The following is a 72089-nucleotide window of genomic DNA, read 5'->3' as shown; positions in this document are numbered from 1 at the left end:
AGAGAAAAGCAGAATAGAACTGGGGAGGGAGAAACTGAGGTCAAGATGTAATATATGAGAGAACAAAAAAAGATAGCAAGAAAAGACACACTTGCAATTAAATGGATGAAGAACTACAAATTAATGTAAAACTATAGGTTTCTGTAGGGACTACAGAAGACCTCAGGATGATTTATATATGGCCCAGGAGACAAATATTCAGGGCAAGTTCAGTTTTAGTGCTAAACTTGACCAGCACCTTGGATATGACAATTTCTCAGGAAAATCAGAAGTTAAAAGTGAACACTTTGTAAAATTTTTGAACATTTTTTCTTTGTGGCTGTATCTGCCCTTCTCTAATTCTGGTGAATGTGTGTGTATGTGCCTATGTGTTTAGGGATTTGTCTTTTATTTTTAATTGTCATCAATCAAATAAAAATGATGTGTGGACTCTCCCTAAAAGCAGTCTCACTTTGCTCTGGAGGACATCTCTATTCAAGGAGGCCAGGCCAATGGAACAGTTGGGAAAGGGATGCTCACTTATTTTCTGTGTGTTGTGTCAAGGTGCCCAAGCTCCCTGCCACCTGGCTCATTTAGCAGTCCTGATTAAAGAGCACAAGGCCTGGCAGTCTGTGAAAGGCTATTCCCTGGTGCCACCTGGAACGCCCTAGGCTGTAAGAAGTCTTGCTGTCTCCAGACAATCTGTCGTTCTGCTGTGTCCCAATAACCTTTTGCAATAGCAAAAGCAAACAGGTGCTTAAAGGCTGAGGTGTTACAACAGAGATTTTACCTTTATTTATTTTTAATGAGTATCTCTGTCACTGCAAGAAGTAATTTGGAGGCTTCTCTAAGATTCAAGAGCACCTCTGGGTTCACTACAATTCTAGATCAAATAACATGAACATTTAGAGTGGTCATCTCTTTTTATGCTGCTTAGTCTGCTTTCACAGAGTACTGAGAGTTGGGCCACTATTTTAAAACCAAGGCCATTAATAGGAACATATGTAACCCTACCACCCAAGGGTGTGATCAAGACAGAGAGAAAGAAAGAAAAGGAGAGGGGTGTAAAGACATAATCACAGAGAGACAGAAGAGACAAATGTACACCTATATTCTTAAGTATCTTTTAATATGAACTTAAATATCGAGCTGTATGACAAACAAGTCTAGATGTTCAGGTTCCATTGACACCACACAATGTAGGTATCTCCTGTTTCTACAAGGTTGACAAGATGACTACCAAGTCAGGAGATGGGTATTAAGGCACATCAGAGGATGGATGGGTCTGTGAAGAACTAAGTGCTTCATGCCCAATTGGGAAGGGGCAGCAACTATTGGTCTCCAGTTCACTACTGTCAGACAGATGCAGGTTCAGTGTTGGTAGCTGCTCTTTCTTTTCAAATGATGCTGATCTACAAAACTGCATGCTAGTTCTACTGACTTGGAAATGGTAACTCCATAGGCTGAGTCTTGCTTTTGAAACACACTCTACTGCATATTACTTTACCATCAAATGGCCTAATTTGGGTCCAGCTACAACATATCATTTCTACCCTTCCTATTTCCCTTCTCCATAAGCAGCCTTAAACTTAAAGATGATGATTTTTCTTTTTAGAAAATATTCAAGATTGGAAAGTAGGTCAGTAGTAAATCACCCACCTCACTTAAGAAAAATTGCAGTGTAGTCCCTCAAATAACAAAACATAACAAAAATAATTTTAATCATTTCTCTAGAGTATATGAATAGTTAAAAGCAAGCACAGTGGTAAAAATGTTTATAATTAGCATCCTTTATTTTGGAAGAAAATTTAGTTGATATCATAATATCACAAACTGGGACATATTTGAGTTTATTGTTTGTTTCCATATTACAAAAGCAACATTTTCTATTAAATAATGTCTACAATTTTAAACCTACAAAGTTATTTTCTTTACTAATGATTAATAATGTTACACAAGTACACAGCCAAAGAGAATAGCTAATGTCATTTTAACAATTCAACCAGAAATATTATAGAAATTTCTGGCAAATACCATATGAGGCTCCATAGGACCATAGGAACATGGAGTAAAGTCCTACAAAATGAGACAGAGGATTTCACATTTGAGGTTTTTATCTATGCTGCATGGCTCTTTCTAATGCAATACAGATATCTCTATTATCTATCATTACTTCTCCCATCTTTGCTCTCTTGAATTATAATAGCTGCCTTCTATTATCTGGCATGATTTCTTGCAACTTTGCTTTCAATGTCCCTTTGCTTCAAATAAAGTACAAAGTAGCCAAGGATTGTCCTGTATGTTTTATAACCTTGGTATGTGCTACAGAAAAGGCTGCATGAGAAAATATTTAAATGTTTATCTGTTTTTTTTTTTTTTACTTGTGGATCCCAGTTCCCTCTTCCTCCCTCCCTTTTACCCTCTCTCCCCCTTCACATGCACCCTGACCACCCTCACCTCCCATCCCCCCACCCCAATTCCACATGTAGGGCAATGCCACCCAGGTGGGGTAATGTAAATCTGTCAAGTCATTTGAAGTAGGGACTAGGACTTCTCTCCTGTCTCTACATTAAGGCAGCATCCCTCCATGGAGGATTTGATCTCAAGGTCCTTTTGTGAACCAAGAATGCATCCTGGTTCCACTGTCTGAGGTCCCTTAGACTGCTCACTCCTTATAGCAGAGACCCATATTCAGGGGGTCTGAGTCAGTCCCATGCTGGATTCCCAGCTATCAGTCTGGTGGCCGGTTAGCTCCTCCTTGCTCAGGTCAGCTGTCTCCTTGTGTTTTAGCAACCTGGTCTTATCCTCTCTCTCTGCATCTGGATTCTAGTTCTACTCAGTGTTTAGGTATGGTTGTTTGCTTCTGTTTCCAACAGGTACTAGATGAGAGCTCCATGATGTTGGATAAGTTAGTTGTTGATCTCACTATCCTATCCGGCATTTATGGAAGCCTTTCCACAGTTGCTCAGATTGTTAGTTGGCGCAGACTTGTAGGTCTCTAGACCTTTCTTTAGGTTCAGTTTTCTCTTCAAAGCAATAATGGCTTCCTCTTTTATGTTTGCTCTCCCTCTCTCTCTCTCTCTCTCTCTCTCTCTCTCTCTCTCTCTGTCTCTCTTTCTCTCTCAACATTAAAGTAAATTCATTAGGTATGAAAAATATTTTAGTAGAAATTAGCAATGAAAACAAAGTTTTACTGAGGGTGTGGCTCAATGATAGAATGCTTGTCTGGCATTAGTAAGTTCTTGAGTTATAACCTACAGTACCACAAAGCCCAGTTTGCCTGAAGAGATAGCTCAATGGTTAATAACACTTACTGTTTTTGCAAAGAAGCTCAGTTCAGTTCCCAGCACCTACATATGGCTTTTGTAACTGCCTGTAACTCCAGTTCCAGGAGATCTTACATCCCTTTCTGGACTACACAATAATCTACATATGCCTGGCAAATATGCACAGAAATACTTACACATACACTTGTTTAAAAAGTTAAAATATAATGAAACAGTATGTTACTGTTTCATATTGCTTTGTAACGTCTATGTGATCCGGATTAATAGAAGAAAGCTAAACTTATGTAGCTGTTTATTTTTCCATTCTAATGTTTTATTGTTGTGATTGAGGTATATGAAAAATTCTGGCCACATATATACCTTAAAAGATATAGCTACTCCTTCTTTTTCAAGAAGAAGAATACACACACACACACACACACACACACACACACACACACACACACACATATATATATATATATATATATGAAGAGTCTGATATTGTACAAAATTTGATTGATAATATTTTATTAAAGTTTAGGATAATATAGAAACTAAATATATTTTTATTCTTCTCTCATATACTACATACTGACCATAATTTTCTGTCCCTCCTCTCCCCCCCCAGACTATACTCTGCTTCTCCCCTATTCCCAAAATCCACCCCCACCCTCACATCTGGCTACACTCAGAAAAGAGCAGGCATCCCAGAGACATCAACCAAACATAGCATAACAAGTTAGAACAATACCAGACACATACCATCTCATCATGGCTGGAGGAGGCAACTCAGGAGGAGGGAAAGGGTCCTAAAAGCAGGCAAAAGAGTCAGAGACAGCCCCTGCTCTCACTGTTGGAAATCTTACAAGAACACCAAGAGACCCTGCTATAATATATGTGCAGAGGGCCTAGGTTAGATCCCTGAAAGGTCCCTGATCTCTGCAAACCCCCATGAGTTCAGGTCAGTTGATTCTGTGTGCCATGTGTTCTTGGTGTCCCTGACCCATTTGGTCCCTCGGATCCTTCTTCCCTCTCCTCCACAGGACACTGTGAGCTCTGCCTGATAATTGGTTGTGGGACTCTGCATCTGTTCCCATCAGTTGCTTTGGTCCCTTTGATGAGGATTCTGCTAGGTTCTTGTCCTAGAACACTCTCTGGGAAGGACAAAAGTCTATAGTTTTGTGGTTGGATTGATGTCCCAATCCATCCACTTGAGGCCTTTGATGGTCTCAGAAGATGGTCAATTCAGACTTTGTGTGGCTCATTACTAGTAGCCTTTGCTAGGGTTACTTTCATAACTTCCATGGAGTTTCCATTGTACTAGGTTTCTAGATCATCAAGAAAATGACCTCCAATTCCATTCAAAACTCCTCATATTTTTTCTCTCCAACCAACCTGATCCCTCCTGTTCCTAACCCCAAACACCCCCAGTCTCCACAAGAAATCTATTCTATTTCCCCTTCCTAAGGAGATCCCTTTCCCCCCTTAAATCTCCCTTTTTTTTTCTTAGCCTTTCTGTGTCTGTAGTGCCTAGCATGACTATCTTTTATTTTATAATATGCACTTTTAAGTGAGTACATACGATGCTTGTCATTCTGGGTCTTGATTTCCTCACTCAGAATGATTTTTGTTTTTATTAGCTCCATCCATTTGCCTGATATTTTCCTGTTGTCATTGTTTTTAACAGCTGAGTACTTCTCCACTGTATAAATGTATAACATTTTCTTAATCCAATCTTTGCTGAACAAAACAACATAGGATTCTGGCTCCTATGAATGAAGTTGCAATGAACATAGTGAACAAGCATCTTTGTGGAAGGATGGAACTTCTCTAGAGTATATGGCCAGGAGTGGTTTGAGTAGGTCTTGAGGTGGATTGCTGGCCAATTTTCTGAGAAACCACCATATTGATTTCCAATATGATTATACAAGTTCACACTCCCACTAGCAATGAAGGAGTGCTCCAAGTACTTGCCAATATAAGCTGTCATGTTTTTGCACTTAGCCATTATGACAGCTGTAGATAGAATTCATTTTGATTTTCATTTCTCTGATGGCTAAGGATGTTGAACATTTCTTTTAGTGTTTCTCAGCCATTTTGGTTTCCTCTATTGTGAATTCTCTATTTAGATCTCTACCCCGTTTTTAATTGGATTATTTAGTTTGTTGACATCTACTTTCTTGAGCTTTTTATATATTTTATATATTAGCCCTCCCAGATGTAGAGTTGGTATAAATCTTTTCCCAGTCTTTGGCTGCCATTTTGTCTTATCAGCGGTGTCCTTTGCCTTACAGGAACTTTTCAGGGGCTGAATCACAGCCCACAGAATGTACAAAGGACATTCTAGAAACTAAAATCTTATGCATTATTTTTTTTTTCACTCTGTTACATTAAAGTTCAGTATTCTTTGTGTGGCAGTTAGTAGATAATTTTCCATATTTGGTTTTTAACATTACACATCAGTTATTTGGATAACCTGGTCTTTCAAAGAGTTGTGAAAATATTAAATGCTGAAATCTTTTCATGAGTGAAAACATTATTAGTTGCTTTTTTTCCAAAGAGATTGTATGAATTCATTCGTTTTGAGGAAATGTTTGTTTTCCAACCACACATTGTTTTTAAGTGAAAATATTTTATAACACATGATTTTTGTTGGAAATTAAAAAAAAAAATGTGTTTTTTGTTGAGGCATTATAGTAACTTATCAAGCAACAAAGGCATCTTTCCCATGAATTCCCTTTCAGCAACAGAATACTAAGAAGGCATGAACTCAGCAGTTGATATTTAATAAATCAATAGTCTTTCCTGTTATATCAAGGACACTGTTCCGTACAACTGTCTGTATTTTCCCTGTGCTGTAGAGTGATAAACAACACAAGGTCCCAGTAACCCAGGGTTTATGTTGATTCACTCTGAAATGCAAACAGTTTGAATCACAGATGCAATTACATCCTCAGCATAAATGTCATTTCTTTGAAACATGGACAACAATCCTTTGATACTAACCCTCTAAATATTTTAAAGAAGTCTTTGAATTCCACATAGCATAGCATGTGATCTTATTGCATTTAAAGACTCACATCTTCCTCCTTATATCATTTGCATCCATTTAAATAAAGCTTGGTTAAAACTGACAAAAGCTCAACAAAACTTAGTCTGTCTCAGCTGGATACACAAAATTATATTACTAAAGAAACTAGAATGAAGAATTTAGCTTGTTATTCAAAGAAAAGTCACTTCAAATATTAGTCTGTGATTTTTGGATAAAAGCTAACAAGTAGATTTTTATTGGCTGTGTAATCAGAAAATAATTTAAAGTATCTTGTTTATAGAATAATAAATGCAAAGATGAATATTTAATAGTCTGTGGATAGACTGATGTTCATGCCCATGGTGAAAAACAGAGCCATCTGGGTAGAGCTATTGATTACTTGCTTTACTTAGAAACTGGCAAAAACAACTTCTGATACTATGAGAACTAGTACTCAGAGAAGAGACTTCTAGTTCCTTACCAGCTTGACTTCTCCTGCATTTTACATGCAGCATCTTCAGCAGTACAGTCTTATCTTCAAGTTCCAAGAGTCAAATAAGTGCAATGATATTATTGTTTGGATTGTTTCTTGGATCCACCCTAACCAACAACTTGAATGCATTATTTGTATTGTTTTACATAGGGTTTTTGCTAGATAGCATGTAGCTCTTAGGAAGAGAAACATCACTTCACAGAGAGTAGTTCCACATAAACTATATGTATATATAATATTTGTATGCATAGATTTAGAGTAAGCATATAAAAATGTTACCTTGTGGCATTTTCAAATATCCTTAGCATTGTACACCACTCTTTCCTACATTTCCCTATGTATTATCCCCCCTCTGTAAATTAGTAAGTCCAGCCCAGCAACATATCCCCCATTGAACAAAAGTGGTATAACAAACAGCTTTCAAACTGGATTCATGGTCTACTGTTCTTTCTCCAAAATATCAAGAATTTTCTTCCACAGCCTACCAGAAGCTTCACAAAGTTATCTCATCTCTAATGACTCATTGCCAAATGCAATGAGAGCATCATGATGCAATGTGTTTTATGGAGAATGGGGCTAATTATAGCAAGATTTTTTTAGGAGTTAAAAAATAAGGTGGGTGTTAATTGTGTGATGATTAAACATCTATAAGCATTGTTTCAAATGCCCACCAAAGTAATATTTCTCATCCTCATAATGCTGCCAAAAAATACTTTGTAGTGAATTTCTGAAAAGGAATTTAATTTACTCTGTCCATTCTAATATCTTCTCTGATGAAGTGATATTTGTGAGGAAAACAACTGAACAGTTTCCTGTCACTTGTGTAGTATTGGTATTTGAAAAGGGTGGTTTAAATACTTTTGTGTTAAATATATTACAAGAAATTGACTTTTACTTTGATAGAATTTGTAAAAGATCTGTAAAACTATAGGTTACTTGAAAATGATTGCTACTCAGATATATGCTCATATAATAATCACATAGACATTAGGAGGCCAAGGATTTTAAATGGATATCATTCTGTTGATTTTAATGTATATCCTAAGTTAGTAACAACCAGATTCAGTAGCATCTTAATGGTAGCCATTACAAAATAACATGTCTCGAGGCATAATATTATTTTTAAGCCAAGAATACACAACTGTTGTGCATCCATGACCATTAAATATAATTTGGGTCACTACTTGCTTGTGTATGTGACATTTGTGGGCATTCACAAAAATAGAATAATCACTAACTTCCCCTGTCAAATCCAATGTCTATAATTAACTTTCAGCTTTCTTAGTAACTTTGACATTTTTATTCTGTTTACATTGAGATGTGAGTTAAGCAGCTTGAGGTAATAGTGCCTAGGGAGGAGTGATCACATTCGGATAACACCCATACCATAAACTGCGCAAACTAGTTAACTCACTGCTTTGCTGCTCTCACCTCTCTATGAAATAAGAATGTTGCCCTGGATGTAACCTAAATTTCATTCCTAAAAATAAGTAGCTCTGGTCCCTTGTATATGAATGTTTAAATACATTCCATTAGATAATATTTATCCTTCTCTGTCTTACAAATAAATAGCACTTCTCAATGTCGTTTTGTTTATCTAAGCACATACATGACTCAGGATTTTGCTAGATGATGATCACTATGATGAAGATGAAGTATGAGAAGACTAATTTAGACCAAAGATGTCACCTCATCTCCAGAAAGATCCATGTTTACATACAACCATACATATGTGAATACATACACATACACACAATATGAGTATTTGTAATAAAACAAAACACAACAGTGCTTTCCATCTTTATTAGAAATTTAAACATATAAATAATATTTGCCTCTGTTTTTTTCCATTCATGATAATTATCTGGTTCTAAATAATGACATACTGAAAATATACTGAACACTATCAGTATTCTACTATACCATTATGGATTTCTGTGATGAGATCTTGAATATACATGTGCTTCATGGAGAAATGATAAGACAGGAACTTCTTTTAGTGAACAAGTTGAATAACAAATTTATCTTTTTAAGGAATTTTAATTATACTTTGTGAGTGTATGTGTATGGGAGTGTTTTGGGGGGAGCAGTTTATGTGCATGTTATGGCAGCAGTGTGCATTTTAGAGACCAACGTATAGAATAGATTCTCTCCTTGCACCGTGTCAGTTCAGGAGTTGGACTCAGGACATCAGATTTGGTGAAAATTGCCTTTATTTGCTAAACCACCTCAGCAGCATAGTACTAAATTGCTAAAAGTAAAGTTTTAGCTAGTAGATGTCTGATATAGGGAAGGGCTATGCACATTGGTATTCAGACATCAAATATGGGATTTAGGGTATGAAAAAGAAAACACCCTCTTATCTGGAACTTGATATTTCTGGATTAATTCCTTAGTTCAAAATTGTTACTATTGGGAACAGTAGACAGATCTACAAAATACAGGAGCTAATTACATTTACTGGTTGACCTACAAGCAGTTGGGCTGTAATGTAGGAAAGACAAAATCTTTCACTTATGGTGTCTGAAATTGAGCAAAACAACATTGCTTTCAAGAATAATTGAGTTATCTTATGTAAGAAAAACAATTCCTCTGGTTTAGCAGGTTAATTGAATTTATTCCTTCATTTTTGCTTCTATCTTTCCATTTGTGATGAAATTTGACAGTAAGCAGTTTTATGCTCAATGGATAGAATCACTAGGATGTATTTCAACAAACATTTGAATGCTCTGTCATTAATAGTGAAAATGTATATCCTTTCCCCAATTCTTCCCCCCCTTACCCCACTCACGTGGATTGTTGACTCCATAGTATCTGTGGGTTTTGTTGATTCCACCTGTTAGTAGCTCAGTATTCTATTAGCCAGCAGTGTCTGGGCACTTTATTTTTAATTTTTTTTGCTCTTATTCCAGTTCCCTGTCCCTCCTTCCTCCCTCCCTCCCTCCCTCCCTCCCTCCTATGCCCCCTGACCACCCTCCCATCTCATACTCCCCCCCCACTCCACAGAGAGGGTGATGCCTTCCAGGAGGGGTCAACAATATCTTTCAAGTCATTTGGAGTAGGGACTAGACCCTCCCTCCTGCCTGTAGGTTAAGGAGTAACCCTCCATGGGGAATATGCTCCCAAATTCTTCTGGGCACTTTTTTAGAAATACAAATTTTCTTTTGCTCCATCCATACTTATTGAACTAGAAACTATAAGTTATATCAGGCCATCAGTTGTACAAAGTCCTTCTGGGCACTGACTGTAATGTAGCCTTGAATGTGAAGGCCACTGGGAGATTGCGTTCCAGAATCCTCAGTTTGAATGGTCTTTTCTCTCACAGAATTCCTTAAGTGTAGAATTATGAGTGCTGCACATGAAGATACAAGATAAATTTCTCCACCAATGTTTTGGCCAGGTCAATGACTTCTGTATAAGGGTCATAACATTTGCATATATTGGTTCACAGTATCCCTAACCATTTGCAGGTTTAATTTTTCCCGACTTTCTTTTGGTTTTTATTGTATGGATTGTCCACTGATACTTTTTCTCTCTTCTTATTTTCAAATAATTGTTGGCCGCTGGATCTACCTGTTGTATCAGGTAACCCTATTTTAAAATGGGGTACAACACTGAAGAGAGAATTCTCAATAGAGATAATAAAAAATTGCTGAAAGACACTTAAGAAAGTGCTCAACATCCTTAGCTATCAGGGAAATGCAAATCAAAACAACTCTGAGATACCATCTTACTCCTGTCAGAATGGATAAAATTAGAAACGGCAATGACATCTTATGCTGGAGAGGATGTGGGGAAAGAGGAACACTCCTCCACTGCTGGTGGGAGTGAGAACTTGTACAGCCATTTTTGTGATCAGTATGGTGTATCCTCAGGAAAATGGGAATCAGTCTACCACAGGACCCAGCAATTCTGCTCATAAGCATATACCCAAATGATCCACATTCATGTATTATTTTTTTTTTATTTTAAAACAATCTTTTCTAATTTTACATACCAATCCTCATTCCCATTCCCTCCCCTTCTACTGCTCCCTCCATCTTCCCTTCACCCACTCCTCAGAAAGGGTAAGGCTTCCTACGCAGAGTCAACAAAGTCTTGAACATTACTTTGCAGCAGGACCAAGCCCAGCCTCCCCCCAACTCCCAGTCTAGGATGAGGAAGGTATCCTTCCAATGAGAATGGGATCAAAAAACAAACAACAACAACAACAAAAAAAAACAGTGATTAATTCTCATCTCACTGCCAGTGGTCCCTTAGACTAAGACACACAACTGTCACCCTGTCACCCACATTCAGAGGGCCTGCTTTGGTCCTGCTATCAGTCAGGATTTGGTGAGTTCCCATTGGCTCAGGTCAGCTTTTTCTATTGGTATACCCAAAATGGTCTTGACCCCTTTGCTCATTTATTGCTCCTCCCACTCTTTGACTGGACTCTGGGAGCTAACCCCAGTGCTTCCTTGGCAATACCTTAATAAAGATCTTAGAAGACAGGAAGTCTGCCAGATTCATTTGCACACACAGTATGGGTGATACCTCATATTAGTTCTTGCCATCACTGTTAGTATTTTCACAGCTGTGGTACAACATAACTTAAAAAACATAAGGAGTGCACAAATGGGATTTTGGAGCCCATTCCCTATGGAGGGATACTCTCTCAGTCTAAATAGTGGAGGGAGGGCCTTGGTCCTGCTGCAAATGGATGGGGAATAGGATGGGAAGATGGTGGGGACAATGGGAGGATGGGAGGGAGAAGGAACTAGGATTGGTTTGTAAACAAAGATTTTTTTAAAATGTAAATAAAAAATTAATTTTACAAAAGCAAAAAAATATAATAGGTAATTATCAAAAATATAGAGCTGTAAAAATTTTACTGAGTTGGTTATATATAGCAATGACCAAAGCACAATTAACGCTCTTTCGCTGTATCAAAAATACCCAGTATTTGCCATCGATTTCCTTCACAGGACATTTGTGTATATGGAGGCCTTTAAAATGGTGTCCTTTGTGCCCAGATTCTTTCAGTTTGCATGTTTTAATTGAATCCATATGGCTTGATTTGCCCCACATCTTCACCCCTTCTAGAACACCTCTAATTTCTCCTCATCTCTCCTGAATAAAATTTTTGGTATTGATCAGTTTTGTCAGTGTTTGTAAGGTTTTCGTGGTTGAATGATTTTTTTTCCATCAGTATTCACACACAATTATGTAGGGATTTATGGTTTTATTTTTATGGGGGCATTAAATTGTGTACACTTACAGTAATCTGATATCAAACATTTTAAGAAGAAACTAAAACATTTCTCACAGTGTTCACGCTGTTGTATATTTTTGTTTGTTAGATGTATGAGGTTTTACATTTTCCATAGTCTCCTAAGCATATATCCTTGCCTACACTATATTTCATTCCTTTCACGAGCATAAATTATTTTAACATTGTGTATTAAATTTACTTTCTTCCAATAATTAGTATTAATAATTAAACTTCATTTAATACACTTATTAATACATTTTAATATCCATGTATGTAGTACATTTAAAAATGGTTTTTAGTCTTTTTATGTGGTTCCAAAAGTTCTTTATATAGTCTGGGTTTTTATCTACTAACAGATAAAATTTCTTTCAGACAATGCTTTCAACTCTGGTATTTTTCTTTGTTATTACAGTTTTGTCTTTGAAGCACAGTGTTTTAATATTTAATGAAGTACAATTTATTACTACTGTTTTAATATATTTTATTTGAAAGTTTGTAAGGACTGTTGAAGTAGCCAACATCATAAAGCCTTTTGCCATATGGCTTTTTCCTAGATCCATTGCAGTTTGGGATCTTTTGTTTGATTTAATTTGATAAAACTAAATAATATAATACATAATTTAGTAATATAAAATTCTTCTTTTATTATCTTGGGGGATTAAATAATTATTTTACTAAAACTTTTATCCTTTTGCTTTTTTGATTTGGAGTTTCAACTTTTCAAATTACATTTTTAAATATTTCTATATTTAATTAATTAAAATATACATTTTATCACAGCATATATCTTGAAATTTTTACATTGTAGAATAGCAAAATTGAGCCTCTTATCATCTTCACCTTCAAATGTATTCATTTTTGTTGATAAGAAGAGTTAAAATATGGTGTGTTAGAAATTTTCAACAAGTAACATTATGTCAACTGAGCACATTATATTTAGGAATATATGTATGTATATATATATATATATATATATATACATATATATATGCATGCAATAACAATTATTGGAATAGGTTCATGAATTTAAAGAGATTTGTAATAGATATATTGACAGATTTTGGAAGAAGAAGGAAAGGAGAAGTGTCATTATATTATAATCTTAATAAGAGATATTTTGTTATAAATGTAGTCACTGTGTTATACAACACATATTTAAAATTTGTATCATTTAGACAATATATTCCCAATTCTTATTATTCAAGTCTCATATGTATATGTTTAATAGTGCTTAAATCTAATGTTAGACCCTGTACCTTTTGTCTTTCTGCCATGTATTTTTCACTTAATATACTGTCTTCTAATATCACACAAGTTGTCACAAGTGAAAGAAGTTAGCTTTTTATAGACTGAAAAATTGTATTACACCATTATTTCTTAGTTCATTAATGGCATACTTTTAAATGAAAAATATATTCTTTTTATTACTCCTCCAAGTAAGAGATAGCTGTCCATTTATCTTTTTAAAAATTGTCTTCATATCACTTTTGAAGTATGAATTCTTTATATTGTACAATAATTATAATTACTTTAGGAAGTATAATAAGTTAATGTTCACTTTTAGTTCAAGTAATTTCCAAGAGTAAATTGTCAGTGAAAAGAAGCAAAAAATATGAGATATTTTTCCTCTCACCATCTCTAGTATAGTAGAAGGAAGGAACACAGCAAAAAGCCTTGGAAAATGTTGGAACAAGTTCTTGCCATGATACAATGGAAGATAATTGTTTTGGCTAAAAAATGTTGAAATGGAATGGAGTCAGATATTTGTTTGAGTTTGCTAAAAATGGCATATAAATTTAACGATCTCTGACTAATCACTTCAATGCACAGATGATTGGTAGTGATGTTAAGCCTCTCTTATTCCCTTGATGCTTATGAGGAGCCTTGACATAGACTCAGTTTCTTAGTCAAATAACTATCATTCCTTATGTTTCTTCCTAGATATGCTTAGAAATTAACAAACCTGGACAGTTACACAGTTTACATGGGCAGGTGTTACTGGATAAACTAATGTATATTACTGTATATTATATAACATAGCTAATATTTCTGATTTCTTTTAACTTTGGAGAGACTACTGCATTTGTTATAAGTGAATCTATATTGTTTTGTTTTGTCACCATTGGACAGATTGCCTAGTATTATCTCATCTATTATGATTTAACACAATTTTATATCTATGTTGGATTTTGTCCTGTTCGTTTTATGTTACATAAATGCTCAAGTGATACTAGCAACATCAAACAGCAATTATTTGATAAATAGTAGTTCTTAAACAATTCTTTGCAAATAATAATTTAAGGTCAAACTATTGACACATCTCAAAAACAATTTCTGAGTGGCCAAGTAGCTGTTGATTCTTGGTATTTGCCAGTGTTTCTAGTCCAAACATGTATTAAACAAGACAATAGACAGACCTTTGTAATTTGTAAACAGAAACAAGTATTCCAGTTTATTATTGAATAACATAAGCTTTATTATTGTAATAGAATACAGTGAGACATGAGATTAAAAGCTTTTGCTAAACTCTGTAAAGCAAGACATGCAGCTGCCATGAGCAATCTTGACTCAGGTTGGGTTTTATTGCCACTTCACTGCACTAAGGTGCGTAAACATTCAGTGTCATCTTTTAAAAATAGTCCTGGGAGTCAACAGGAACTGCCCTCTATAAGAGTGTATCTTTATTTTTCAAGGAAGACTTAACTAGTATTACATGGTTTAGCAAAGCACTGTTGTAAAGCTACATAGAATAATTCCTCTTTTATAAGTTTGCAATCAGTTTACACAATAGAATAATACATGTACTAACAAACTAAGAAATGATGGCAATGCAATCATTGCAAAGCATTAAGCAGACTAATAAAGAGATATTCACATCTAATGAACAAGATACAGACCCAAAACTAGGCAGAAGGAGTCTGGAAGATAAAATGCTTGCACTAAACATGTTAGGTTAACGTCGGGAAAATAACAAGATAACAGCAACACAAATAGATGTTAGAGCCATAATTTATTTTATTTTCTATACATATCTATACACAAAATGTCCTTGGTTCAGCCATTTTTGGCGTAGCTTATGAAATTTAGGCAGGACCAAATCAAACAATGAAGCACATTTAAAATGAAACCATAGAATTGTCATCTTTAGGGAAACACAAGCAGTGTGTTTTCCAACATCATTGGATAGCAGCTTTTTGAGAAAAACATCACTCAAAAATCAGGTATGAATTCTAATTGTCCCATTTGGCAATTATGCTTAAAGGTTTATGTCATGGTCTTATAAATATGACTAGACCATGATCTGTGGAATCTGAACACTAAAGTTAAATATCTGTGAAAATCTATCAGACAAAAGGAGACTTCAAAAATACCTTCTTCATAAATATTTACTTCTAAAACATCTGGGCAGTAATGAAAGGCTAGAATTTTTATAAGGAATATTAATGGACCTCTTTTATTTAAAGCCCTTACATAGTATACCTACAAATATATTGCTGCAGTATAAATGAAATGTAATAATATTACACAATAAAAGCTAGTTCCTGTACATTCTTTCATGTATTTTATATTGGATGCTACATATGGTACAGCACTTATTGAAACAGTTGGTATCAGCAAATAGAGAAATAATATACAGGTGGTTTTCTAGCTCCAACTACTGTTCCCTATTTTTTTTCTTTATCACAATAGCCTAACATAGGGAAAATATTTTATAACAGAACTCTAGCAGATAGCAACTGATCTTCTATTGAACATAGGGCAACAGTAAAGTTATGAGCGTTCTCTATATAATTGGATTTCATACTCAATATGTTTTAAGTGGCATCTGTCTCCTACAGGCTGTTCTGTTCTTAAATGCAGGCTCTAAATGTATTTCCATAGCATTTAACAACATTCTAACAGCTAAAAGTGGAGATTCCGTGATGATATTTTAAGAACAGAACTTTAAAAAAAATTTAATGTACAATCTCATGCTGAATATTTACATATATAATTTATATATTCTATTTTTTGTTGGCTAGTCATAAATTTCAGTCTAAAGCTTTTGATGTAGTTATATAAAAGAATACATTCAACAATTCTAGAGCTTGCAAAATAGTTTTGCCCTTCTGAAAAATCTTCATCATAAGAATAGAGTGACTCTTGGATGAATGGGGTATCTGGGAATAAGAGTGAAAGGGAGGATAGTTTTTAAATTATTCAATTAATTTATTTATTTCCTCTTCTACCAAGTACATCTGAGTTAGGCTGGCAGATGTCCATAGTCTATTGGTAAAAGTTCAGATGACAATGATGTAGCCTGTTGAAAGGGTTTCTTTCCACTGGATTCAGAGTGCTTTGTTGACAGCCGCATCTTACCCTGTTAGACTTCCATGAATTCTAAAACAGCATTTAACAACAAAATATTATGTAGTGAGATTTAAAACGAGAAAGACTAGGGAAGTTTTAGTGTGACAAACAAAACATTAAATATATATCAGCTTCAAACATAAAACAAATAAAAACATAAGCACACCATCATATGTGCAATAAAGACACAGATCTAAAGTTCATTAAACATTTGCAGTTTATCCTTTTTAAACACCTCCACACAAAAATATTTTGACATATGTATATATATTTGAGAATATTTGGAAATATATATCTACAAATGACTCTGTGGTTATAGTAAGCTCTGTTTTCTTCTATTTTTTGTCCTAACTTTGGACCTTCTTCCCCTCCCCCTTCCTCTCATGCCTGTCTCCTTTTGGCATGATTATGCTCCCTGGCTTCCTCTCAGAATCCTGTCTCCAAGCTGAAAACTCTGCTCTGCTCTGAACTGTCAGACAGGGGTCTCTTGTTCTTATATAAAATATGGAAATAAGGAAACCTTCAGATTCTTTAAGACAGAGGCAGTAAAGCAGATAGGAATCACTGCGTTGAGAACAGAAAGCGATTCTCGGTGCAGAGGACTCAACAACCGAATGAGACTACAAGAACTTATTGGTGCGGTGTGGGGGCTTTTAGCTGAGGCTCTCTGTTTAAATACGTGGCCCAATAGACCAAGTTGAAGATTCCAAATAGCAGCGGGAAGGCTATTCTTGACAGTCGGTCGATTTTGCTGACGCTGTTAAAAGTTTTCTTGGGTTCTGGTGGTTTTGTCTCAGGCTTCACTTCTTTTGGTTCTATGGTCGCACTTTTAGCAATAGTTGCCAAACCAGGATCACCCCTGGCCAAGTTAGGGGTGTAGCTGGTGGCTGTTGGAGCATATGTGTTGTTTTTCTTAATGAGAGGATCCTTCACTTTCTTTGGCTGGAGAAGAAAACGTACATTATTTAATGGCGAGAAACAACATTGTAAGTTTCTGAGCAAAACAGCACTTGCTGCAAAACCAAAATGTTTGCTTGATTTAAAAATCTGAAATCTGTAATTGATGACTCACATACTGTGATCATTTGAAAAGCCAGATGTGTTTGTAACCATTTAGATGAAGAGGTGGAATCTGTTTCTTCACCCGTTAAATGCACAAAAAAAAAAAAAAAAAAAAAAAAAAAAAAAAAAAAGGAAAAAAGAACTTGGGATTATAGAAGTGTTGTTATGCAAATTTGGGATACTGGACTCAAAACATTTTCAATCTGAGATTTCACCTTCCAGATACATCCTGGAGGAAAAAGAAGTACAGAACAGACTAGAGAACACCCTGAGAGTTGGTAGAATGCTACACTCCCTTACAGCCAGTTGAGGCCTCAGATATATGAGGATTAACTTCCAGGTAATCACAGTCTTGTAAAGAGCCCAGATTACATGAAAGTAACACTCAAGGTTGTTACCAGCCACAAATTCAGAATCACTAGCAGGTAACTATCTGCCATATTGGCTGCTTCATAGGTCTTCCATCAGGAGATTTTCCTAATCAGTGGCCTTTTTTTTTTTAGTGATGTTGCACATGTTTGTTATTAAACCTGTGTAGATAATGAGCACTTGAAATGGATCTAGACCTACTTGAGTTGTACTATAGACAACAAAATGTATGGGATTGATGACTTGTATAAATAAAGATATAATATGGTGCAATTCCTCGATTGGTTTCAACAACAAAACCAGTAATGTTTTCTATACTGTATATATTGGAAATAAATAAATTCACCATTATGATTATTGATTATTTAACTTTGTTCATGTGTTATTGTTATTATTATTATTGCTTTTCTGAGGTAGGGTATCACTATACAGTTTTTGTTCACCTTGAACTCATAGAGAACCACCTGCTTCTGCCTCTCAATTGCTGGAATTAAAGGTATGTAATGCCAAAGTGCCCTGCTATTTTTACTTTTAAAATAAGGTTACTAGAAATTGCTAAGTGGACTGTGTGCTTCACATTTGTTAATTGCAACATTTTCATAAGGCAGCGGCTATAGGAGAGGGTTTCTCATTGTTTTGGGGCACATTAAATCAAGGAAATCTCTGTTTTGGGATAGGGAAGGTATGCCGACTCTTAACTTCAATGAAAGCCGAAGGTAGTTATTTTTCAAATGTAACCCAACTAAACATGCAAATAATTAATCTCAGAAATCAGAGGGCTATGCTTTGTTTAATTATAAAAAATAGAAGACTAAGAAGTTAATGGATTTGCTTTAAATTTGATATCAGGTTTTGGTTTTGTTTGTTTAAAAAAGCAAACAGAATTTAAAAAAAAACATATTTGAAACTACAGAAGGCTCATTTGAGAAAAGATTTTTATCTTTGAATGACTCTCCTTCTTTCACTTATTCTCAACCTGCACATCAGTTCAATCAGGCAATCTCCACCATGAACAATAACAAAATAATTGATCCAGTGTAGTTCCTTATTTACAGCCTAAAAAAAAAAAAAAAAAAAAAAAAAAAAAGAATATATTCCATCTAAAAGGCTTAAGGCCTCAAAATCCTGATATAACAAAGAGCCAGTGTAGTATTTACCTTTTCTGGAACCACACTTTTTCCATCCCACGCATAGCCTCTCTTGGTGAAATAGTTTACTGTGGCAAACTCAATCAAAGCTGAGAAAACAAAGGCATAGCACACAGCAATAAACCAGTCCATAGCTGTTGCATAAGCCACCTTCGGGAGGGAATTTCTGGCACTTATACTCAAGGTTGTCATCGTCAGAACAGTAGTCACTCCTGTAAGAAGAGAAATTAAGTCAATATGCTGGGTCATTGCAGAAAATTTCTTAAGAGCAGGCCTAAGCTGGTTCACTTGATCAAAGGATACCAGCAGCATAGTATTCTGATTGGGATTCACTTAATTTGACTTGCGGTGGAGGAGTCATGATGTAGCAATATAGTCTGAGGTCAACAGCACAGCAATACCAAGGGTTCTAGGAAATAGATAAACTACTCTGCTAATTGAGAATCTTTTTTAAAACCTCTTTAAATTTTGTCTGTGTATGTATAGTCTGAGTAGGATATTATTCAGGGCACCCACCTCTTGACACAGTAATCTTAGATATCTACTGCCTGTGATACTCCAGGAATGTCTACAGTGTTGTTTAATAGTTTTTGTCCCAAATGTAGAAAGCTGAAACTCCATTAGACCTTGATAGCAGAAAGATAAATAAGAATCTGGGGAACGATTTTTTACCACCTTTGTAATTTTTCTCCTATACTACTTCTCATTCAAAAGAGTACTCATTTTATGGAAGCAACATGCGTATGCATAAATGTATAGCAAGTTATGTAAAAGTTAATATGAGTAAAATACATATGTACACATATTTGCATGTGGATTTTTTTATATCTTGACTAAATTCAAATGGCTAAGTGGAAGCAAAATTCATCTTTAAAATAAACCTAATTCAAATGTCCATAGTCTTTTCTTTTTTCTTTTTTCCACACCTAATATTGTCTCATCTTCTCTACTCTGTACTCCAAACTCCAAGGATTTAAGTGACCTATCCTCAAAGTCAAACCAGTTTATTAAGTTGGTTCTTTTTATTAATTTAGATATTTCAAAGAGACAGAGTGTAGGTAATGATACCCTTTACTGTTGATTGAACTACCATAGGAAACATACCGTACTGGTTCAGTTTCCTGGGTTTTGATGCTTTGAGACTCCTTTAGAAAATTCACAAATGTTTAAAAATAATTCAAAGCAGTCCTGCCCAAAAGGATCAGAGGTCATCAGCAGGCAACCTTGAGCTACTACAGGGACTGGTGAGACATTAGCACCCTAGTAAATTAATTCACAAGCCTCAGCCACTATGCTGTAAGGTGGCTAATTTGCAAAATTCTGAGATATGTGGTAGTGAATCCAGAAATCATGTCATTTCTCTGCTGTCCTTTCTCAGCCTCCAATTTCTATCAGGTTTCATCAATTGGTACTCCCATAAGGTACACAGGATTCCTTATATGTGAAAATCTCTGTCACACGCTGACTGCTAACCTCATCCCAACTCCACTGTCATGGGACTATGAACCTTTTCTCTCAGCATATATTTCTGTTAAAACAAGGACATGGTAAACAACAAATTGATAAAATTACATGCACCAGGAGAGAAAATATCTGAAAGACAAAACCTTCGAAGACTGTTTTTCAGATTTTCACACATTGCCCTGCTGCCTGGAGTAGTCAGGCTCTCTAAAAAATATAGGACTGTCCAGTTTTTAATTGGTAAATAAATGGTTTAAATCGATTAATAAAAGTAACACTAAGAACAAAACTATACTTGAGCATCACTACCATTGAACAAAATCTCCAATGCTCAAATACAAACTAAAATAAAATTAAAAAAAATATTTCTAAAAAAAAAAAAAAAGATGGCTAATTACATCTTCCATCTCTCTACTGTCCATGCCATCACTGAAATTCTCAGACAGGACAGGCTTTGCACAGTCACTCACAACAGTATTGTGAGGATTACATTTAACAATGTGAAGATGATTACTAATGCATGGCCAAGGAAGGAGTTGTCAATCCATGATTCAGATCTGGCATTGAGTCCTCCTGTTCACAGTTTTAGAAAATCAGCTGGGCTACACAGCTGTCAGAAAGTTTTTGTAATCTGTTTGAAACCAACACATATTCTTAGGTTTACCAGGAATATCAAGGTATATGGTCTTTTAACTACACTAGGAAATGGCATAATTAAGGAGAAATACCATATAACATCTATTAAATGATATTCTTTCAACACATGGTTAGGATTATAAGAAATATATTTATATTAAGTTTGGATGGTACAGGGTTCAGAAGATTCTAGGGCAAGATCCTTATTACATAACCAACCTAGAGAATATTAGCTGGAAAACTGCCCCCAGATTTACATATCAATATTAACTAGAGCAGATAGCAAGGTAATTAAAACTCAGTAATTGGAGAACAGAGCAGCCCAATTCCAAATCCCAACTCTATAATTGCTGAATGACCTTGGGACAATTTCCCCACAATCTCAGGCTTCTGGATTGTTGCTTTTAATTTCTTCTTTGCTAATTGATTTTATTAACTCTAGCTCACAGTGTTATTGGGAGTAATAAATAAGATAATATAAAAAATATTTAATTCTTAGCCAATGGATTAAGGAAAACACTAATGACTATGAAGAAAAATTTCTTTGTTCTATTTTACGTATCATTACTACCATATCAGTTTGGATATGCAAATATCAAGTATAATCTGGAAATTATGTTACCCCTAAACCTCTGTAAACTAAGAATAATAAAGAATAGTTTAAGAGGTGTGTGTGTGTGTGTGTGTGTGTGTGTGTGTGTTGTGTGAAATCTCTGCCACTTTAAAATGGAAAATAACAAAAATGTGTTGTGTGGCTATTAAATTCCAAGAGTTAAGCCTGATGATTAATACATTTTACCTTTACTGTGGATCCATTTGAACATTGTTTTTCCTTCCTTGTACTTGAATTTGACTAGAAGTAGGAACTCAGAAAAATGAATAAAAAAGGCCAATATTATATAGTTGTAACTGGGTAAGTTAAACCTAAAGCTTGAATTTTTTTGGCAGCAAATTTACACGGCATTGCCTGCAAATAAGAGCACATAGGATCAAAAAAAAAAAAAAAAAAAAAAAGAAAGATCATATATTCAGGTCATAAAGTAGACCAGCTTTGCCTCATTTTGGATTGCTTTGTATCAAACTGTAGTGATATTATTTTTCTTTTTTTTTATTTCTTTACTTATTGGGGAAGTGCTTAGGCATCCATGGAGCACAGAGGAACGTGCTAAGTTCAGGCTAAAAAGAATAGAAACATGTACTGAATAAATGTTAAAGGGCTAAAGGGCTAGGAAAAATGTACTTGTGGTTTTTATTGAACATAAACACCATAAATATATGACTTTGCACACAGAAATACTTGCTATAGCTGAGTTTACACTTATACTCTTATGTTCACCAAAAGGTCATTGGTTGTTGTGGTACAATATCATTGAAAATGTTATAAACAATGTTGTAGACTCATAAAACACTGAAATGATTTGGCGAATTTCCAACTAAAAAGGATAATCTTGACTGGAACAAGAGAAGAAAAGGGTAGGAAAAATAACCTTTTCAATATAGTACTGGTTTCATTCTTTTGAAATAAAACAAAACCCAAAACCTAAACAATGTGTTTAATACAATGTTTATTTCCTGGTGTAATGAGGGCTCGGATGGGATGAGCATACAGAGGCAAGCATCTCTCAAGAGGTCAGTCTTTAGTTATTCAGTGGTTGTTAACACTGAAAAATGTATACAAAATAAAATGAATCTGATAGTCACTGATCATTTACTCTGTAGCTGGAAATCATTTTGCAGATTAATTTAGTTGTGTCCTTAAGTTGTTGTCAGAAGATCACAAAATAGATAGGTATTTTTTTTTTTTTTTTTTTTTACCTGAAAGCATTACTAAGTTAGGAAAACAAGACACTTCTGAGTAGATGGGACACAGTCAGCATCTCTTTTTGAGAGAACTGACATGTTATTCTTTGAACACCATGAGTAGTAGGGATGTCAGAATCTCTGCATATGAACTGATTTGCAAACATTTAAAAGGTTTTCGGTATGTAACATGTTGCCTTCAACACAGCAGGTACATAACTGTTGCTTGTAGAAGCTTGAATGAATATGCCTTCCACCAATGAGAATGAAGTTATTATTTCCAAATGAATGGCATAGACCAAAGTGAACCCATTTTGTACCAGTTTAATGTAGCAGGGTGGAAAAAAGATGAGGGCTATGTGCCACCACTAAGTACAAGAAATCTGGAGCTTACACCTTATAATGATTCCTCAGAACCTCACCTAGTAGCTCTTAACCTGAGATAAATAATTTAAGCTTGTGTCAATTTGGTTTCAAGTTAATAAGATGTTCATGACAAAAATGTCTAAGACGTTTTAGGTTTAAGTAATATGATATGGTGAATCGCACTGAAAACAACTACTATAAAATAACATAAAAACTATTCATAACTTTATGATCCTTATTTCATGAAGGTGATTAGTGTACAAGTAATTTAGTATCTCATTTTATTTTCAGAACAGAGTCATAACTTGGTGCATTTCAAAAAACTCAGTGATTAAGTGAACTGATAAGTTTACTGTCACAAATATTATTTTCACCATTTTGAAAAGTGCAGTTGAGATATTGTGACTGGGATTCAGTCAGGAAACACTCCTTTCTATAAAATGTGCACTCTAAAATGATGTGTCAGTAGGTCAGTTTTCACATTATACAAGGGTGTCCACTGTTCAAATAATTTTCTATTGCCTTGACTTTACTTGCAATGTTCAGATTATTTTAGAGAGCCCAATAAAAAAGAGTCTGTTTCTAACTCTTTAGGAATGCACTTGAGAGGTAAAAGGAAGTATCTATCTATTGCTAGGTTCACTAATGACCTCTTCCTACTTAAGGTAATCCTGGTTTCAACAACCTAAGAAAGCAATGTCTTGCTACATTTTAAGATTCTCAAAACTCATATGCTATATATGATTTAAAATTTAGGTTATTATATTTCTATCTAGTATGTGCTTTTGATAACTGTTTCACTGTCATGTATGACAAAACATCAAATTAAATTTATATCAAGGCATTGTACTTGTATTAACAAACAATATTCTATATAAAGACACTGGTTTTTAAACCATAGCATGATAGAAATGGTAATTCTTCAAAACTTGTTATAATACAAAGTTCAGTTTTGAAAATACAGTGGCATTTTGTTCCTTCTCTTTGAAATGTCACAATAATGGAATAGCTGCCCTCTAGACTAGTACAATCATATATTGATTGCCACTTACCAAAGACAGTTCTTGCTGGTACCGACTCTCTGTTCAGCCAGAAGGAGACTTGTGAGAGAATAACTGTCATTATGCATGGCAGATAAGTTTGGATAACAAAGTAGCCAATTTTCCTCTTCAAGTGAAAATGGGTAGTCATAACCACATATTCTCCTACAGGGTGAAATTGACAGTGAGTTTGAATAATTTGCCACTGAAAAGATGTTTTTCCCTAGGGTTTCAAAGGAAGCAAAGTTCTAGAGGTTAGTCACATCTTGTCTTCCACATGACATCTATATGCTAGAGGACAAGGCCTTTGTTTAAGAGAGAAAAGAAACATTCTATCTGAGGATAATATGAGCTATTGGAATCTTGGGATTCCTTCCTTTTACCATTGCTGAATCATATAGCTAAGGAATAAAATTGAGTTTATATCTCCAGATTGATCCTTAAAGTGATGTTCTAAATCTAGTGAGCCCAACAAACAAAACCAGACTTGGTTTCAACTGTGACTTTGCAAAACAGATTTAGACTGTCAACTGAACATGCTTTATTATGAAGGTTGGGGCAGCTAAATTTTAGTTCCAAAACTTCCTTGGACCTCAGATTAGTGATGGAAATTGGTCAGAAATAAAAAATAATTAACAGCTAGCTAAACTCCAAGGTTTCTCAAAATTTATTTACAAGAATCAGCTGTTAATATTTTGGAAGACATAAGTCACAAATATCATTCAGGTATATAAAGCATTCTTTAAATTTAGAAGAAAATCTATACTGATAGCAACACTTTTCTTTCCATTTATTTATTTATTTTTAGTACTGGGAATGGAACCCAGGACATCCCACATGCAAGGAAAGTTCCCTAGCTACACTGCTCATACAGCTCTATAACCACCCTTGTAGTTTGTTTCCATCTCTAGGCTGGCCTGGGAAACGATGCTATTGGACTGAAAGAGTAGCTACATATCACAAACTACAGAAGGGTGGACATTTCTTCATGTTACACCTCATTCAACTGCAAATCTTCAAAATGTTTAGCCTGATTCAGATAGAATCTATATGTGGATGAATCCATGAGGAAATAGGTATGTTCAGAATAAAAATTCCTCATACAACTTAGAAGTGTTCCTTACCAGTCCCCTTCTTCCAAGTACTTGATTTCTCATTTAACAACAAACCCTAGGCATCTGACTTCAAGTCCTGTATGTGACCACAACTCCTCCATAGCCCAAATTTCATGGATCAGTGTTCATCAGTCACATACATAGCTGCTCACCCCATTCATAGAACTCAGTAGTGGATCTCCTTCCTTCACAACACATTCTCACAACCATCTCTTACTTAATTTTCTTCATTTATTATTTTTGCTTTGGGTTCTTTGAATAACTCATTATTTCCTGTATAAATTGCTGAGTTCTGTTTCCTTTTTATTCTTAAGTAAATAAGGTGTGCTTCTCCTCAGGTCCCTCCTTTAATCTGTCTTGGTTGAAAAGATTACCCAACGTATTTCTTCTCACTGGCTTTGTGGGAGTATGAAAATCCCTGACAATTTTGCAAAGAAACTTCTAAAGATAAAAACATCTAATCTAGGATTCAAAGACGACAAATAATAGATTGTCATGTTCCATCAACAAGTATGTTTAAAATTCACATTGCAGTTCACCTAGCATAGTTTGTATCTGACAATCCAATACTTGAGGACAGAGAGTTGTAGTCCAGCCTGAGTTACTTAGTCAGAAAAAAAATCATGCTAAGTTATTTCCCTCAAAAGATTGGCCATCACATATCTGTATAATCATTGCCAATAATAATATATTATATTAGACTTCTCATGTTAAATGGTGATTTAGAAGGAGAGGATTCTATCACTACATTTGATTCACCTCTGCAGCATCTTTTATCTTTCTTCCTCCTCTTTGTTATGAGCATTCTTTTCCATCAGCCTGGTCCCAGCCTCCTGAAGCCCCAAAGAAGCAAACAGATGCTATATTAATTATGAAACTGTTGGCTGATGGCTTGGGCTTCTTATTGGCTAGCTCTGCCTTAATTACTAACCCATTTCTATTAATCTATGTATTTCCACATGGTCTTATCTTACCAGAGATGCCTCACTCAAGTTCTCTCTTCCCCGAACTCACAAGATGATTCCTCTCCCTACACTTCCCAGAATTCTCATCTCCTAGACCAGCCCATCTTCCTGCTCTATTGGCCACAGCGTTTTATTGGTCAACCAATAAGATAAACATATTTACAGAATGACATCTCCCATCATCTCTTTTGTACACTAATTACAATAATGTGTTAGCTGTCTTACATGCCAGTGGTACCTAACTCTAGTTTTTTTCTTGTCTTTAAATGTACAGGGAACTTTTACTTGTGATTATAACATCCTTCCTACTGAAAATATCTAAAAAATATTACCATTGAGATGATTAATCTTAGTAGCCAACTTGAGCGGAATGATATAGCACACTACTAGAAGTGTCAGAAAGGGTGTTTCTGAAAATGGGAAATGACTGGATGCTAAGATGTAAAGATCTACTATGAATGTAAGTTAAACAACCCAGTGGCCAAGAAAGTAGAAGCCCAAGTATGTAAATATGCACAACTGCACAACCCTGTCTTAGAATGATTTTGCTGTTGTCCTATTACAGGCATTAGACTGGTTGCTTTTTCAGTACTTGAAGGTGTACTTATATTAGTAACACTCCTGAGGATTTCAATAACAAGTCCCTCTTGTTCTGAGACTCCAAACTTCTTTAGCTCAGCAGATTTGATCTGTCTTGGGCTTGATGCCATGTATTCAACTATGTAATGTGCCTCAAACCAATGGAACTATCCACTCATGGATAAACATATGTAAAATACTGAACCAATGCATACTTTTTTCCAATTTATTTATTTTCTTTGAGTATTTTTTTCATAACAGCAGAAATCTAATATATACTGTTATCTATATCCAAGTTTCTCAAATTTACAATCGGCATTTGGGACCAAATGTTTGTTTGTCTTTAAGTCTATCTTGTGCATTGCTTATTACTTAGCTTTATCTCTAGATTTCATCAAAAACAGGAATCCTAAACAGAATTAAATTTACCAAATAATACTATCCTGGAGGAGGGAGGAGCTAAAACTCTGGTTCAAAGGAGGAAGAACTTGCCTCCCAGAGGAAATTTAATATGTCCCAACAGTTAAACTCAGATTATCACCAGCAAATTAACTTGCAACTATTTCCTGGCTTTCATTTTATCTTCTCTGTAAAACTAAAGGAGAAACAAACTTCAAGAACATTTTGTTCTTCCTGGTGCTAGCCACATCAATTCTCTGTTATCAATTTATATTTCTAATTTATTTGGATTATTTGAAAAAGAAGCCACTGAGTTTGTGTAGCTAAGCATCTGTTAAGATAACCAGTAGATAACAATATTAGGTGACACATCCTTCCCTGGAATGAGGATAGAGATAGTCTGAATTATACACAGTAAGGAATAATTTCTTCCCTGTATTCAAAGGTCTCTACAATACAGATTTAATCTGCAATACAGACTCATGCCTTTGCATACATCTTAACATCTCCGTACCTTAGCCAAGCAAACTAACTCATTTTGACATCTGTTGCTGAACATTTTGTTCATCAATTGATTGAGAAAAGCCCAAAGTACCAGGTCCTCAGCAGGATAGCAAGAAATATCCTAAGGGGAAATTTTATTAGCCTAGGAAGGCAATGTGTTTATTTGAGTTTAATACTCAGATCTATTTTCTAGTTGTGTACCTATGGGCAACTCATGTAGAGTTTCTTACTCTCAGTTTTCCTGTCTGTACAATAGTATAACTACCATGTAACTGAATGGAGAATAACTTCTCTAACAGTACATTACATAGGAACACTAAAATAAGTTTTAGTTACTTTCTCCATTTTCTTCACTCTTTGCCCATTTCAGAACTGGGAGAAATATTGACAAAAAGGGTGCATCAGTGCCACAGAAGAAAAATGTTCCTGCATTCATCAATTGATATCAGAGACAACTTTCATATATTGAACACTTACTAAGTACTTTAGTCACAGCTGTTGTTTATATTCATTAAGAAAACTATGTTTGTATTTTAAAATCTCCATTTTGAATGCTATATACAATCTTAATTAGTTTCATTTTGATACCTATATATAGATATATACATATAAATATATATATATATATATATATATTTATATTGGTGATGATGTCTTCAAGGTCAATAGAAAGAAAAGCAAGAGATCCATGTAGGACAAAAACTCAATTTTCTGAGACCTTTGTTAAAATCCACCCTGTGTAGGCATGTTGATGCTGCTTTACCATCCCAAGGGTACACTTTATTATTCCTAACTATTTAGTCTACTGTGGCCTGAAAAATGTCATCAGCTTAAAGGTAAAAAAAGAATCACATCTTTCACAAAATGTCAGGAAGATGAATATATATATATATATATATATATATATATATATATATATATATATAATCTTTTGTCATTTGCACTGTGACATATTTTTGTGAAGAGTCTGTAAAGAATATGGTTCCAGAAGTTACTATTTGACATTATTTTGTATTATAAACAATGCATTTTCCTGAGAGAATGGGAAAGAATAGGAGGCCTTCCACTCTTTTGAAAGCATGTCGAATTAAATAAAATCTAAAGAGCATTGTCCCAAAACTTTCAAATAATGAACAGAAGTGGCAGAAATATCAGCATCAAAATGTAATAATTTAAAAATGAAAGAAAACAAAAAGTAAGAACCCATACTTTAATGTGTATTGAAAGTCTAGACACAAAGTGTGTATGTACTAAGCATATCAAATTAACAGTGTAGAAGAATTGTAAGTTAAATAGCCTCAGAGATCATCTAACCCTGAGGGAAGCTTATAAATTAGACAAGACAAAATTCCTGATATATTACAGAATAAGGAGAATGCAAGAAATAAACTGGGTATAATTTGGAAAATTGGCATTTGGAGTTGGTTTAGAGGAGGCTTTCTCAAATGTTTGTTAAACGCCTTGGTTAGTTGGCTTAGGTTTCACTGTACCATTTGTCTACATCATAGAACACTATTGAAGCAGCTTATTCCCTAGAATGATCTGAGGATACAATTTAACAGTGTGTTTGAGAGTATATATAATCCTAAATCTTATGTAGACTTACAGTGTAAAGATAGAGCAGTAGATATATATTCTTTCTGGCTTGGGAAATCAACCCACAGTCTAGTTGTAAAATATTATTGAACATTGGGTCCATATGAATTGTTTTCCACATTCCATGGAAATAAGAAAGCACGAATGAATAATAGAACTCTTAGCCTAACTACATTGTTTCTCTCATTTGAAATACGAATTAGTTGACCAGGAAAGCACCTTCTCTGGAGATCATGCAGGAGGCCTTACAGATGGGAGCCCTGAATATTGATCACACTTTCATCCATAGTCAGATAGGATGATTCCTGATGGTGTTAGCCTTGGAGGGTATCTTTCAAACAAAACCTAGAAAAGTCCCCTTATGTAATAAAGGTGATTCTGTAATTTTTCTTAGTCATTTTTTCTAAGAATAAAGGATAGTAATTAAAAAGAAACAACTCGCTTAAAAAGCTTACCAACATGCCCTGTGATCAAATTTGCTTTGGAAAACATCTCAACATCAAGCTATCCTTGAATATTTAAAAATCATTCCATGAATTACTTTCTTAATCTATTCTGGATACTGATGTTGTTCTTTGATATGACCTAAAATCACTGACTTAAAGTCTCAGATATTGTGGTAATATCGCTACCAATATTTTTCTCACATCATTAAAGTGATAGAGCGATAATTGGACCTGAAGTGTGTCACTGGGATTGCATGATGTGTATTTACTGCCAAGCAGGATACCACTTCCTAATCTTGTAAAAGATTAGGCCTCTCAAAGGATATTAAAGTGGGCAAAGATTTTTTTTTCTATCTAGTACTGTTGTTTTGTGTTCTAGTGTCATCATTCTCAGGTCTGGCAGGAACAGGGAAGTCATTGCACTCAATGTCATCTATCTTAAGATTTTCAGGCCTCCACAATGAGATGTAATATAGCATTGACAACCTTGCATGAAACCTTTCTTGGTTTTCTCTAAAACTCTCAGAGATGGATTCTTGGTGAGCTCAAGTGAGCCCAGAGGATATAAATTTAGTTTCATATTACAGTGTTGAAGATGTACATCACACTGTGCTCTTCTATTTGATAATTTTCTCTGTATTCCCTCTAATCCCTAATATTTAATAATAAGTGGGGACCAACTTTTCTGTTCAGGTATATTCAATGTTCAACTACAGAATGACTTTCCAAGTAAGCCCCATCTATTGGTTTGACCAGCTCAGTGACCCAAGTTTTGGCCTTTTATCTACTTGCCTCAGTCCTCTTTTCTTTTTTGATCATGTTTTCTCTGAATAACTGGGATTTTTGTTGGCATGACTCTTTAGGAAGCACAAGGTCATTTGACAAAACCATTAAGTTTAAAGATATAGTATCTCAACCTAGAGAGAGCATGGTAACAGCCCTCCAAATGGTCTTCCAGACTTGTATACATTATTGTATTTGAATTATTGCAATGGGATTGTCTCCTTGATATTAACATCTACCCATCATAAAAGATTAAATGTGTCTCTGTATATAATAATAAAAAATAGGAACTAGAATATTTGCTACTGTTTTCCAACAGAGGTATACACTGTCAACATGAAAAACTATCTCTTGTAGTAACCTTTCAAGTAACCTAAGCTAATTTGTACCTTGTTTACTCAAAATAGTTATTCAATGCCTCCTCTGCCATAGTTACTCCAGAAAATAACAGGGATAAAGAAAATGGCCTTGATCTCTGCCTTCACAAAAGCATCAACATGGCACTTAGTACCCATTTTGATAATTACAGTTTATGTGTTCATCCACTCTATAATTCACCTTCCATGTGAGCAAGGTCTGTGCTGTGGCATCACTGATACTCTTGTGCCAATCATGATGCCTAACTTATCATAACATTTATTTTAAAGAAGTAAACAGAGATAATTTGGATATCTTTTCAGCACATGTTGTAAGAGAAAAAGAAAAGAAGGAGGAGGAAAAGAAAAGAAAATAATTTAGGACTGGAACAACAGGCATTGTGTAATAATTTGAGCATCTACTGTGTGATATTCTTCAGTGTTTAATATTAGAGCTATACCCCCACTTGTAGTTGTCTTTTTTGGTGTGAGGGTAGAACCCAGACACTGATTCATGATATGCACATGTACTCACACTGAGCTACATCCCCAATCACTATCTCATCTTCAATGACAAGCTTGCCATTCTGATTGCTTAGGAAAAATTTCTGTCTAGAGAAAGAATTGGCCCAACATTCCCGGGCTTTGGTGACAGACAAAGGATGTTTATTGCCATCCTCCTCATGGTAGAGACCCAGACTTTCCACCATGCTATTACAGTTCTAATAAGGATGAAACAGAGGACAGGTCTTCATCTTATCAAACAAGAAGCATAACTATTTTACCTCCTAAGGAAGTGACAGGTGTTTTTAAACAAACAAAAGACACATCTTATGTAAAAACTAAGCTATTGATATATTACTTGAAAATGTTAACATTCTTAGGGTCCCAAAATACCATTGGAAAACAGAAGGGTTTTGTTGTTGTTGTTTTTATTGGTGGTGGTTTTGTTATTGGTGGTTTCTTGATAAAATTAGCACCACTGTTTTTGTACATGACTAGGTCATATTTTTCTTTCTTTCTTATTTATTTATTTATTTACTTATCTTATTTTATATATAAATCCCAGTTTAAAAATCACAAATTAAAGTGCATTAAATAAAGTAAAATTCTGTAAGATGTGTGCAAAAATAATCATTAGCTTAACAAATGTTTCAGCAGCTAAACAGATATATCATTTTAGGCCCAGAGTTCACTAATATATACTTACATTCTCAATATGCATTTTTCTTTTCACTTAATTATCTTCAGAATAACAAAATGGGACCTACCTGTACTGGACTGAACAATTCCAGAGTCAACTGTTTGTCCAAGAAGGTCATACTGGTTTAAGCGTGACCCATCTTCTGCCACTACCACTGAGCGAGCTGGCTCTCTGGTCCACTCATAGACAACTTCTGCTCTTGTATAAGCATCTGAGAGAGAGAGAAAAAAAAGAGAATAGTTATGCTTCCTGCCTCTTTGCTCCTCCTAATGAGCTGATTGTTTCATCAGCTTCATATTTCCTACCACATTGTTGCAGATGGCAAGCTAGAAAAATGAAAGCTCATACTAAGTTTCTTGGTACTATAAATAGACATCTTTCTGAGGTTTTCTTTCAATCATTTGTTCACTCCTGACATGTTAAGCACATACATAGGATACAGCACTGTGCATCTGTTGCAATAATAGACATATACAAGGTTGTTTGCTTTATGTGACTTGCAGTAGCATAACAGAGACACAAAGACACAACCAAATTAAAATATAATTCCAAAAATAATGCAATATAGCCATGCACTGATAGGTGATGCATTGGAGGGAGGTAGCCTTAATTTAGGTATGGAAAATGACTTGGAGATACTCCTTATAAATGTAAGACCAAAAGAGAAAAGATGGATCATAAGAAATAACTTGTTCAATAGACAATGCTGTTGTTGTTTATTTGTTTATTTTATTTCAGGCAAAGGCTTGACTCAGTTGAAAAAGATTAATATATCCACAGTAGAAAACATGAGACCGAAAGTGAGAATAAAGCCGACAACCCTGGGTACCAATGATGTTGAGCCATGGGAAGCTTACAGTAAATGGAAAAGTAACAGCAGAAGTATTGCTTCAGAAGCTTTGGAGAAGAGGTTTGCACTGACATCCTTTTTAAAATGATTATTTGCATAGATATTTACAATCATATTGCTTATTCTGAAGATGCTGATAATGTACCTTTTTTTATAAAACCTTCATTCTCAGTCATTTTCATTAGCCAAGTTAGTCAAGAAATATCCCACATTGAGGATCTGACCCCTAAACCCTTAATCCATTCAGATTAGAAAGGAGTGAATAGAAATGAAGAAAGAGGGGAGTGAGAAGGAAAAAAGGATAGACGGAGGGAGGAAAAGAAAGTGGCAGGAGTGAAGAAAAGATTTCACGGAATTTCTGTTTGCAGTCACAGAAGATCTACTTTACACGGACTGTAATGCTGTCCTCTGTTTAGATGCACAATGATGTTAACATTTTAAGGAGTATCAGATGAGGAAAAGCAAGCTGCTTTAGATTATTTGATGGGAGGGCCTGACAACAAAGGTTGGCCTTATGACACAAGCTTGATTCACTGGCCCATGGCCAACTCATCCATTAGTCACATTTGGCAGCCCTCCCAGGGACCAAACCACTCTCATAAGGCTATGAAAATGTTTTAATTTATTTAAGATCTAAGATCAATATAACCTAAACTGGCATGTATTCATCTTTATACTAACAGTTATAAACTATAATTTGAATTGTGTTTTGGAGAAATGAGCCCTCCCAAAAGATAAAAATGCATAGAGCTCATTGAATTCTATTTTTTTCTTTTTCTATTTTAAATATTGATCCCAGTTTTCTCTCCCTCCCACCCTCCCATGTGCTCCCCCCCCCCCCAGACCTCCCTGCTATGTCCCATTCCCCATCCATTCCCCAGCGAGGGAAGAACTTCCAGGAAGGATCATCAAAATCTGTCAAGTCATTTGGTATAGGGTCTAGCTTCCAACCCCCTGTCTCTAGACTAAGGGAGTATTCCTCCATGGGGAATGTGCTCCAGAATTCCTCTCGTGCACCAGGGATATAGCTTGGTTCCACTGTCAGAGGTCCCATCGATTGTCCAGACTTCTTTATTGAGACCCACGTTCAGGGGGTCTGGGTCTGTTTTATGCTGGTTTCCCAGGTATTAGTCTGGGGTCCATGGTCTGTTCAATATGACCTTCAGACTCAGGCTTGAGAATTATGTACAAATATGTATATGTCCAAGCTAAAATATTGTAAGGTTTTGAATTATGGTTTTCTTTTACATGAAAATGATGCTATCTGCAAAAACATACTCTGACTTTGAAACAAAACTTAGAATGTCACTTATTCTGAGTGGAGTGAGGCAGGAATACTGATATCCTCCTTCCCCTTCATGGGGAGACACCCTGTTTTCCCCATCATCATTTATGAGTCAATTCTACCTGCTATATCTTGACAAAACTTATATGGAAGTTTGAGAGAAAATATTTTAATATATCCTGAGGTAGACAAATAATCTAGAATTTGCCCCCACAGATTTTAAACATTTCCTTATTTTCATGTGGTTATTTTCAGTGGGTAAAAGACAGAGGTGTTTCAGTATTATACAAAGCAGAACAATTTTGTAAATGAGAAAGGCAATAAAATGCGACTTTAAAAATACTTTTAGTATAGGACAGAATACACAAGTTAGAGAAGCATCACATTACTTATAGTGCCAAGTAAAGAAATTTTGGAAAATATTTTTTTCTGATCATAGCAAATATTTGTTTTCTTACTGAAGCAGACACACTGTATTTTTTATAGTATCAACTGACTGAATGTTCCTCTTGGAAAATCCTCAATGGCCACATGCTTTTACCATACTTTATAGACAGTAAACTGGGGCACAGATCCAAAAATACTTGTTTCATAACATGCCACTATTTAGTGGGGAAAGGCAGATAAAAGCTTAAAATGCTATTCATTCTGCTCCATATCATTTGAAATATTTCTTCTTGAAAAAAAAAACGTCCATTTTGCACATAAGCCAAGGAAGTCTGCTGGTTCTGTAAATGTCGAGGAACCTAATTCTAGAACTCATGCCATTTTGAAACAAACTAAATCTCCCGCTAATGTCTTGTATAGTTGTTGGCAACAGCAGCTGAATGTTATTATTTTATACCTTGAGTTGTCTCTATAATGCTAATATAGTTATAGCAGGAAAAATGTGCTATCTTTAGTGCCTTGTGCATCCCTTTTTAGAAATTCCATGGTGGATAAACATGTATTAACCCACTTCTACTGTGAAGTAAAGGTTTACAACAATTTTTACTAAGAGCTTCTCCTTGAAATTTCCCTAACTGAAGAATGCACTCCCTTGATGCAAGCTGATGTTTTGTGGTAGAGAAGACTGAAGGAAGGCACAATAATAGTTTATCTGAATTGATAGTTGGCAAATATCTTCAAATGCTTAATCAAATACTTTAGGAACTGATTTCAAAGAAATCATATTCCTTAGAAAGAAATGGTAAAACAAAAGGCATTGGTTGAGGTTATGAAATAGACTAATGTTAGTACTGCATGCAAACGTAGATTTAATGTCAAGAGAGAAACTGTAAAATGAAGTTACAGTGCCTGTTAAAAGCCTTAATGCCCAGGTTTCCATGTTTTCCTTCCATTCTTCACACCTCTTTCATCTTACTGTTCAGAACTTCAAATGCTGAAAAGCAAAATGTACCTAAAACATGGTTAATATAACCTTTCATCATTCAGTAAATACTTATTTATTGAATTGTGTTACCCTCTACAGCAGAAAAAGCTAAATCAAATACATAAAATATACCCTGCTCTTAAAGCAGTTTTAGTCTGCATTCAATAAAAAGTGTTCAGGAATAAACACAAATGATAATGAAGGCAGGGACAAATGTTATAAAGAAAGTGGGGGGAAAGAACAAAGAAGATTGATAATAACATATACAAATTACTACAGAATAATCAAGAAAGAATGTAGGAAGAGCTATTTATGCTGAGATATAGATTTTGAGAGGGCTATCCACAGATGCTACAAAGAGTAGAGCAACACAGACAGGAAAGATCACAGGCAAATTGCCCAGGTGAAAAGCTGTTTTATACATTTTTCTTTAAATTCATTCTTTTTATAAGGAACACTATTTGTTTTCACCTCATGATCCATACCTTTCTTTGTAAAATAGCTCCCAAATCCTTCAAATGAAAATGTGCCTACAAGAAAATATACTCTGCTCAACCTACTTTGAGAACATAGGCAAAATAAAATACATTTCATTATACTGAAGGTAGATGGTGCTTATGCTTTTAGGAAAAGCTTTTATCTGTGTGAGCACTAATTTCTTATTTCCTTTATCTATAATTTCCCATCTCCCTGAAAGCATATGCAAGGGCTTGATATGCTATTTTGGGATGAGGAACTTCATACATAGACACCCTTTGTTAAGATATGGGACTAAGCTGACATTGACCAAAATGACCTTTTTACATCTTATATAAAAGTGCATGGCCCCCTTTCTTTAGCTATCCACACTACTGAAGCAAATCTGATTACAAAGGAAGTTGTAATTCACTGACCAAATAAGAACACATTTGAAGACTAATTGAAGTGGGGAATAAAATATTTTTCTAGGGACATTAATGATAATGATACTGTTATAGTGGTAATGGATCAGTACTGGCTCAGGAACAATATAGTGGGTGATCTTCCTCCTAAGGTTACATTGTGGAATAGGAGAACTTAAAAGGGATCATATATTTGATGCATTATTTGCAATCCAAATAACAAATAATAGGATCCCTGTTAGAAATGGAACTGCCACTCAGGAGAAAACAGGAGTGACCACCAAGTAAAGAGTAAAAGAAAGGGGTGGAAAAAGCCAGTCTTCTCCCAAACTCCTGTTTATCTAGAAGGTTTGGAGGAGATTAATCTTGAGTCTTCAGGATAGAATGTGATCTATAAATAGAGAACAATGTCTCCCCATCACTACAGCTGTTAGGCTCATGAAAGCCCTTCGCTATTTTCTTTGCTTGCTATCATCCTACACTATCACTATTTTTCTTCTATGAATCATATTTTACCAAAATAGTTGCTCAGTCTGCCTGTCTAGTGGGAACAGTAAGCAAGTAAGGTAAACCAGGATTGACTCAGTCACTGTCTGAACCTCCCCCCTTGCAGGAAGCCAGGGATACATTATCCTTACTCCATGTATGCATTATAGTCAGAAATAGAAGAGGAGAGAGAAGCTCAGAAGATCTTGTTATACAGCCTAAAGTTCCCTTTTATCCCAAAAGTACTCCTTGATGATTTCAAACAGTATAGACCCATAAAAATGACACAATAGAAATGTGTCTATGGTACAATAAAATGGAAACAAAAGGAAAAGAGGATGAATACATTCATCAATTCCATGGGTCACACTGACATGGAAAATTTTAGACATAATAATTACAATAATATATTTTCTAGGTGTCTCCTTAACATGTCTCCATCAAAAAACAAACAAACAAACAAACAAACAAACAAACAAAACAAACCTACACATTGTCTTTGGACACCTATGAATATTTTCTTAAAATCTTGTTAGGACATTGTAAAGAAAATATGGCAATTCCCTTTTTAGTGGGCTAGAAATGTATCTATGAGGTTCAAGATTCCTTTACCTTTTCCACAAATACTATTTGATAATGTTTTTCTACAAGATGGATTAATCACTGGTTTCTATTTTAGTAAATAAATGATAAGATTGGAGCTGGAGAGACGGCACAGTGGTTAAGAGTGTGCAATGCTCTTCTCAGAAGCCTGAGTTTGGCTCCCTGTGCACAAGTCAGGCTGTTCCTGACCACATGTATCCAGCTCCAGGGGATTTGATGTTCTGTTCTGGCCTCTGCAGGTGCACACACATACATGATGTATATTCACATAGTCTCCTAGTTAGAGTTACTGCTATTGTTGTGATGAAACACCATGAACAAAGAAACTTGGGGAGGAAATGGTTTATCACAGCTTACATGACCATAATTCAGTCTATCACAGAGGGAAATCAGAGCAGGATCTCACATAGGGCAGGGACCTGGAGGCACGAGCTGAAGCAGAGGCCATGGAGGAGTGCTGCTTATTAGTTGTTTCCCAAAACTTGCTCAGCTTGTTTTGGTATACAATCCAGAACCACCATAGCAGGGATGGCACCACCGTCAAAGGGTTGAGCCCACCTCCACCAATCACTAATTAAGAAAATGTTTTACAGCTGAATATTACAGAGACATTTTCTCAATTAAGGTTCCTTCCCTTCAAATAAGTCTAGCTTGTGTAAGCTGACATAAAATTAGCCAGCACACATAGGCATGAATACATACACAAAAATAAATTATTTTAATGTATACATATATATATACATATATATGTGTATATATATATATAGACTACTACTCGTAGGCAACTCTTATAATAATAAATAAAATTGATGTCTGAATGTTCTTGATGTATTTGTGACTTTCCAACAGACCATAACTAATTGGAAAATTCTTGCTTAAGTTCATATAAGAATGATAATTTGAAGTATATTTACTTACAACTTCCAAATTTTAGCGGGCAGGCATGGGCATCCATAGGGAAGTCTTCCAAGTGCATTGGGCATTCTGCTCTCACAGTCAACCTTATTAATTAAGGACACAGAATACAAACAAAAGCGCTATAGATTAGACACTTGCTGATAATTAGAGCAGGATGTTTTTAACTATAGCAAACACATTAAAAAAGCAGATTAGATGGATATAAAATGTACACCCATGCTATATTCCCAATAATCAACTTATCTAGGATGATTTATAAGCTACCATGACTGTTTTCTGTAATTTCTGTTTGCTTTGTGAAAATTGACAAGATTAGATTTTGAAGATGGGTAAAACATTACTGGTATTTCTTATAATAAAAAGCATCCACTAATCAATCTGAGTATGGGAATTGTTCCAAGAATGAAAGCAGATATAATCAAATGTATAATTCCATAACAAAATGATGCATAGAGTAATTTGCTTGATTTGATTATTACACAATGTATACAAAATTGAAATCATATTGTAAGTTCTAAATATGTATAATAATTATCTGTTTATGAAAGATAAAAAACAAGTTATAAAGGAAAATGAATAATTGCCACTTGATCCTTGATTGAGAAGAAGACATTGCCAGCAATAGCAAGAATAGTCCTCCTGTCCTAATCATTCTCTGAACCCTTCCCCAAACAGCACCAACAAATGAGACAGAAATAAACCAAGTGAAATTATCCCTGGGCTTTGTGAGACTGTGGTTCTCCTTGATGGTTTTCTTGAAGTATAACAGATTTTCTATCAGTGCGTTTTATCCATTGCCTACTTAAATCAGGACTATACTGTATTTCCTATCAGTCTCATATGTTCTGGGGATGTGAACTCTATTTATATTTTGTTTGTTTGTTTTGATTTTGAGACAGGCTTTCTTTGTGTATCCATGGCTGTCCTGGAACTCACTTTGTACACCAGGCTGGGCTTGAACTCATACAGATCTGCGTATCTCTGCCTCCCAGATGCTGGCTGTAAAGGCTGTGCCAACACTGCCCAGACATTCTATTTATGTTTTAAAAAATGCTAAAAATTAATTCATTGAAATATAACAATATATATATATAATATTAGTAAATAGGACTGTGTGAAAATTTGCATTTATTTTCTTTATAAGATTTAAGAATAAACATTTTATTTGAGTGTATGCATGGATATGAATGCAAATATCCCTTAGTACGTATATCCAAAAACAATTTCCAAGAGTCAGTTATTTCCTTTCACCATCTGTATCCTGGTGCCCATATCTACCGAACCACATAGCCAAAATCTTTGAAAGATTTTTAGCAAGTCCTGTGTTATCTTTTCTATTAAATAGCTCAAATAGGATGGCTTTATAGCCAGTAAAAACATTTAGGTCTTTTATTACTGATTAAGGCATTACAGAATGCATACTAATGTCTATATTACATGCCCAACTATTTAAAAAGTTGGTAACACTAGGGAAGTGGTGAGTAATTTAGTTAATGGAATGTGTCACTTACTTATCATAAAGAATTTTATGACCCCCAGAAAACATTAATCCTAAACCATTTAGGACCTGCGTATCACACGAAAGGAATAAACATTGGGTTTAGATTGAAACACAAGTGGATTTTTAGGGAGAGGATAGTTGCTTATCTATAACCAAAGCAAATTTTAATTTGTAATATGCTTAGGTCGTGCTTGGATGCTGCCATAGTCTAGCTATGTCTTCGGATCCTATATTTTCCTTTTCCTTTTTATTTTCCCCCATATTCCCTAAGTGATATTGTATTTTGACTAGATAGGTTCAATTTCTTTTCTTAGTAGTTTAATTATTTTTGATAATTTTTTATTTAAATTTGAAACAAGCTTGTTTTACATGTCAATCACAGTTTCCTCACACTCACATCCTCTCCTGTTCTCCCCACCAACCCCCATCCTATCTCCCTTCTGCTAAATGAAATTAGGGATATGTAGTTTATGATATCTCAGTTTAATGAAATTGTTAGGCATAGGTACTATGAGTTTAGGGACAGAAGGCACACATGTCCAGTTTTAATGAAAGAAATAACCAAATATAGGAAACATTAACTATTCCAATAAATAGTCATCCTGCATAAACAGCTTTCATTTAAACCAAAAGGAATCTTTTTTCATTAAATATATCAAACACCATTACATATTTCCAAAAGAATATGTAAAAATGTCTTTCTATAACTTTTGTTTTTATGATCCATGCTTCCTCCATTCTATCCCTAAGACACTGTATACTTATGACATGTTTTTCAGTCATTTCAGTCATTTTTATATCATACACACATACATACACATATAGTCTTCAGGCTAAGCCAAATTAACTGTCTATATCTAAAAATATTACTTGAGAAATCATGTATTTCTTCACATACATAATTCCATATGAGTTTTTAAAAGAACTTTATGTAGTCATGCTTTTCATGTTGTCTTTCTTTTTTTGTAGAAATATTTTTAAATATCTACCAATAGATAACTTCTAGAAATTTATCTAGACCTTATCAGAATGCAGGAAAATATTCATAACAGGGGCTAAAATGTCCTCTGGTTGAATTAAAACAGATTGGAAATACAGCCTCTGCAGTGTTGTATTAGTTAATATAGATTTCATTTATATTTTATTTAACCTTCCTTGCATGCATGACATTTCAGAGCATTATGATTGCTTAGCATACTAAATTTAATGCTTAAAAGACCAAAAATCCAAAGACAAATCATGGCCCATCACCCTGAGGAAGATTTACTTTTTGTAGAAATAGAAGTCCAGACAATTTCCTTCAGGAATCACTGCTGTCCTTACCTCATGGTGTACAAAAGTGTGCCATCTTCTGTGATGCGCAGGAGTTTGTTAGGCATGGTCATGTTGTGGGCCACAGACTTCTTTCCATTGTGGAAAAACGTATCTGGAGTCCAGATTTTACTGGCCATGAGGTTGTTTAACCGAAGAACTGTCATGGGCCCTTTGAATTTTAATCTTTCATCCTTCCAGCTTTGACGGAAAAACACATCAATTGTATATTCCTGGGTAATTTTGGAAAAGAGAAGTGTTCACAGTGTTCCACTTGCCATACAAATATGATCTGGGGGTTCAGTGTGGCTTAGGTGGCATTCTCAGAAGCATATGTATGGAATTATTGATAGCTTTTGTAATAATTTTTAACACATATATATATGTGTGTGTGCATGCATACACACACACACACAGAGAGAGAGAGAGAGAGAGAAAGAGAGAGAGAGAGAGATCTGCAAAACTAAGGAAAAAATTGTTCTCCATTTTCTCCTTAGATACAGGAATGTAAAACAGAAACCATCAGCAATAGTGATATAAAAACAAAAATAACAGTTTAAAAATAAACTCATATTTGCAGGTTATATGTAAAGGAAAATATTTAAATAAACAAATATTAGCAGTAAGGACAAAACATAGAATTTTACATCCCCCCTGGATATTTCCTCATAATCAAACACAAGCCAATCATGATGCTGATATAGATGCAAAACTCCTTTGGCTAAGGGAAGATTTTTGTTTTTTGTTTGTTAATAATAATGTTTTAGCTTTTCAGTTTTCCTACATAGTGAACAAGACTATAAAAATGTGGAATTAAGCTAATCAATTTCCACTGTTAATTTGAACATTTTTTTCCAAAGAGAGGAGAGAGAGAAGAATGCAAAATGTGGAGGTGTGTGTGCTACTGATTGCATGTGTGTGTACATCACATGACAGATGTGTGAACCTCATCATCATTCACAGCCAGGGAATCTATTTATTTGAATATGCAGAGCATTCCTTAGGCATTAACCAGAGATGGAACATCTGCTCATCTAAAAACAAGCAATGTGACTTATCAGCTCCTGAAATTGAAAAGGATAGTGTTCATCTTCCTTGCAGTACTTGCTACATTGGCACTAAATTTAGAACTCAATGGTTAGAAATAAAGTTTACCATATTTTCCATTAATTTTAGAATACTCAAAACAAGAAAGGGAGGAGGCACTAACTGGAAAATATTATGGCACATTTCCCTAACCCTGTGAAGCCCAATACTTCTGAAAGAAGCTGCTTTTAAATCTTATACATGTCATCCTTAGGACATACAATAAATGATTTCTGTCCTTAGGTATTTTGTACATGGTTTTAACTACCTGTCTCTTTCCTAGGATTTAAACAATAGGAAGTGATATCTGAATGTATTTTTACCCTTCTGGCAGAGGTTTGATATTGTTAGGCCATCACTGATTCATAGAATTACAGAGTAAGTGGATGCCTTATAATGTAACATGTGTCTAATTGGTGACTGACATGTAAAGAAGAAAGTGAGTAAAATGATGCTATTCTGTTGATACAGGCCAAACACGTCACAGTGTTTGTCGTTAAGGTTTTCTGTATCAGATGGAAGTCACTGTGATACATGATAGGAATTTATTCACAGCAAACATTGTTAAGCATCCATTAAACTCAGGAGAGGGGGGATTTATTAAGCGTTGAGTGTTATTGGAAGAACTCATGAAGGATGGAGACTCTGTATTAGATGTTACACAAAAACAATGCTTATCACTAATACTATATCTAGTCTTCTTGGGCATCTGACTCCTTGTTTGTATAACAGACAGGCTTCTGAGACAGAGATATGATATCTGATAACCTTTCTATTCTTCCTTATCTAGCTACAGAAAACTGTTCTCCATACAAATGAATGACTTTAGACTGGAACATACTACAGAGAATGTCTACAGGTAAGTCAAGATCCCAGGAATGTTTAAATAAATCATGTTCCCAGGAATAAAACACTTGATTCATTTGCTAGCTCTAAGTAAGATTTCATTTGTTTATTTGGGTTTAGTTAGTTTTTGGAAGCATAGTAAGTAAGTGTTAAATGTAAATTAAACCCTGAATAGATCGAGTTTAAATTTTCAATGAGATAATGCCCAAAAGCAATGTCTCAAAAAATTATTTCAAAATTCCCCATGTCCTAACATTTATGTTTTTACTATACTATATTTCCATTCAGATTTATTTATCTATACTGAAGACAGACAATGAAGTTGCCTTTCCTGAATTTTGTTTGAGACAATTCTCCTTCAAATATAACATACACACACAGCAGTGGGGAGGGGAGAGGGAAACACTAAGAGTAAAATTTATTCCCTCCTTTTCTCTGTTAGAGGTGAAATAAAACCTACATAAAAGTAGTTGCCTCTGACCACATCCCATCTAATCACAAATAGACACACCCTCTGATCCATGTTTTTTGGACCTTTCCATATCATTGACTTGGTAGCAGTAGGTAACTTCCAGGATGGCCTTATAAAACAAGATGCAGACCACATGACCATTATTTATTCGATCAAGAATGACCACTTGGGCCAATAGGAGCTCTGTTTCCCTTTTCAGGCAGCTGAAACAAGGTTTAGAGAAGATCCATAGCATTAGTGGCTATGGGGATAAAGTCAGCACCTATTGTTTATCCTCCAATTTTATCACCATAATGTTTAAACTAGAATTCTTCATAGTTTAGTATCAAAAAGGTGCTATTTGGAAAAGATAGCTTTAGAAATTTACAGGATAGAAACTTGAAGGTGAGCAAACAGTCATAACCAAGTCAAAAACAAAAGCACAATACAAAAGATGGGACCCTGTAGAAAAGACTGAATAAGTGCAAAGGGTTTTTCTAAAGGATTTATTAATTTCAGAATTACAGCTCCCACCTCACAAGAGAAAATTCTTCTCAAGTGTCTCTGCTCAATAGAGTAGGTTCTAGGAGAATATGAGCCCTTATTCTCAAGATCTAGCATAAAACATAATATTGAATAAATAAATATGGTGTTGAAATGGTCCAGTTCATGCCATTTATTGACATCTATGTATGCCTTGACTTAATACACTTAAGCACCACAAAAAACAAGGCTGTGTGATTGTACATCCTGGATATTTTTGTCAGAGTCTAGTGCCCTGGGAATGTACTGTTTGATGGCCAATTAATGGTTTTTAAAATAAGCTTAAATTGACCTCGTTTTGTTTTTAGTCTAGATGAAGTTGGATGCCTTGGGAGCTAAGCAGTCTTCAGGGATGGACTGCTCAGGTTACAATTGGTACCCTTAGCTAGTGGGTCAATTTCTTTTCTTGAGAGTATGCAGATAAGAATATTATTGAGCTGAAATGCTTGAGATGAGGAATAGATAGAATAACATTTAAAATAATAGAAAACACCAAGTAATAACAAGTTCAAATATGGTCATTATTAATTAGATATTTTATTAGTTCCTGCTTTAAAATTAACAAAGCTTTTCCTGTTTTTAAAAAAATAGCATTCTGTCTTTGAACTTTGATGGCCTCTAAATAAAACTCTTTTTTATACTTAATATCTCATAATACAATTCAAATAATCTTCTATAGCAAAAGTTTGGGTATAACTTACAGGACCCACTTTAAAAATCAGTTGTGAAGCCTAATTTTTTCATTTCACAAAACAACTTGAATGCTGTTTTAGAAATTATGGGCAATGAGAAAGATCAGCTTCTGTTCACCCTGTTTTTCTTTTCTAATTTTTTAAATCTGAAATTTGTATGTAAGATGCAATTTTGACTGCTACAGACATACTGACAAGTAAAAATAATCCTATTGTGTACCTTTATTCTAAGTCACAAGCACAACCTTATTGGTCCTTTGAATTTCTGTTAAGCTGAGACAATAACTCAAAAATGTAGTAAAGGCTATCCACATTCAGCAGGTTGGGGGAGGATCTCATAAACCCCAACCACTAGCAGAGGAGCTATTGGCAACTGGTGACTGCTGGGGTAAGAAGAGTCAGTTTCCATTTGGAATGTGATCTCTGCATGACTGTCCATGCGCTAGTGGCTAGCCCTACAACCATAAACATTGGCAGTACAAATAGAACTCATTTGGATTCAAAATAAGAGTACATGGAGTTGTAAAGGAAGACTTTATTGGTACTGTGCTAGTAGTTGAAGGGGAGAGACAATAACAGAGGTGGATTTGATCATAGCTCATTGTATACAAGCATGAAATTCTTAAAAGAATGAGTACAAATGTATTTTAAAACAAAAAATAATTAAAGCCTATTAGATATGGAATTTTATTTCTTGTTTACATTTGGCTTCTTTTGGGCACTACCCCTTAGCAACACAAGGTAAAAGAGACAAAGGGAGAATTATTGTATGAAAGTAAATATAAAAACAAAGAATGTATTCTAATCCTATGTCCTTTACTCCATTGTCTTCCTTATCAAAATATTCAGAACTCAAAGGGGAGGATTTAGTTTACATTGACACACAAAAATTATTTTTTTAATATGAATTAGGCTTCTAGCTCTGCCATCAAACAACTAGTAATCCATTACTCCCTTTAAAGTAGCAATACACTCACACTGTAAGACTTTGCAACTTTTGACATCACTTTAAGAAAGCCAGACATTAATTTTCAATAAAAACTTCACCAAAGCAATATTATGCATGCAGCCAAAAGCAGTGTTGAATTTTATGTCAAGGAAATTGACTGAAACACAAATAGAAGGTGTTAATTTGGTATTGTGTCATTGATAAATGGTAAGCTTTCTTTATCAATTTTGTCCCCTGTGGAAACATAGGGTTTAGAAAGAGAAAATGTCCTTGAAAGGTGTGTGTGTGTGTGTGTGTAAAATTACAATCTTACATGAATGGGCTCCCATAATAACGCAAATGTCTTAAAGATTTTGATCCTTTGATTTTTAAAATTTTCCCCAGAATACTTAATATCATGTTTCATATGAATGTGGTTTTATATTGTTTTTTGATCCAGACTGTGAGTAGTAGAGAGACTAACTCGGTCATATTTACTTCTAGATCCAGGCTTGAGAACTCACAGGCTTTACCTTTTTATAGCAATCAGTATTTGCACAATGACAATATGCATTTAGTTAATCCTGTGAATAAGTGAAAGGGAATGCCAAGATTAAGTATGTATAATATGAAATCTAGGCAGAATGATTTAAGTTTCCTTTTAAACCAGGAAAAATCAGTAACTTTTATCTGAGTTTTCTCTGAGCTACTAAGCAATTTGCAATAAGTACTAATAAAGGAAATCTAAAACTAATATGTATTTGAATAGTCATAGTGTTATGTTTTCATAGCCTCTTTATAATAGTTTGGTTATACTGATGGAATTCATAAATTTTCCAAGATGTTTCTCAGAAAAAGGAAGGGCAGACAAGCACAGCTCCAATATTGAAAATAATTTGATGTACATTTTTCAACAAAGAATATTTCTCTGTTCTCTCTCTCTCTCTCTCAAGTATTCTTTCCTTCTAATTAAGGGCAAATGTTCTCAAAATTTTAATACTGATTTTTCATATAAAGCTAAAACGGATTCAGACATAGTAGTACAAATGGCTGCTCTCTCTGGGATAGCAGTGCTTTTCTGAAAGCTTGACATCCCTGAATCACAATGGTCTCACAACTGAGGAGAAAAGTATGAGGCAATGTCAATGCTACAGACAGAAGCTAAGTAGAGCAGTCATTTAAGGGGTGAAAAGGAGAACATTGTCATGGTTGATTGATAAACACATAAATAGTGTGTGTGTGTGTGTGTGTGTGTGTGTGTGTGTTATGTTATGTTATGAGAATATATATAGGCAGTATACACATGTGAATTCATTATAATACACACAAAGGCACAGAATTATAATCAACCACGGCTTGTCAAGTTGTTCCTCAAATAGTCTATACTTTTCTTTTAAAACATACAATTTAAAAGTATTAATATTGACAGTACTAGAAATGTCAGGTAAGTGTCACTCATGCTCAAACATGCATCTGCCTACACAAGAATGGAAGTACAACACCAGTAATCTTGCTAACATGAAAAGGGAAATTCTCACAGGGATCCACTAGAAGACAAAGAACTAAAAGACAAAGGCAACTAATAAGGCTGAGAGGGAGAGAATTAGTCTTCCTTAGGAATGAGTTCCCTGATTGGTTATCAAATACCAAGTGGTCAGGCCTGAAAGCACTCTCACACAAGGAACACTAAATGGGCTGAACAGCATATGTACATTGTTAGACATGTATAACAATAACGATAAAAGGACCCCATGATTTCATGTACACACATGAAGGGAGAAGGTATGTAAGAGGGAGTAGAAAGAAGAAAGGAAAGGGAAAATGATGCAAATGTACTGTAATTTTGAAAACCTAAACAATCCCTGCCTCCCAAAAAAAATCAAACATATAGTGTTGCTTACCATGTCATGGTCCGAAACAGGTCCAAAACTGGTGACGAAAATGTCCGTCTTCACTTCTGTTACACGCTCTGATGAAGCAGGAAATTGTGCCAGTGAGTGTTTATCAACAGCCCCGATTAGAGCTCACTATATCACATACTCACACCCAAATGGGAAATTTATTGGCTTTGATTAGCCATTTTTAAAACTTGTCCACTGTGTAGTTCTGATAATTGACTGCTTGCACATAAATTTCACAGTTAATATTTGCAATAGAAAGAAAGATCCTAAATATGCCTCCTTGGGAGGCTGAATTTCAGGAGGTCTTAGCTGCTTCTTAATGATTTTTTGAAGAACAGACACAATTGTCTCAGTAATACTGAGTCACTCACTCCTCATTATAATAAGAAATATGTTAGCATAGTAATATGCCTGAAGTTTAAATATCCTTACGTACTTAGACAGACCTTTCAAGTACATTGTCTACCCCTGGGAGGTAGAGAGGAGACCTTAGCAGGCTTTATGGACTCTTCGAAGTCTCAGTATATGCTTTACAAATGATTGCTTTCTATTACTAAATCAAAACTAAATTACCCAAATTACTCCCTGGGAAAAAACATGACAATGGATGGAGGCATTTTCAGTTTTGATGCTGAGAAGAACATATTGTGGCATAGAAAAGGTTAACTTAGTGTGTTGTTTTCACATTGAATGTAATTATATTATAGTGGCCTCTGATGGCCCATAAATAAATCAATAAACCATATCTCTTGCAGTTTTGTGACAACTCAACACAGATCTTTTCAAAGAAATAGAGTTGCTAACCAAGAAATACGAAAACAATGCTGGCTGGAAAAAAACAAAAACAAACAAAAAATAAAAAAACAAAAAACAGATTTGCTGAGGAGTGACAATGGGAAAGAGGGCTATGTAATTTTCAGATGATTTCTGGAAATGACGGTCCAGAATCGTTAAGTGCTTGTATCATATGGGCTTCCATTTCTGTCTCTACTGTAGGACACCGAAAACATCACCCGATTTCTGTGACAGTAAAATCATTTAAGGATCAAGAGCTAGCCTGTCTCCTTCAGCTATTCACTATTCACTTGTGAATGCTCAAGATGCCAGGATACATTCATCGTAAAGAGGTTAATCTCAATTAACAAAAACAATAATAAGAGGAAATATTGTTTGAGACAACCATTTCACTTTTTCTTGTCCGAGCGAAATAGTTCCTTGATATTAAAACAACCCAATAAAATTCCTCATCCTGGAATTATCTCTGGTTTACCCTTTAAGCAGTTTTAATTTTTTCATAGCGTGTAAGATAAAAAAAAAAAAAGAAAGAAAGAAAAAAGAAAAACATAGAGCTGTGTATTTAGATCTCACTTTTAACCTTAGCCTTAATGGGCTGTAGCTGAAGACATGAAGGTACTCAGCAACAGACCTCAGCTATGTTACCCATTCTCTTACATCCTTGACTCTGCATCTTCTAGCATCCACCCTCATGTGTACCTCTGTCTCTATCACAGACTTTTCCCCCATGTATTTTTTTTAATGTTTGCATGTGTGATGCCTTATTTTTGGTTGTTGTTGATAATTATATCTTTTTTATTTAACTTAGAAACAAGCTTGCTTTACTTATCAATCCCAGTTTCCTCACCCTCCAGTCCTCCCCGTTCTCCCCACCAATCCCCATCCTATCACCTTTCTTCTCCCCAGGTAGGGTGAGGCCTTCCATGGGGTTCATTTGGAGCAGGGCACAGGCCCTCCCCATGTGTTTAGGCTGAGGGAGTATACCTCCCAAAGTCGATTCATATACTAGGAGTAAATATTGATCCACTACCAGAGGCTCCATAGACTGCCCAGTCCTCCCAAGTAACACCACATTCAGAGAATCTGGGTCAGTTCTATGTTGATTTCTCAGCTATCAGACTGGAGTCTATGCTCCCCCTTTTTCAGGTCAGCTGTTTCTATGGGTTTCTCCAGCCTGGTCTTGACCCCTTTGCTCATCACTCCTGCCTTTCTGCTAGTGGATTCTAAGAGTTTGGCTCAATGTTTAGCTGTTCCCCCATGTATTTTTAACCACATTTTTTTTTCTGATCTAAAATACCTCATTATTTTATATGATAACTAAAACTTAATCATATTATGGAATTCATTACAATATTTTCATGTGTCTGTATTGTTCATCCTAAGATTCCTTCAGTTAGTCACATTTTATTACAATATTGTGACTATTTTTCAATTAACAGTAACAAAAGGAAAATCAATGCCATGTATTTATAAAAGCTAGAGCTTAACATATTATATGGTATCTCTTTTAATTCTTATCTTCTGTATATAACACAGACTTTTATTTGATGAGATGAAATAGACATATCTTTATTATGAAAAGGTACAAAAGAAAAACAGTAGATGTTAGAGCCTTAGAAAAACTTGAATTCCAAATTATTTCACACCAAGTATGCCTCTTATTGAAAATATTTTTTTATTATTTATAATTCACGTTGTGCTGTTAAATTCGACTGAAGCTGTGCAATGGGAAAAATGTATAACTAAATTTGTTTTCTAATAATTCTTCATCATAGAATATGATATTCCTGTTGTTTATTTGTTTTTGATTAACTGAGTTAACTTGGTATTATTTCCAAGGCTCAAGTTTTATATGGTGACTATTAAGCATATAATCCATAATAAATATCTTATGTAACCTAGTGGCATGTAGTGTCAAAGTTAAGTCAGCTTTTACATTTTACTTTTCATTCTTGAGATGCATGTTCATTTAGGAATGGTGACTAATCTGTCTGTACTTTGGTACCCATTTGCCAAACTGGGGCATTTTCTTACAAATATATGCCACTGCTGTTTCTTGCATATGAAGAAAACTAAATTCCAATAACGGAAATTCCACAGGGTAGCTAGTTTAAGGAAACTGGACTAGCAGATGTTTTTCTATTCCATCACCTTAACCACTTGACCACGACTACAAATGATTAACAGATCTTTTAATATGAACCAATTTGTATCATCATCCGTGATGAAGTGGCCTGAAAAAGTTAGATAAAAATGTATAGACCATAGGTACAATTTTCTCTCTATTGTTTTAAGAGTCATGATTAATAGATGACCAGCTATATAATCAAAAATTTCGAAGTTCTAAAATCTATGTATTTATTTAGTTATTCACTTTATTAAAAAAACATTTTCCATTTTACATAGGAACCCCAATTGCCCCTCCCTTCCCTTTTCCTACCTCCTCACATCCCAAACCCCCCCCCCATCCACTCCTCAGTAGGGGTAGGGCCTCCCTTGGTAGTCAACAAAATCTGGCATATCAAGTTCAGGCAGGACCAAGCCCTTCCCTACTGTATCAAGGCTGACCACCAAGGTGATTGGAGTTAGTGGAAGCTCAAGGACTCTGGACTGACAGTATGGGGTTGGGGGGGGGGACAGCATGGGACCTAACTAGGCCCTCTGAATGTGAGTGACAGTGACAGTTACAAGGCTTGATTTTTTTTTGGGGGGGGTACCTGGAAGTGGAGTCAGAACTTATCCTGTGTGAATCAACTGGCTTTATGGAGAAAAATTCCTGTGATGGGATAACTTGCTCAGCCTAAAATCTTATTTATAAAGACCATTGTGCCAAAGGAGTAAAACATGAAACATGATTAAGTTTAGGTAAATTATTGTCATGCATAATTGTACCTATGTCATGTGAAGCTTAGATAAAAATGGAAAGCATTTACATGAATGACCATAACTACATCTTAAATTTTTAAATATTATAACTACATTTAAATATTTTATCATCTTTTATCCTTATTAGGCATGAGACTTATTAATCATATCAGTTCATAACCTTCAGATACTTCACTTTATTATTTAATAGCGCTTGCCTCTGAAATTTGTTAGAACTCACTTTAGCTATAGTTTAAAACAAGAAATCTGACCTCAAGTCCCTGTATCATAAGAATCTGAAATGACTTCCTCACTATATTCTCTAATCATATAGTTATCCTTCCAGAGTTTCTGACTGTTAGTCTCTGACATTTTCTTTTATCCTCTAAACGGAGGATAAAATATATATATATATATATATATATATATATATATATATATATTATTTTCTATTATCTGTCTAACACTTTTACCTGTCTAAATGTCTAAATCATTTACCTGTATCTATTGATTTATCTATCATACATCTATCACCTATTTATCATCTACCATCTACCTAAATTAAGAAAAATTAATATTAAATCATATGCTCTAATACCAGAATTTGCTGTTTTAAGAACACACTAATATTTCATTAGGCATACTTGGATGATGCCAGACATTTTTCTAGAGATCACATGACAAAAAAACTTTCTTCTTGAGGGCACACATCAGGAATCAGGATTCTTAAAGAAACTTAGGTAAACATACATATAACCTAGCAAAATCAAAACATACCCAAGTCCCTTATTTAATGAGGTGATTAGATGAAAAATATGAATCCGTTAAAATAACTTGGATGTATAACTGTTCAAATATCGAAATATTCAAATAATTTTCCCAAAAGTGTTTTCTTTACAGTAGACTTGCAATAGTTAATGTAATTGAAACTAGTTGATTATTTAAGTGTAAATGTCTTCATATATTCATAACCCAAGGAAAAATATGTGGTTGTTTAATATAAAATGGATTCACAATGATGATTTTTACTATAGTTTTGGAGGACATAATAATAAATCAAAGTAATATTTTTTATTTTAAAACTTATAGAAATAGTGAATTGCCTTCTAACTGCCAGACAACAAATCTCTTTGACCTAGACTTTCCGACAATATTGAGCCATATTGAAAGTATTGAAATACTAGAGGCTCTGAAGTGATATTTCAAACCTATGATTAGTGCCAGAGGCATAAAAGAGAAAAACAAAGTAGACCGTGCATTGGACTGAGAGTTTAAGTGCCCAGATTTTAACTCTGATTTTCTCATAGTAAAAACTATGTGATTTTAGGTACCATGCTTGCATCTTTCTAAATCTGTTTTTTTCATGTATGAATAAAGAAATAATAAATGAATCATCATTAAAATGATTTTTAAATAAGATTGTAGGGCTGAAGAAACATTTGCTATGTGTGTAAATTTAGTTTATTTCTCATTTTCAATGTGCTGTTTAGACACAATTCTTTATAACAGTAATAAAACTGTGAGAAAAAATGACTAATATTTCTGTTCTATAGCACATCTCTTAGCTTTATAAATGAAAATATTTTAACCAAGATTAGATAGATAGATAGATAGATAGATAGATAGATAGATAGATAGATACTAGATAGAAAGGTAGGTAGATAGATGATTATATAGAGGACAGAAGAAAAAGATTGGCATGTCTGGAGCCTAGTAATGCTGATGATCACAGGATGAGATTACTCTTCGAAGTAAGTGGGACCACAATGAAGGCTTCTGTAGATGGCAGAGCAGCTGACCTTTCTGCTAATGCCACAGAAAGCTTTTGGGTACAGAAGTAACATTATGTTATTTGAACCTCCAGAAAATAACTGATACTATGTGAATAGTGGAGTAAAAGAGGGACTATAATAAAAAGAAAAGGGAGATGGGAGAGTTGTAGGCAACATTTTAGCAATACTGATCAGAACAGCTTGTTTAATGGGGCATTAGCCACATGTTCCATGAAAATGCTGTCAATTGAACAATTCAGAATAATTCATTGGGAAGTTTTCATGCACTCTTAATTTATGAGATTCTATATTGAGATCAAATGGATTAACACTAGTGAGTTTATAAAATAAATCCAAAACTCTTAGTTTAAAATGGTCCTGTTTAAGAACTGGAAATACCCTGGGTTCCCACATAAACACCATCATGTCCCAGCTCCAGATCAACCTGACTGAAGCGACACTTATCTCCCAATCTTTATATCCCCCTATTACCACAGGAAAGAAATGGAAGCTCTTCCCTGGTTAATTTGTAAATTATCCTAACTTGTTTGTGTTTACCTACTAAAATGGGGGATATAAGGTAAAGAGGTATGCTTTAAGATTTCTAACAGGTCCTTTACCACTTAGTGGGTTGGGGTTCAGAGACTTCAAATGATACAAGCATCTATGTAGGAGAGAAATATAATTTTACTATGGAACATGATATACATCTTATTTTCATGGAAATTTTTCCTCCTTTTATGGTCTTAGGAGTGGTATTTTCTGAGAGAGTGTTCACTTAAAGGGGAGGTTATGCATGATAGTCTTGGGAATATGAGCTTCTTTTTATATGTATACATTCATATTAAGCTGTGAGGTATGATACCCCAAGTAGTATTTGAGAGATATGGTAATGATATATTAATACTGGGTAATAATTTATCACATAACAACTAGCTCTCTGTTAATATTCTTAAATGTGGTTCTGTATAATTGTTAATTCTGAAATTCTTGTCTCTGGAAAATTATATAAATTTTCATTTAGAGAATTCAAATTCTACCTTAAAATGAAATGATCTGAAGTAAACATTTTAGAGCCCTCTCATGGGACTGGCATGAAGATGGGAAATGGGAAGGATAGAAAGAGATTAATTATAGGATACAAGAAATTACACATTCCTGTTTTCCAGGACTGGCCATTGTAACCTGAGTATCATATCAGTGGTTTACTCTTATCTGAGGAAATTCTTGGCATTGATCATATAGATGATTGACATACAACTTCAAAAACTATAATAGAGTGTTTATAAATGTGCTAGAATATTCCTTAGTATATCATGGTGATTCATTACGTAAGCTGGATTCATGAGCCAACTGAAGATTTCAGCCAGTAAACATTCAGAGGGGTTCTCTGTTTACTGATCCATGTCATTTGGGGGTTTGGTAGCTGTCTTTCTCTTTTAATACAACTATGTAATAGACTGTCTAGATTTACCATTTCTGAGGAAGGTTGTTGCATTTGAAAATATCTGAACATCTATTCCACAACTCCATAAAACTATAATAAATTTAAAGTGAGGAATTCTAAATGTAGAAATTTTAAATACTCTATTCAAGATCATTTGCTTGTAAAATAAATAAAATATCAAACATCAATGAGAAAGGACTAAATGTGCAGAGCTTTTATATATTTATTCAAGTCCATTTAAATGAAAACAAAAATTTATAGACAATATTTGGGTATTTGGGCATTGTTCTTTCCAAACTACTTCCTGCTGGTAAGGGGCGCTGTCATGGGGGATTCTATGTGCAGAACTTTTTATTTGTATTTTGTGATTTTTTTCAGTACACATAATATTCTTAATATTATCTAACACTATTACATTGTGAAAGAAATACAAATTGTTTGAAAGTCCTCCAAACAAAAATTAAAAACCAGTATTTTAACATTAAAAATGAATATAATTTTTCTCTTTGATTTCAATACTACTTGGGATGACAAATAATCATAAAAGGTTTTTAATAACTGCTATCTTATAAGTTAGCCAATTAAATTTGATTTCTTTTTAAAAATGTATAAAATAGCCTTTCTGATGCCATGAAGTTTCATATTGGACTTTATTTCTTCACTATCAAATCTATTTCATGCACTTATCCACCATCAAAAATGAAAAATCTGTGACAGAATTAAAACTTGAAAAACAATTTGCTTTAGGAGCTCCTTCACAATTCATGTCCATTACCTAACTGCACCTGCATAGACTTCAGGCCTGGCTAACTTGGGGTGTAGATGTTTGTTTGTTTGTTTGTTGTTTTGGTTTGGTTTTTTTGCAAGTCTTTTTATTAAATACTAAAGTCATGAATTAATTTTTAATTCAAAATAAAAATAAATTGTAAAAAGAATTAAACCATACTGTTTCCTCTTTTCTAGTGACCTAAACATTTAACTATTACACAAAGTATATGATGTGATCATATTTGCTTTCCTTTAATTTTCCACTTTTCTCATATTTGAAAGAAAAATAAAAGTAAATTCATTAAGAAATCAATATAATTTCTTCATTGACAAAGAATTTCAGGCCAGTTGGTTCTTTCAAGTTGAGTCCTCTTGTCATAGTATGGTTAACAATCAGCTCAAAATGTTTTATGAGGGTTTGACCTATCAAGATTGGGAAAATTATTTTGATTTAGTTTCTTGGCTTACATTTTACAGGGTCTCTTGTAGCAGAGCTGGCCTGAATTTATTTTGAAACAGATGATGGCTTTGAACTCCTGATGCTCTTGCCCTCTTACTCTCAAGAGTTTAGATTACAGGCTGGTATTAGACTATTCTAATGATAAAGATAAAGGATGCTATTTTAGTTAAGGTTTCTGCTACTAAGATAAACACCAAGACTAAACAAAGCTTGGGAAAAGGGATTTATTTCAACATATATTTTCACACCATACTTTATATTGAGATGAGAGGTCAAAACCAGAACTACCATCAGGCAAACCTGGAGGAAGGAGCTGATGCAAAAATCTTGGAGGAGTGCTTCTTACTGGCTTGCTTCTTCCTAGGTTTATTTGCCTATTTTCTTACAACATGAAGGACTACTTTCCCAGGGTGGTACCACCTGAGTCATCTGGGCCCTTCCTCATTAATCATCAGTTAAGAAAATGCACCACAGACAGGCCACAGGCCATTTTTTTTTTTTTCATTTGATGTTCCTGCTTCCAAATGACTCTATATTGTATCAAGTCGACATAAAAGTAGCCAGTACATGAACCTTAGGCTAAGATTAGTTCTTAAACATGCTACTTCTAAAATACCTTGAGTATCTAAGGTTGCCAATGTCCCAAAGAGTTGCTTAAATACCTATTAACCTATTAATTTTTATTCAGAAAAAGAACAAGATTAAAACAAAAAATTTAAAACAATATTTATAATACAAATAAAAAAACATTCAGCTAAATAATGTAGTTTGTAGCAGGGATAGAATTGCTGGCTGTCTAAACGCCTATGTATCTATAAACTATACTTTCCAACTCACCTAAAAGGACTTATAACATTAGAAATATTCACTCATATCTCTTTCCTTGGCTTTCCTTATCTGTGTAGTTTAGTGATGAAATCTTTTTGGAGCCATCCATCATTCCATGCATTATTTGTTACAATTAAATTTAAAACTACATTTAGAAATTGTTACCAGCATCTCCAGGAAATTCAAGAAGCAAAAAGAAGAAGGTATGAGGAGTTTCTGTAAGCCCTTTAATTGTGACTTTACTGACATTTTATCTCTTGTTCTCCATTCTATTTTTTTTCTAGCTAAACATGAAATTATCCAAGTTTATTTTCGAAAGAGTGAAATGAAGAGATCTGTACAATGTGTTCACTATATGCCAGCCTAGTTCATAGTGGGAATGAAACATACCATAAAATGAAAAAAGTCTTTAAAAAGAGACGAAAAGAAAGGATGTGGCCAGAGGATATTGCTTGTTCATAGACCTATGAAATCTTTCTTCATCATTAAGCATTTGGTGACTACCTGTGGATTATTTTTTACAGTTTCTGGAGTTGGAAATAAGCCTATGTAAAGGCAAAACGAGTTTCACCTAGTCTATATAGTTGCTTAGTTTGGGGGAAAGTGGAGAACACCCAGCCATTCTTAATCTATTTTAACATATAGAAAAAAATTTAAAAAATGAATTCACTGAGACCTTCGTTTAGTCCTGTTTACAGACAAACATAAAAAGCTCCTTGTCTCTGCATTCTACCCATTCCCTTCCTCTGCTTTAGAGCTATTTCTTGTCCTCTCTGTCACAATGACACTTCTTGCAACACTTCAGTCCCACTCCCCATCCCCTGGCCTCTGTTTTGATTTCTTTCTTCTTAAACTTATCTTTTCTTATTTTTCCACTCTATCTGATTTTCACCTTTATTTCCCAAACTATGCCGCTCTTTTGACTTGAACTTGGGTTAGTCAAACAGACTCTGTGTTCCCTGGTTGCATGAAGATTCGCTTGTTTTCTTGCCACAAAAGCAAGAGATGGTAAATGATAAGGAATTCCGTAATTATTAACGATCCTATACATTTTCTCGCTATTTATAATTTTAATTCAAATTTCTTGCAATTGCTTTTTATTTGATGTGTGAACTTCACTGACTCATTAATTTTTGCTTTTTATATTCAATTATTAGTATTGTACATGTTCTAATCTGTTTTATTTCACCCATTTTTAACAACAAAAGTCCACAATTTCCATTAGAAGATTCCTCCTGTGTTATGGTTCTATTTACTTTTTCTGGTTGACTCTTGGTGCTAAGGAGGCAGAGGCTAGCCTTTTACAGTAGTGTTATAGTGTTATATTGTCTGCAAGCTGATTTCCAATACTTGGATCAGCCAAGTCATGAATTTCATTCCTAATTACATCCAGGTGTGTGCTCACAAATAGTAAAGCTGAAGATGTCATAATGGGTCTATATATTGAAAACTTGCTTACACAACCTTAGGCTTCATTATCATATCTCTATTTTCTGAATACATTCAGAACAAGCATCCCTATCTTTTTCACAGTGTTTTATCATGATGAAGAAGTCAGCAGGGCCCCTTTCTGGGAGAAAATCATCTCAGATATAACTATGAACAAAGTACTGGGAAACTTTTACCTTGTTTTCATATATGATAAAGTTTGTTTCCTTTCCATATATTTTCTCCTGAAAGCCAATGAGTTTGTAAAATACTACTAATAAATGGGAATTCCATTTTGTTACAGGTATTTACTAGTAATATGCCATGTTTACATTATTTGAAATCTGTAGCAAATGTGATATTAAATATTTTATTCCTGAAGAAAATAATTTCCATATTTCAAGTCAAATCAGACAACCATTTTTGTAAATTCATAGCTGACTGTATTTGTAAAATCAATATCCTGGAAATATACTGCATATTATAACTCAGATTGTCTAGATATTTAGTATCAAGATGTATTTAAACTGTTTTAATCCTATAACAGTCACATGGCTGCTTATGTCTTAAAAATTAAGAATGTCCTACAAAATATATAAAATAAGATTAGTCAATATTCAAGTTAAGAAATAAACAAATCTCAAATCCTGCACATCTGGTTTCATTACATTCCAAGCCAACATTTAAAATAGAAACAGAAGAAAGATTTCCTCTGTGTTTTCCTTTGTTTTTATAACCATCATATATTCATTAAATCAGCATTTTCAAGAATGATAAATGGAAAAATAAATTCATTCCTAGAGATGAAAACACTTTTATTTTTAAAAACTATTTTTTCCTGTACCTTTTCGTGGCGTCCAACAAAATGGGGACAGGACCATGCTACAGAAACACACAGAGACAGCTGACCTGACAAAGGGGAGCTAATAGATTCCCCAGACTGTACTGACTCAGCATTGTACTGACTCAGACCCCCTGAACATGGGTCTCAGTTAGAAGGCCTGGGCAGTCTAAGGGACCTCTGACAGTGAAACCAGGATGTATCCCTGGTGCACAAAGAGACTTAGGGAGAAAATTCCCCATGGAAGGATACTCCCCTAACCTAGATGCAGGAGGGAGGGCCTAGTCCCTACACCAAATGACTTCACAGATTTTGTTGATCCCTCCTGGAAGGCATTACCCTCCCTGTGGAGTGGGGAGTGATGGGATGGGAGGGTGGTCAGGGGGCATGGGATGGAGGGAGGGAAAGGGAACTAGGATTGATGTATAAAATAAGAAAAAAAAGATCAATTAAAATGAAAAAATATATTTTCTAAATCCTGAGTTGCTATTATCATACAAGAGTATAGCTGATCTTTATGACATCAACCATTATATCTTTTCTCTAACCCACAAGTTTTTTTTTTTTTATTTTCAGAGATAAAGTAATTCCAAACTAAAAATAATAATATTCTGATAAACTAGTGTAGCTATTTTTCTAAGAAAATCTTGTAATGTCATAGATTCAAAAATTAACTGTGAATATATACTTTAGACTGTCTGTTCATTTGCAATATATGACTCTCCGTGGTTTTGTGTTTGTACAATATATTTCTTAAGGAATTAGAATATAAAATTAAAGGAAAATTAGCAGTCATACCTTTTTATGTAGACTGTAATAACAGTACACTCACAAATGATCATTAAAGGAAGTGTGTATGTGTGTTTATGTAAAATTCTCTAGCAAATTAAAAGTCACATGCACACCTTCTGCATAAACTAAAATGCATATAAATAATCAAATATTATTTATGAACTTTTGCATAAAATTCATTCTTCTGCTATTCTATGGATTGACCTGAGACAGGATAAACATTAAGTAAAGGAAAATACATCAACATTTTCAGAAGCCTTCCTTTTTATAAATTGTATCAATAACCCCTTAGTTACATCTTTTCGAACATTCAATCCTGATCTCTAATCTTTGCAATTTATTCAAATTCTATGCAAAGATGGCAAATTTCTTAGAGTCAATCCAGATGCTTAGACATATAATTATATTATATTCCTGCATTGTGAACAGATCTATGCTGTCCATCTTATGAATATTCCACTTCAAATTTAAGGTTTTACTTTCCTTGACAGAGAGGCTTCCTATACTGCCTAGGCTGCTTTTGAAGCCATAGACTTAATGTGTTTACCCCCTTCCTCACACTTCTGCGTCTACTACATAATATTATATTCAGAAAATTTAGAATATTATGCACTCCCCAAGAAGTTAAAAGAACACAAGGTGGAGGCCAAATCTGAAGAAATCATGGCCAAAAACTGATGTTTGAACTTGAGAACGACCGTGTGTGGTGTGTGTGTGTGTGTGTGTGTGTGTGTGTGTGTGTGTGTGTGTGTGTGTGACTTTGGTGAGGTGTTTTGCTCTTAAACTATCTGATGATAATGATATTTGCAGCTTCAAAATAGACTCATGATTTCCATTCATGGGATTATAATATGTAAGTCATATATATTTTTAGAGACTCTGAGTCTGGGAATGTAGCTCAGGAGTAGAGCATGACTATTGTAGGCAAGGTCTTTTATTCCAATCCTACCTCTGAACAAAGAATGAATGAATGAATAGTTCTAAATCCATGATACTGTGTTGTTTGAAAGCCAGTGTTTGAGTTCTTAAACTTAGCTTCCTTTATCTGCTCTAACTTAATAAAAAGTGGTTTTTCATACTGTGAGTTAAATATTACTATTCATTTCTCCTGCTTTGTAAAGGTGAGAATTCTGCTGTAACTTGGAGTCATAGAGTCATATGTTGAATTCCTATGAGACTTTCAATAGCGTCTCTTTCCTTGCTTTATTTGTTTTGCTTTAAAATCAATATTTTGATGTTACTTCATTAGTCTTTATTCAATCACAATGATGTGGTGCATTTTTTTTCTGAAGACAATTCAACTAAGCATGCAAGTTCTGGAACTATGAACTATGGCATATATAATATTAAATGCATAATATTGAATAATGTTTTCTTTCTAAGCAGAAAGTCTTCAGTTAATTAATCAATTAACTACTTTTACAAGAAGCATAAACTTTACTAAAGAAAATTAGAGAATATGTTCAAAGGCAAATTTAAAAACAAAACATTAGCATCTATTCTATTTACCTTTAATCCTAGAGATGGGGGTAATATAACACAAATATATGATTGAATATACAATCTTTTAAAGTAATTATATCTAGCAAAGAATCAGAGATACAATTCAGTACAGGTAGAGTAATGCATGTGAAGTTGATAAACCTTATACTAAATAGGAGAACTTTATCTTTCTTTTTATATAACCAAGTTATTAGACAGAAAAAAACACTATGCTTGTCAATAATATGTATCTCTTTTGTGTCATTATGAGAATTTTGTGTCCTTCTTTCAATATATAGATATGTATGTGCACAAAACTATCTTAGTAAATTGAATTAGCACTGAGTGATCTATTAATATATGATTAATTATCAATAAGTATGCTAACATTTTAATTGATTGCTTGAAGAGAAAGTAGAGATATACTAGTAAAGATTTAACAATACAAAAATTTCTCAAGAAAAAAAAATGTGGGAGTGTAACTCACCTCCCAGTCCTGGTCTCAAACGATTGTCATAACCATCCAGGAGTCGATCCAAAATCCTCGTAAAGACAGTGGTATTGTCTTTAAGTTCATCTTGGGAGGGCTGTCCATAGCTGATGAAAAAGTAAAGAAAATAATAGCATGAAATTGTAAATTTCCACTAAAGCCTCTTACCATTCAAAACCTTTCTCAGATTTTCTTTCTTTGCTGTTATGAGTTTGAAAGTAATTATAACTCTTGTCATTTTCTCATGTGTGGCCTCAATTGAAACAGGCTTTTAATTTTAATATAGAAAATAAATTCTAAGTCTACATTTCAGTTCTCAAGAGGTAGAAAGTCTTAGAAGAAACAGATCTTCCCTGTTCAATCAAGAATGTTAACTTACATTATCAAAAACATCTGGAAGCCTTCTGTCAACATTATTCTTATTCAGGTACATGCATACATTTATACTTAGGTTATAAAACTAATTTAAAGGTTCATTTTAAAATTTAATATGCAAATTTTCACCTACCAAACTTTCTTCTTTGCTTTTCATTTTTTGATGTCCTTTTAAGATATTAAGGAAAGGAAGATATGTAAACAATTTATTATATAAATTATATTTTTATCAATGTGGAAATTTTGATCCATAAAGATGTATGAACATAATTTGAAATTGTATATAAACATTTATTTGGCTGAACTTTGGTCATTTCTGGGATTAGACATAGTAGAATCGTTCAAAAAAGTCAAGATTAACACTCTTGATGTAAGGTGCAAAAAAATCTTAGCATTGTGCTTTAAGATACCACTACTTAGGAGTGTGCCTCAGGCCAGAACTCAGTTTTCTTCACCTTCAGAGTTAACACTTTATTTCCACCCTCTGTAAAGGAGCAGCAATTCCCGTTTCTATTTGAGGATATGGTTTCTATCCCTTAGTATTTTTATTCTGGCTTTCAACCCTATGGGGTTGCACTTCATATACTTTGTGTTTCTTCAACCAATCATTTTATTATCTATGCAGATTTAATCTTAGTTTATATAATGACTAGCATGACACCTTCAAAATCCTTGGAGAGAAGATGTTTCTATCTTAGAAAGAATATACACTCACTGACTGATAACAGGTCTAGCTCTGATCTTGAATGGAAAGAGAAAGTGAATATAGGGTGTAAAACTAAGAAAGGGTAACACATCTACATACTTCATATTTAAGTTTTATTATTCTTTTGCTTCACTCATGTGTAGTTACATAGTTAATGAATACATGCAAAAACAGTGGCATTTTAAACCAGAATTCACTTATTTGATAGGAACACCAAATATAACCTATTACTACATCAGAAACAAATGCTGTTTTGTAAGTAGTTAATTCTGCATAAGCAAAGGTTAAAATACTACTTTTCTTTTTCTTACTTTTATAAAATTTTATTTAAAACTTGCAAATAAAAATATCACACGTCAAATTTACTAGTCTAAATAAGGAAGGCCTGGTGCAGATAATGGCCAATTTTAAGAATACAAAGATAATTAGTTTTCTAGTTCTGCAATGGATAAGTATAAAGACATTCAATACCGAAAGGATAAAATCGAATGGGAATCTTCACTGCTCCTATTCTGCATGCCTGTTCTAGCTGTATAGAAGTTCATTGGGCTGTATATAATTTCAATGACTACTTTGCTGGTTAAGTTTTAATGCAATAGTCATAAATAAAAGTAAATCAAAAGTTATAACTAAAATATATCTGTAATATTAAATATATAGAATTCATTTCTATAAAATCATTTTTCATTCCCTGAAATTAAACATTAATCCATCCACATCACACAAATTGAGGACTTCGTTTAGCAAAATTAAACATCTTGCTGTTTAACTTTGTTTTTTGTTCTTTTGTTTTATGTTTTTTTTTTTTTTAATCAAATTTTTCAGTAAGCTCGTGATTTCCCGCATGTCTCATTGCAGATGACAGCAGTAAGGCAAAAGCAAAAGCAGTTTTCCGAAAGTGATTATTTATAAAAATTTATTGTCACAAAACCAAATGCCATCCATGCATCTTCCAAGGACATTGGAAGGTCATCTTGATAAAGATGAGAATGAAATAGGAACACACCTTAGGATTCAGGAAACTCTCCATAGAGAAAAACTCTTATGGAGAAAGTAATAAATTTAAGAGGGGAAAGATGAGTTAGGGTGACATCAGAGAATGGTTAAACTGCTAACACAACCCTCAGAATCCCTGGTAACTGTTGCCTTTAACTGTGCTCCCTGTGTTCCCACAGCTTATGTAAAAGGCAAGAAATCTTTTCAGTTTACAAATCTTGCCTTCTGCAATTGTTAGCATTGGAATGCAAATACCAAAGAGATCAGCCCCCTCCCAAACAAGACCAGCCCTGCTATCCCTTTTGGGATGGAAATCTTCCTTTATTGTGATTTTGTATCCAGGCTCCTGTTCAACCTTACTTGTCATTCCCTATATAAAGTTACAACTTCCACATAAGAACCCTAGGAGAAAAATTAAGATAACTTTTGGAAGGTATAGATACTAATACCAATATAGAGTGCCCTAAACTGAATATGAATTTTGAAGAGAAATGTCAGTTACTAAACCTGCTTTTGATTCCAGATTCCACTCTGTAATAAAACACTGTGCACTAACTCCATCTACAGGTCATTATAATAGTAACACTTCATATAATTTTTCAAAATTCAGTTATCACTTAATTCCTCAAATGAAGAGCATCTGACAGTAATGTGATCCTGATTCATCTGATATTTATTTGTGTAATAATACTAAAAAGTAACAGTCAACATTTAAAATCAATCCTCAGAAATCTGTACCTTTCCAGGTGACTCCATATCTCTGATTTTACTCATAAAGATTCACTTCCTATGACATTTCAAGGAGTTCAGGATTTTAGGATATGTCAAATACCTGAATACCTTCTAATGAGTCACAGAAATATACTACTCAAAAATTATTAAAGTAGAGAAAGCACAATATAAACTATTTGGTCTTTTAGAGAGTTGCTATCACAATATCTCATATTCTTGATTGGGTAATTAGAAAATATTTTTGTTAGTTCAAGTTACTGAAATTTATTCACAAAATGTCTTCCTAGTACTTGATTAACACAGTTTAATTTTTTCTAGTGTTTTATAATATCCATCTGGTATAGTCCATCTCAGCTTATTAACCATAGTTTAAAAATATAACATGCATGTCTTTACAGACATGACAAAATAAATATTATTTTAAGTTTTCTATTTCCATGCTTTTACAAGTTACTCTATGGCTTTTGTAAATAGAACATTTATTGTTGGAAAATTAATTTACAACTTATAAGGCATAAAGAAATTAATCAGGTAACTTTTTCTGCAAATTGGGAAACTGCATGCTTTGTTCAGATACAAATGAAAACCTCAAAGTTCAATATCAGACTTAAAACTTGAACTCATGTATTTCCTAGCAAAAACAAAAGCTTGACCAGTATGTTCTAGTGAACAAACCAATAATAAAGTTATTTTCATGTTCTATTATTCTTTAGTTTTAGCTGAAGTTTTATTACAGTAAAGTTTTTTGAATTCCCTTAGTCATGAATTCACCTATAACAATTCTCTTCCCCTGATGGAATAAATAAAAAATTTCAGAAATTGTCATGCAGATTTAAAATAAAGTGTCCCCACCTTCTTCCTGACAGAGTGCTGAGAAGTAGGGTCCAGGCCCAAAGATAGTCAGAGAGACCAGGACTTTTCTTCATCACGGGCTTGTGCAGCTGAAAAGGGGAATACACAGAGATCAGTGTGTCTTGCAAGAAACATCAGGTTCTAACCACTAGAGATGACTGAGGCAGTTTAGATGAATGCTTTGAAGTCAGGAAATGACCTCACTGGAATATGACACCTCATCGGAAGCAATGGAAACCTGGGCCATCCACTCTCCACCTTCCTCACCATCTCGCCATTCAGAAATATACCAGCATTTTAGTTTATCCTGTAAAAGAATACAAGGTGACAATGCTTTCAGATGACACTATTGCTCAGCACAAAAGCTATGAGTTTTCTAAAATAGCCTTTAAATTGTCATGACTTGCTGACTTATTCCTTTCTGTTGTTGTTTGTCATCTGAAAAAAAAAAATGACCTTTGTGACTTGGGTCCCTGTGGCAAAACCTGTATGGAAATATTTAAGCTTCGTATCTTTATCAAGAGAACACATAGGTAGGTGGGATGAGGTGGGCTAACAACTCCTGTTGACTGAACGCATCTCTGAATTCTGGATATACCTTGATTTCAGAAGCAAGTGTATTTACCTTTTTATAAAAACCATTGGAAACACACTGTTGAATGCCAAAGTCGTGCTTCTCCTCTGTGGTTGTTGAATATGCTCACTAATGTTTCTGTGAAGCTAAAGGATACACTTTATAGTCAGTCCATGTGCTGCTGCTACTCTCCCTCTCTCCCTCTCTTCCCTCTCTCTCATCCCCCTTCTCACACATACATACACACACATCAATGCACACAAACATGCCCACACATATCTAGTATGCATTCTCTGATTTCCTCCAGGTTGCTGCTAGAAAATGCTTCATCTCAAACAGATGGAAGCTTAAGTGGTTTGCCTTGCATGAAAAGAAGGGGATATTTATTCCCACTTAGGTGAAGTGCAGCCAATCATTATCTGATTGTTGAATTTGGATGTGGTAGGGGGATACTGCAAGAATAAAGGAGTTTAGAATGGAGAGCTTATAGACATATATACATGTGTTGTATGTATTCATATAATTATGTGTGTATATATTCATAATTATGAAGCTAAATTTCAACATCCTGAGCACTACCTGGTTAAGAAGCAGATATAGTTACTTAAATGCACTGAAATTAATTCCAGTCCTACTATGAAAACTATAACATGTGGTTTATTGTACCATTTCCCTAAATCTTAACTCCTTCCTTAGTAGTATCAAGGATAAATAGATTGAATCATTATTATAAAACCTTTTTTTTTTTTTTTTTTTTTTTTTTTTTTTTTTTTTTTTTACCTTGAGCACTGTCTAGTTCCATGTGCTATGCCTTTAAATACATCAACAAAATGCTCTCCACACTCTCCGGGATCATTTCAATCAGTAAAAACCCTCACAAACAGGCATGTAAGCAAGGAATCAGAACCAGAATTTGTTTAGAGTAGAACGATGTAAATATAATAACTGTGAGCTTCATCATAGATTTCTCTTCATTTGGTGAAAGGTTTTGACACACAGAGTTAGAATGTGACATGACATCTTGGATAAATATCATTAAGTTAAAATATTGGATCCAAATCACACAACGATAATCCACCCTTAAAAAAAAATAACATCTGTTCTGAAAAGGAAAATAACTTCTCTCAGTCCTGTTAATTCCCACCGGTTCTTGAAAGGGAGAAAGTCCTAAAGGAGTGAAGGAAACAGAACCCCATGCCCAGACACCATAGCTTTTGGACTCCTCTGATATTTGGAGGAAAACAAACCTGCCATGGCACTTCAGTTGTGGAGGAAGAAAGTTTCTTGCGAATACAAACAAAATAGTTGAAAGGGGAACACAGAGCTGTATCCTTACCCGTTTCCACCTCATCCTGCCCCTAAGCCTACCCACCTCCTCTGCCACCCAGATCAAGTAAGTTCAGCTTCAACCTTTCCCAAATGAGAGACCCCTACACCAGAGGGCATTTCAGCAGCGGTCGCTGGAAAGGGGAGAAGAGACGTGTTCAGGCAGGATGAGTGAGTCTTCCCCAGGAAGAAACAGGGTGACAGGTTTTCTGTTTTAGCCTCTTAACTTCAGCTGATGGCAAACCCCAGCCCCTCCCCAACTCACCCTATCTCCCCTTGGCCAGAAAAAAAAAAAAAAGAAAGAAAGAAAAAAAGAAAGAAAAGAAACAAATCAAAACAACATGTCACCACCTACCCCTCAGGGTATATTAAAATCTGCCTCAGGGAGGAAAGAAGGAAGAGAGAAAATTCTGCCCCTATATTGCTGCAGTTTTCACCCTGAAAGAAAAATATTCCTTCTTTCTACCTGCTTCCAGCTTCAGCTCCTGTCCTGCTGGCTCCTGCTCTCTTCTCTTCACCACTAAAGCATCTGTCTCTGCCTCTCTAGCTACGACAAAGGCGCGTTGCAAGCTCTGGGTTTTCGCGGTCCGAAGTCTCACTTACCTCGGGGCCCCCTCTGGGCACCGGATCGCTCCAGAACCGGGAGAAAAGTGTGGGAGAGAGGATCGCGTTGAGCCGGAGCTGCGCGAGTGTGCGAGCGCGGGCGCGCCGGGCTGAGGGCGTCCTCGCGCCGCGCTCACTCACTCGGTCTGAGCCATCATGGACTCTGCGTGCTCCTGCACTGGAGATTTCATACCCAAATTTGCTTCCCAATATCCAATTTGCAGCTATACAACAAAAGATTTCTCTGTACCAAGACAGTAGTAATACGTCCCAGCGCAAACCGGATGTGAAATAGGCGGTGACTTCATGCCAGAGAGATTTTATTTTAGAAAGGAAGGTGGTACCAGCCACTGGATCTGGACACCAATCCGCCCATTTTTTTATATGCAGCGCAATTTAACTTGCACCATTCTGGCCCTAATCCCCTTCTCTGTTGCTGCCGACTCAAATATTTCTTCAATCTGCTGCAAACATTCCTTTATTTTTTTGGGGGGGTGGGACTTGGGACTGGGAATGGGGGCAGGGAACGGTAGAAAGCGTTACACATGGGGGCTACACTTAGGATCTTTTCTCTCTTGAGATTTCTGAGAGCACACTATGCTAAGGTGTATTCATTATAGCACAACCGATCCTTTGTAACTCAGCTATCTCCGATCAAATATTTAACCGTTGCATGCATATGAATGAACGCAAGCTACGAAGCAGGGAGATGCAGGCTTACACGTGTGGGGAGCGCTCTGTCCTCTCTACTTGTTCTCCCTTGAACACTCCCACACATATGTCTAAATCGCTTCATGTTGCAGAGCCAGGAACAGTGAGGGACAGCAGGGAAGAACCCTGGCAGGCAGGGAATGGGCCCCTAGCTTTAGAGTCCTTCGTACTTTCTCAGGTTCTGAGCGCTTTGCACCCTGCCTTTCATTTGTAGCATAAAGGACAGCCAAGCAGGCTTCGGAACTGGGCTTTTAACCTTTGTCTGAGTGCGTTGTTGTGAAACGCACAACGCAGAAACACAGACGTCCTTAACTCTGGATTTTACTGGATTTCCGAATGTGAAATATTTAACTTCACATAAAACATTTTTGGGTTTGAGAGGCATATCTCCATTTCCGGAAACATGCCTTTGCCATGAACTCCATCATTCTTGGATCAGAAAAACGGGAGGGGGGGGGGATGTTTAGAAGTCAGGCAAAAAAAAAAAAAAAAAAAAAAAAAAAAAGTAGAAGGTTTAATCTATTTTTTTTTCTCTCTGCCCTCTTTTATCACCTGCCCTAGGAGTTCTTCACCCACAGATAAATTATGCATGCAGTGTGTGTGTGTGTGTGTGTGTGTGTGTGTGTGTGTGTGTGTGTGTGTGTGTGTGTGTTCGATATCTTCCTAACTGAATTTTCACGGGAATGAGCGATGACTGTGGTTCCTTGCTCAGGTTTTGTGAATGACTACAGCTCAGGTCATGGGTGCTTTCTTCCTGGGGGCGCTGGTAGGCAAGACCAGCTCTGCCAGAAGCTGTCTTTCAGCACTTTAATACCTCAGGGAGGAGACGCTGAAAATGACAGCATACTTCTGGTAGATGAAGTTTTGATAAGCCCGTTGTCCATTTTCTTCTGATGTACTTCTCGTAGAGAAGAAATCTGAAACAGAGGCCGAGTGTTGTCCAAAAAATATAAAAAGGAAAAACTAATTACCCAGCCCCAAACACTTCTGTGTTTAGTATTCTACAAGTGTTCTTGGTTTATGCTGCAAGGAAATCGGTTTGTAAGATTAAAACTTAAGCTAGGCAGTTGCAATGATGTGACCCACTGGATGGAAGACCACTTTTATATGTAACTTTATTCTCTTTTTTTTAGGGGATAATTTACTAGCAAAGTATTTTAAAAATAAATGTTTGGAGGGTAGGTTTGAAGCCTGACTTGAGGTGTCCTTTTTTAAAACAGTAGTATGTTGTCAGTGAAGCAGAAAACAAACACCAATGCACTCTTAGACGCTGAAGATCACTACAATTCCCTTGTGTGACACAGCCCCATTTATTTATCAATTAATTTACATATTCATCGAGTAGTTTGTAAAACAAAACTGGCTTTACTAAGGTTCTGGAAACCCAAGTTAAGAATTGTAAAATCCTTCTTATCTCTCCACAATATATAATATTCCACAGTTTCAATGACTTTTGAAAAATAATAAAGTCGTAAAATGTGATACTTTTAAAGTCTTTCTCCAGTTTAAATTATCGTAGCTCCTTTGACATTTCTCAACAAATTGGGGAACACTTCAGCTCTTATATCTAACCTCATACAACCAAATCTGTATTGATTATGATTTTGCAAACATTGGCCCTGAGTTAAAGTCTCTTTGAACAATTCCAATTGCATACTGCTTTTTGCTCGACAACAACTGTGTGCAATTACACAGCATTTGCACACACTAAAATGAAATACAAATGAAAAACTTAGAGCTGAATGTCAATGAAGAAATGGAAATGCCTACCCCTTAAAATAAAAAGCAAAGTAGAATATATCACATCATTTCAATGAATATATTCTTCATTCCTGTATGCATCTATTTGCACATATATTGAATAAACTTTGTAGTACATAAGCACTATTTTTAGGACACCTATATTTTTAATAAAATATATGCAATCAAAATACTAGTAACTTCATAAATCCTAAAGCAGTAATCATCATTCTAAATTATGGATGCATTTATTGATTCCTATGTGAGATATTAATATAGTCCCATATTTCCAGATACTAAAACACAAAAAATTAATAATAAGAAAACAACTTATTTTATAGTGTTCTGTTACATTAATTCTTTAAGACAGTTGATAGCATTATACTTTTCCTGTTATATCTGTAATAAATCTTTTCAAAGTGTATGTACTTGATGAATTAAATTATTGAAGTAGCATAAATTATGACATACAACATTTCTAAGTGTTTACTTCATAAAATTATGTTCTAATTGTTTAACATAGCTCATTAAATTTAGTTCTTAAAGCAAACCTTAATATACCCATTTTACAAATTTTCCAATACCTGTGGATTAGAAAGATTAAACCATGCATCCCAAAGTCTTATAGATCATGAGTTATGAATTCTAGGATGGAAATTGAGTCTTAAGAGTTCAAACTTCACTTACTTGTTCATACTTTCATGTTATTGTTTCTTTATTGTGAGACCTTGTGTTCAAACAAATGTCCTTTTTCTTTTGTTTGATGCTTATAATTGGCCATTTATTTCAGTCACCCAGCTTCCTCTGATATCAATGGACATTTCAATTTAAAAAATGTCCACATTTAAAAGGTAAAGGAAGATTGGAGAGTTAGCATATATATATTGGAGGACATATTTTTTAACAACAAGAGTCTTTATTTTGAAGATCTGTGTTGAGAAACAACACACAATTTCCTTTCATTTACAGATTTTTTTGTTATAATTTATTTTCCCTCTGTTTCATGAAGCCATTAGCTAAGAACCTCTTAATAGTTTCTAGTTTTAGCAGGAGGGATTTGAGCTCAAATCTAAGACCAGAGATCCTAGGAAAGCCAATAGCTTTGTCTGTAATGCTTCAGTCTGGTCCATATTGCCTTTTCTGTCATTTTTAAAGGGCAGGAAACCCTGACCTAATTGAAGAAGTTGTGCTGATTTTATTCAATAGAAAACTCTTTTTACTTTCTCAACAAAATGTGTAGTAAAAGACAGTAAAATAATGAGTGTTCTCATTTATTCAGTGAACCGTTTTAAACATTACAAACTAATTTGAGGTGAAGATAAAATATAAGTTGAAAAAAAAAAAAAAACAGCTTTAGCTGAAACCTGGAAAAAAGTCACTTTTAAACAAATAATGACATGACAGATTTTGATGATTCTTCCTGGAAGGCATCACCCTCCCTGTGGAGTGGAGGGAGATGGGATGGGAGGGGGGTCTGGGGACATGGAAAGGAGTAAGAGGAACTGAAATCAATATGTAAAATAAGAAAAAATAATAAACATATATATATACATATAAAAGAAAAACTATTGGCATGGCTCAGATATATGTGTGCTGGAAATATTTCTCAATATTGGCATATTATAAAGTATGGTTAATAATCCACAA

General features: G+C 34.7%; 1 protein-coding gene across 6 annotated transcripts; it reads right to left on the bottom strand.

Annotated features, from left to right (window-relative positions):
- Positions 1–15017: 15017 nt before the first annotated feature.
- On the bottom strand, positions 15018–68802 carry Gabra1 (gamma-aminobutyric acid type A receptor subunit alpha1). Of its 6 annotated transcripts, none has more exons than XM_051180924.1 (10): positions 68713–68802; positions 65489–65577; positions 61825–61934; positions 47860–47927; positions 41425–41645; positions 38601–38683; positions 32273–32416; positions 24271–24423; positions 18965–19167; positions 15018–17318 (listed from the first exon to the last, which is right to left on the bottom strand). In XM_051180924.1, the coding sequence occupies exons 1-10, from the start codon at positions 68785–68787 to the stop codon at positions 17007–17009; spliced, it is 1458 nt and encodes a 485-aa protein (XP_051036881.1). In that variant the 5' UTR covers positions 68788–68802; the 3' UTR covers positions 15018–17006. The 6 variants fall into 6 exon arrangements, with proteins under 6 accessions (XP_051036881.1, XP_051036883.1, XP_051036884.1 ...); XM_051180926.1 differs by lacking the exon at positions 68713–68802 and adding an exon at positions 67992–68395; XM_051180927.1 differs by lacking the exon at positions 68713–68802 and adding an exon at positions 67855–67890.
- Between the last annotated feature and the right edge of the window lie 3287 nt (positions 68803–72089).

Source organism: Phodopus roborovskii, unplaced genomic scaffold, assembly GCF_943737965.1.
Source record: "Phodopus roborovskii unplaced genomic scaffold, PHOROB, whole genome shotgun sequence".
NCBI lineage: Eukaryota > Metazoa > Chordata > Mammalia > Rodentia > Cricetidae > Phodopus > Phodopus roborovskii.
The sequence above is the reverse complement of the archived record's forward strand: the minus strand, read 5'-3'. Positions and strand labels throughout refer to the sequence as shown.

Bases quoted from the DNA above. Each gene is read 5' to 3' on its own strand.
- Gabra1 (XM_051180924.1), bottom strand. From the start codon at position 68,787: ATGAAGCGATTTAGACATATGTGTGGGAGTGTTCAAGGGAGAACAAGT. The intron at 47,928-61,824 runs GTGAGTTACACT...CTGCTTCATCAG, and splicing joins TTTGAGACCAGGACTGGGAG to AGCGTGTAACAGAAGTGAAG. The intron at 41,646-47,859 runs GTAAGCAACACT...AAAATTACCCAG, and splicing joins CTGTTTCGGACCATGACATG to GAATATACAATTGATGTGTT.